Raw genomic sequence first — 69,016 nt, forward strand, 5'->3', positions numbered from 1 at the left:
ACAACCTTGAGCTTTACATAAAGTTTTAATTGGTTAACACAAAAAATGTTAACATACTCTTAGATCTAAAATAATTCTACCAGGTAGACATTTTGCCACCCAGTGGGTAGAGGATGGTCTCCCCAGGCTGGCTGACTCTGGTTTGGTTCAGGCCAACCCTACCGTGCACCTCCATCCGCTCAGCATCTGCCTTGAAAGTCCAAGTGAGCAAGGGAGACAGTGACTTCTGTGGTTTCCCTGGAGATTCCCAGGGCTATCGGCCTGGCTCGGGGAGCCCCTGACTCCAGCTCGGGTGTGTGGCCTCGGTCTTAATCTGGGCTCTGGACGAGGACACACGGGGAGATAAGAGCCTGGTCCAGCCAGGCTGGCACCATGGACTATCATGACCTCTTGTCTGGACACCTGTCCAGTGATTGGGACAGGTGGTCTGGGTTTTCTAGCAATGCCCCCGCACCATCTATGCCCCCTGCCTCCCGCAGCCCTGGGTATCCCACAGCCCCGGATCTCACGCAGCCCCGGCTGGGGCCACCACCATGACTCGCTGAAATGTCACCAGGGTAAAAAAGTCAGAGCTGCCCGGGCCACATGAATGAGAGTCCTGTAAGCAGCTCAGCGACCTCCCCACCATGTGTGGAAGTGTGCTCTCTGCCCCATCTCTGTCTCTCTGTGTCTCTGTCTCTCTCTCACTGCTGAGTCCCAGAAGGCCTCCCCAGGGTCCACCCAGACCCTCCTGGAACCCCATTTCACTCCCTCCCCATGCTATCTAATGGCCAGCTGCCTTCACTTTTCTAGCCAGTCCTTGTGGGAGGGGTTGGGGGCAGACCTGGGCAGATGTGGACCTAGGCCCTCTAGGTTCCATCTGCCCCCGGCCCTCCCCAGAGCCCTCCTGTGAGTGTGAGTGCAGGTGCCCAGCGGAGATGCTGACACCCTCCGGAGTCCCAGCTCTGCCATGCTGGGCAGTGCCACTTCTCTGAAACCGGCTTCCTCATCTGAGAAGTGGGCTGGTAAGGGTCCCCACGATAGAGAGGGTTGCACTGGGCAGAGCCCTCCGTGTCAGCCCGGCTGTAGGAAGCCCCCCTGACGGTGCCCAGAGCCCCTGGGTGCCTGGAACTTGGGGAACGAACTAAAACAGAGACCCGGCCTGCTCACTGCTGTTTGCCCAGCTGCTTCTCTGGCAGGCACGGCGGGGAATGGGGCCATTTCCGAATATTCTTTAGAATTCCAGCCTTTATTCTCACGAGCCGATTGGCTGTTCGGCCTCACACCATTGGCGAGCGAGGATCCAGCCTGTTCTGATCTCGGCCCTCGTGGGTGAGTGACAAGGTGATGTCCCTGGGGGTGAGTCAGAGGAACTAGGGGCCTCGGAGGGGCGGGGACCAGGCAGGGCCACCTCCCCACCGCAGCTCCGCCGTCCCTTTCATGCTCCCTACCCCACACCCGTCTGGAGTCTGGAACGTATCAGAGGCATGCTTAACGGAATTGTATAGTCTCTCTTTAAAATTTTTTCACAGTAAATGGAGAAAAACATTTGCATTATTTTAAGAAACTAAGTGACTGAAGTTTGTTGTTAGCTCCTGTGGACTTTCATGGATTTTCAACAATGGGACCAAGATTCTCAATAAAAAAACATAAGCCCAACAAGGAGGCTTCTCGTTTTCAGTAGATTATCTTGTTATCTTTTAGATGGGGTGCGCTATTGAAGAGTATTTTGGAGATTTAAAAAAAAGCAGTTTAAAAAATTAGTATCTGCCCATTGTAAACAGTAGGAGAGTTGGGGCGCTCCTACTCCCCCCCGCGCCTGCCTCAGCCCCCCTCAGGTGGCCCTTACCTGCCCCATCTGGGTGGGAACAAGCCCCCCGGGCTTCAGCATCTGCTCAGGCTCACCCTTGTCAGCCGCAGATTCTCTGTGTTGGGGGAGGGTCCTGGGAGCTCCCCCCTCCCCCAGGCTGCTGCAAGTCTCCGGAGGCTTCTGTTGGGGGCAGGGAGGGGCATCCGCTTCGTGGCCTCACAGCAAAGAGAAGAGATGTTTTTTCTTTAAGAAGCAGAAGGGTGAGTGGCTGCAGACAGCTCTCCCCCTAGCTTTGTTTAGATTTATCTTCTTTATAAGCTGTGCTGGGCTGGACTCCCTGCTAAACCGCCAAGGGGATGTGTCAGCCAATTACACACTGAACTGGGCAGGAAATGTTGAGGAAAAATGAAGTTTCCATCTGGCAACTTCCAACCCGAACTTCGCTGGGACGCGAGGGAAATCCCCGTGAGCCACAAGATGCTCTTTGCTCAATGTCTTCACAGCACCTTCCCACTGGAGACGCGCCGCAGGAATGGAGCGGGGATGAGTGGGCCTCGGCCAGTGGCCAGCTCCCTGCGGCCTCCTATCCCGGCTGGGGTGGCCCTTTGCCTTCTTTGTGGAGAAGGGACGCCAGGGGCTCGAGACTGTTAAATAAAGCACAATCTCAGGGAAGCAGAGAAGTCGAGCATCCCCCTAACACCAGCTAGCACCCGGCAGTGACCAGCCAGCCCCGAGCCAGCCCTATAGAGCCGCTAAACCAACAGCAAGGCTGCTTGTGGTGTAGGAGCTGGGCCCTGGACGCTGGTGCTTGCAGGCTGTGGCGGGGGGAGTGGGGGGGCTCTCTCGCACGTTTCCTTACTTGTCCCAGGGGCCAGATCCTCCCGGCTCAGGAGATGTCATGCAAGGCAGTGAGGACCCAGTGGGTCCCTGCTCAGGTGGAGATAAAGAGGAAGGCGATGGAGAAGGGGTCGTCCATGGGCCCTGCACCCTGTCACCTGGGCGCTGTCCGAGAGCCGCTGTTGGGTCCCTGTGGCAGCATCCTGTGCCACCCCTGATGCAGATGAGGGACAGGGAGGACCCACCAGCACAGATCTGCAGTGAGAAGGAGACACAACCATTGTGGAAGCTCGGATGGCCGTTCTGACGGGAAAGTAACCTGGGGCTCCCCCAGTGTTTCTACTATTATCTGGGAGTGGACGGTGGTCCTTGTGGGTAGCTGATCAGCGCACCCAGCATTTCTGCTATTGTCTGGGAGTGGATAGTGGCCCTTGTGGGTGGCTGATTAGTGCTTGTCTCTCTTTGGCTCCAACGCAAGCGGTTGACTTCCCGGGCTTGTCAGTCTCTGGTGGCTGCTGTGGCAAATGGACCCAAACTTAGTGGCTCGAAGCCACCTGGCTTTATTGCCTTACAGTTTTGGAGGTCAGAGGTCCGCATGGGTCTCCCTGGGTCGAAATCAAGGTGTGGGCCGGGCTGCTTCCCTCTGGAGACTTCAGGGGAGACTCGCTGCCTCTTCCCCCGCCTCTGGAAGTGCCTGCGTCCCTTGGCTCATGGCCCTGCCTCCCTCTCGAAGGCCAGCCGTGCAGCATGGCGCATGCTCCCTGCTCCATTGCATACCTCCTACCTTCCCTGACCGCTGGAGCCCCTTGCGATGATCTGCACTGGGCCCACCCACGGTCACCTCCCATCCTGTGTCCTTCGTCCCATCTGCAATGTAAGGTGACATGGCCACCTCTTCGATCTGCAGATTAGCATGAAGACATCTTTGGAGCCATTATTCTTCCTTCCACTCAGGGAAGAACTTTCAGTGGGTAGCAGTGGCTTGGCTACCATGATGGGACAGCCGGGTGGCCGTCATTTCTTGGGACCCCCACCCTAACACACCCCTGGAGACATGCTGAGCCTCACTGCATCTTTGCAAACCTTGGCAAGTCTCCTGTTGACCCTCTGGGGAAGCCTCTCAGTGGAAGGGCCATGTGCCTTTTGGATGTCATCTCACCACATCATTGCTTCTGCTACAGGTCGCTCCTCTGCTGGTTCCTGACAGGAAGGAGGTGCTGCCAGCGCTGACCCCACAGGGAGGGTCTGTGGAGAGGTAGCTGGGGTGATGTGGTGGCTCTGGGAAACTGGGGAGCCAGGCCTGGCTGCGCGATGCTGCATTTCTGCTCGCTCAGCCTCCCCTGCCCAGCACACTATGGTGCAGGTGTTGGTGGGGTGGGCAGTAGCTGCAGCCTGGCTCCCTTTAATGTCTACCCCAAGCGGGCCATTCAGCCTCTGTCCCTCCTCCTCGCTCCTTTCCCAAGCTTCAGGGTGGGGGGCATCGGACCGAAGTTCCTGTCCTTGGGGCAACCCTTGTCACTGTAGAGGTGGCTCCCTGGGGCCACTTTGAGTGGAGGGACGGTCCCCAACAACCTTGCTTTAGCCGCTGGTACTGATGAAGGCGGGCCAGGCCCGAGGCTCCTTTCCACTTCTGTTAAGGTGAGGCCAAGCTGGGGAGGCTCTGAGCGCCGGGCCACCAGGGGCTTCTCTTCAGCCCCCTCTTCTGCTGCAGGGAGGTCCCTACAGCGACTCTTCCTGGAATCCGGCCCTGGTGGCTGGACGATGGGGAGAAGGAGGAGTGGGGGCAGGGTGCACCGGCAGGCACAGGCTGCAGGCTCAGGAAGGTGGTACAGGAGGAGACCTCTTCTGGAACTATTTTAGATTCACAGAAAATTTGCGATAATACAGAGAGTTACTGCGTACGTCTGGTGAGCTTTAAAAAAATTAAGAGACTATTTTTTATAATAGCAGTTTTAGTTTTACAGAAAAATGTTGTAGAAGTACAGAGTTCCCTTATGCCCCCTGCCCAGCGTGTGCACGGCCCCCCCGCCCCCGCCCCCCACCATCCCCATCCCACTGCAGGTGCAGTGGCTGCAGCAGGCGACGTGGCATCAACACGTCAACAAGTCCTTATCAACCGGGGTCCACCCTTTACCACAGGGCTCGCTCTTGGCGCTGGACGTTCTGTGGGTTTGACTTGTTTATAATGGCATGGATCCCCCCGCTGCGTCACACGGAGCAGCTCCACTGCCCTCGCACCCTCTGGGCTCCTCCTGTTCACCCCTCCTCGCCCTAACCCTGGCAACCACTGGTCTTTCTGCTGCCTCCGTGCTTTTGTCTTTTCAAGAGTGACACACACAGTAAGGCCTCATTTTATATCATTGATAAGTTTTTGGAAACTGGGACTTTAAGCAAAATGACGTATAACAAAATGAACTTGACCACAGGCTAATTGACATGAACGAGAGTTAAGTTCCTATGGCATATTTCCGGTCACAAAAACATCACCAAACTTCCAAATAAAGTCCAAAACCCTTCTAATATTAAACATGGAAACAAGTGTGAACTGTGCGTTTTTAATCAAGAGTTTAAGAAAGATTATGAAAAACAAGTAAGATAATTATTTCCCCACTTATTCCAGTTCAGGGTGACCAGAGTCCATGCCCCCATCTCGGGGCACCAGGCGGGAACCCACCTGGACATAGCATACACCGCTATGGGAGTTGCCGTCCTGGAGTGGGCACTCACACTCCGTCCTGGGGCAGGCACTCCTACGGGAACAGCTTCGACACGCCAGCTCTCCTACGTGCACATCTTTGGGGCATGGAAGGAAACTGGAGCATCCACAGAAAACCCATGCGGACCTGGGGCGATGCGCAGGCTCCACGGACAGTGGCCCCGGGTGGGAGCAGATTTTCTTTTCTCAACATTATGATGAAACAACTTTAAAGAAAATAACATTGGCCGGGCGCGGTGGCTCACGCCTGTGATCCCAGCACTTTGGGAGGCCGAGGCAGGCGGATCATGAGGTCAGGAAATCGAGACCATCCTGGCTAACATGGTGAAACCCCGTCTCTACTAAAAATACAAAAAATTAGCCGGGCACGGTGGCAGGTGCCTGTAGTCCCAGCTACTCGGGAGGCTGAGACAGGAGAATGGCGTGAACCCGGGAGGCGGAGCCTGTAGTGAGCCAAGATTGCGCCACTGCACTACAGCCTGGGCGACAGAGCGAGACTCTGTTTCAACAACAACAAAAAAAGAAATAACATTATTCAAGGACCTGCTATCATTGAAACCATGCGTCATGCAGCCTCTTTAGACTAGCTTCTTTCACTTAACAATATGCCTTCAAGGTTCCTTCAGATCTTTTCAGAGCTTGATACACGTTTCCCTTTATTCTTGATCAGATTCATCATATTCAAATATCATAGCTGGTTATGATTATTTTACTTTTAAAGACTGGGTTTTGCTATGTTGCCCAAGCTGGACGCGAACTCCTGGGCTCAAGTGATCCTCCCGTCTCAGCCTCCCGAGTGGTTGGGATGACAGGTGTGAGCCACATCATGGCGCTTCGTTTCTCTTTATTGTTGAATAATATCCCATTGTCTGGATGGGCCGTAGTTTGTTTATGCGTTTAACCCTGTTCACCTGCTGAAGCACATCTTGGATGCCTGCAGGTTTTGGCGACTCTGAATGAAGCTGCTGCAAGCACCTGAGTGCAGGTTGTTTTGCGGCAGGGAAGGCCTTTGCTGTAACGATGCAGTGTGCTCAGTCCTAGTGTTACGGGTTGAATTATGTCCACAAAAAAATTCCTATGTTAAGTTTCTAACCTGCAGTACCCCAGAATCTGGCTTTCTTTGGAAATAGGGTCATTGCAGGTGTAATCGGTTAAGATGATGTCATACCGGAGTAGGCCTTGATCCAATGAGAGTGCGTCCTGATACAAAGGGGAAATCTGGACACACAGACACCCACGCAGGAAGGCCGTCTTCATCTTCGTGTGACGGTGACGGAAAGTTGGAGGCAGAGAGCCAGGGGGTGCTTCTATGAGCCAAGGAACGCCAGGGTGCTGGCAGCTGCCAGGAGCTGGGAGGGAGGCCTGGAACAGAGTCTCCCTCGCAGCCTCTGGAAGGAGCCAACCCCACTGACACCTGGATCTGGGACTTTGGCCTTCAGAACAACAGACAATGCATTTCTGGTGTTCAGCTGCCCAGTCTGCTGTCCTTTGTCCTGGTGGCCCCTGGACACTCACACACCCAGTGGGCCTGTGTGTTTAGAGCTGGCCATGGCCAGGCAGCACGGGAGGACTTTGCACACGGGATCTCCTTGCAGCTTCTAACTGCCTGGGAGGGAGGTGCTGGTGTCCCCGTGTTTGGTGCTTGGGCTGCCTCCCAGGTGGTGGTCCCAGCCCGGGGCTCCGAGGCTCATCCGCTTACTGCCAGCACCCGTGACGTTCACCTCCGCCCTGGCTGAAGACCATGAAAAGTTTGTGCTCAAAGAGCAGCAGCCTGGGGTTCGCCCTGGCAGGTGACCCCCCTGCCCACACACGCACAGCCTCCCCAACTCTCCACGGCCCCACCGCTGCTCCTGAGGGCCTCCGGAAATTTGGAGCTGAGGTGGGACTTTGTGAGCCTCTCCCGCCCTGTAGCCCGTCCACCCGCCTCCAGCCACCCTGCCGCTGACGAGACGCCGATGAGACGCCGATAGTTATTTCTGCAAGAAAAGCAGCTTTCGCTCTCTCTTTATTCCTTCAGTTATGCAGCCGCGTCTTGACAACGCCATTCGTCAGAGCGGTCGGGCTGAGGGGGACGGCGGACAGGACAGCTGCAGCCAGCCCTGTCGTGACCTTGGCCACTGGGGAACGCCCTGTGTGTTATCAAAATTAATTATTTCTGGGAGAAATGTTAGCCAGGCCCTCATGAGTTTGAGATGTGGAGACAGAGCTCCTCCCCGCATTCTTAGCATGCTTGGTGGGCCCGGGGGTCTGGGCTTGTCCAAGTCCAGGGATGGGGGTGCTGCTTCTCTGTTTTCGGTCCCGGCACCTCTGCAGGCTGTCCTAGGGTGTCTGAGGCTCTTGCCCCAGACCTTGGTGGGTTTGGTAATTAGGGGTGGTGCTGGGTTGGGGTGGGAGGTCACTGCTCCCGTAGACTGGCGGTGCTAAGGCCCACAGGCCCAGATCGTGGTGGGAGGTTGCAGGCTCTGAGGCCAGCAGCAAGCTCTGCCCAGTTTCAGGCCCAGCTCCTCGCTGCCCCTGCCCAGGCCCCAGGGCTTCCCTCTGGCTCTGCTCCTAGAAACTATCATCTTCTTCTAGAAACTATCATCTCCCCTCAAACCTCCAGGGGGGGTTCTTGCCCCCTTAGAATTAAACCGAAGCTCTCGTGCTGGCTGCAGGCTGACAGCACCATGTGACACCTGGCCACTGGCCACCCCGTCATTGCCATGGTTTGCGTGGGTCTCCGTGGCCTGGCTGGGGCTGGGGGTGGTGCCCAGAGGCTGGGACCCTCACACCCAGCAGCACGCCCCGCCGACATGACCTCCCATCTCTATGCCCTCTGCAGGGAGGAGCTGGTCGGGATGCATCGCTGGCCTGAAGGGGTTCGAGGGAAGGCCGCCTCTCGACTGCCTCTGTAGCAGAACCCCCGGGGGCTGCTGTGTCCTCTCAGCATATCTAGAGAAACACTCAGGAGGATTCTTAACGACTTCAGTGGGATGTGTTTGCGGTTTACCTTCAAAGTCGTGGCCGCCCTTTATTGAACAAACGCCTGAGTCAGAAGCTCCGCTGAGGGACTCAACGCATTCGCTCCACCGGGCCGGCTGATCATCTGCGATCATCACGTTGTTTTCCAGAGGAGGAAACTGAGGCACAGGAGGTGTAAGCAACATGCTCAAGGAGTCACAGAGAGAAAGTGGCAGAGAGGGGCTCACATGCTGGGATTCAGAGGCGGCGCCGCTCCCACAGCTGCCTTGGGGACTGCATCCTGGGCCTGAGTCGGGCCCTGGGGCCGGGCATCCTGGCTGAGGGGCCTGGAAAGACCCTACAGTGTCTGCCACGGCCTTCTGCTGGGCCCACACAGAGCCCGGGTGATGCCCGGCACTGCCGGTCCTGCCCTTCCCCCACAGCTGCCCACCACGGCCCGGCCCCGCCCCTCCCTGAGCCTGCCCCTCCCGGAGCCTGCCCTTGTGGTTGTGGACGGATCAAAGCCCCCGTGGCTCCCCGCCACCCCCCTTCCTGGGAGGTGACCGATACCAGAGATTAGCTGCCTAAACAATTAAAAATCCTGTTTACCGGCAACTGGGACTATTTCAGGTTTCACCTTTCAGCCAATCAATGCCCAGTCCATGCGGTCAATAGCAGGCTCTCTGTCTGGTGCCTAGGAAGCGAAGCTGGGAGGACTCACCATGGGGGCTTCTGGGAGGGGACAGTGGGGCTGTGTCCGAGAGGGTCGGGGGCAGTGCTGGGCCCTTGGAGCCCTGGCAGGGAACCCCTTCAGGGCAGGGTCTGGGGGCTGCCTGGGTGCTCTGTCCTCATGGGGAGTCACCAGGTGGCACTGCCTGCTGGCCCTGAGCCCTCCATGCCACTCTTTCCTCCTCTCCAAATGCAAAAAATAAATAAATAAATAAATAAATAAATAAATAAACAAAAAAACCAGAAACAGCTCACGGGTTTGTTGGAAGATGCTGTGTGGTACAAGATACGCAGGCCCAGTGGACAGCAAACACCCCATAGCCATGGCCGCACCAATGGTGACACAGCTGTCACCACGTGCCTCAACATTGCCCCAGCTGTGGTCTCTGGGTGGGCTCAGTGGACCTCAGCGGTTCTGGTATCCCCAGATCTTTCCAAAGGGGCTAGGGCCGGGGGAGGGTCTGATTCAAGGAGACCAAGCACACCTGGGGTGGGGGCAGATCCAGCCCCCTCTTGCGAGAGGGCCTGTGGGACAGCCAGGGCCTCACTCTCTGCAGTGCTCAGCTGGCCCTCCCATGCCTGGCCAGCCTCCGTCAGCTCCACTCCCGGGAGCTTGACCCTCTCCCGCCTTTTCCCCATGAACGCCCCTCCTCCCACAGCTAGAGACGCACACAGGAGCTGGGACAGTGGGATGGGGGAGATGGCTTCTCCAGCCCGAACTCAGCCCCCACCTTGAGTAAGTCACAACCTCCATACTTCCTTCCCCAGGAACCGAGTTGGCCGCATGCACGTAGCCTTGCCACTTAGCATGGGTGCTCGTGGGGGGCTGGGCCCCCTTGAAAGAGAGTGAGGTGGCCAAGGAGGAGCAAGCAGGGAGAGGCCCATGGAAGCCCAACACCTCAGCACCACCAGGACGGGCCCCCAGCCTTCAGCCTGCAGGGCTCATTCAGTCATTCACTTAGAAAGTCTACTGGGCTCCCACAGGGTAGTGACTCGGCAAGTGAATGAAACAGCCCCCCATACCATACTCACAGAGCACGGAGCTCGGGCCTCAGCTGGCAGGGCCCCCATGCCCAGGACCCAGCTGGCAGCCTACAGCTGGGGTGACCCATCCGGAATCCGGGGAGATGGGCTGAGGGCTGTGGAGGGGGCCATAGGAGGGCCTGGGGGTGGGGCTGATGGAGTGGGATACAGGGCAGCCAGGCTGGGGGGCTGAGGGTGCAAGGCCACAGGGCCCGGGGCCCCCAGTCTGGGTGCCGCGTGAGTCGTACCCATGTCTGGGGACTAGGACCCGAATTGGTACAAGGCAGCACCCAGGAGCCCGTCCAGCTGGAGACCTCCAATAAGAGCGGAGGATCTATCCAGCAACCACTGAGCCCTGGCCTGGTTCTGGGGACCCCTCCCCTTCCAGAAGAGCCCCATCCTCAGGCCTGAAGGTGGGGGGTGATGTGTCTCCTGCAGTCCGGGTTCACAAGCAAGACACAGGAGGCGGGGGCTCCCTTGGCCGCAGATAGGCTCCGGGGCTGGGCTCCAGGGCTGGTGCACTTGGACTCATGGGTGGAGTGAAGCTGAATTTTTTGACAGCCCCGAAAGATGGCCAGTGCCCAGGACTTCTGACGAGAGACACATGGATGGTTCTGCGGAGGCTGGACCCTTCTGTGTGCGTCCAGGACGGCAGCGGTGAGCTAGAACAGTCACCAGCGCAGCTGACGGAGGGCAGACCGCTCCACGCCCAGCCTGTCCAGGACCCCCTGGTCCCCGGCACGACCTGGGTCTGTCCTCATTTCTCCAGGATGCCAGACAGACGCAGGGGCCTTGCTTGTGAGAGAGGCCAGTTCCAAGGAAGCCTGTGGGAAACAAGCCCTTACTCCCCCGCCAAGGAGCGTCTTTCTCCCTTGGTTTCTGCCTCCCTGAGGTCTCCTCTCAGGTCAGAGGAGGGAATTCCCACGGGTAAAGCACTGAGGGCGGTCGAAAGCCCCAAAGGCCACCCTGCTCCTTCCTTGCCAGGCTGGGTGACGACCCTACAGTGGGGTGGGCCCCTCACCGAGGGGCAGGGGTGCTGAGAGCAGGCGCCGGGGGCTGGATGAGCTGCTGCCCCTGCCCTGCTCAGCCTGGCCAAGCGATCCTGGGGTTCTCACAGGGTCCCACATTTGAAGATGCAGGGGTGGTTGAGGGAAGGGTCCCATCTAGGAAAGGGAGAGGGCTGTGGCCAGGGCTGGGGGAACAGTCCAGTCATGGGGGAAGAAGGAGGTGGGTGGGAGCTACCAGACTGCCAGGCTGGGAGTGACAGGGCATCCCTGCTAGGGATCTGATAAAGCTTCCAGGGGTAGGGGAGGAGGATGCAGTGTCTGTGGGTGGGGGCAGGGGCAGCCACAAGAGACGGAACCCAGATGGGAAGGGACAAGAAGGGTGACACCCACAGGGGAGGGAGCCCCAGGCTGGGTCGTGGAACTCACACTAGGCCAGAACGTGTGCTGCACATCTTGGCCAGAACAGGTAGCTCTCTGGCTGTGGGGGAACAGGTGGGGGGTCTGGTTCCTCCCAGGAGGTAGAGAGCGTTCTTGAAATTGCCTCCTGGGAACTCTTAAGTCAAAACAGCCACCCTGGTGACCCCTGCCCCCATCCCACAGACAACAGGGGCTGGAACATCGGGATTGGTATGAAATTCCGCATCTATCTTCTCGCTTGACGCTTGCAGCAGCCCGTGGGACTGGACGGAACCCACTGACAGCTGGAGGCTGGAGGCAGCTCTTGGGACACTTCCCTGGCTTGGGCAGGTGCGGGAAGCCAGCACCCTGGGGTACCAGCCAGGCCTCTGGCCATAAGCAGCAGATGGCTCTGAGAGGTGGTTGCCCTTCCCACAGCCCCCGGGGCTGCTTGCTGGAGCAGAGGGGGTCCTCCCTGGGATGTCACTCTCCTAAGATGACGAGGTGGAGGCTGAGGGACTGAGAGGCAGTGAGCATCTACTGCCTGGCCCTTGCCTCTCACCCCCCAATCTCCTAGGACTAAGATGGGGCTAGGCCTGTGCTGCTGCAGAAATGGACGTTTCAACCGGCCAGCCATGGCTCCAATTTCCCGACTGTCCCGGTGGAGACGGGCACCTGGCGGCCACACAGTCAGTGTCACAGCAGCCTTTGCCTCTGCAGGGACACCGGCTCATTGGCCTCCTGAGGCCATGCGTGGACGCTGGGCCCCTCGAGGCAGGCGGGGACACTTCTACCCGGCTAGTTAATGCCACTCGGTGTTAGAAGTTTGAGGCAACGTTGCCATCATTTTAAGTGCCTGCTGATTTCTGTCGCCCAGTTGGTCATCAGGACACATATATTTTGAAGGGGCCCTTCTGATGTATCTATTGGTGGGGCTAGTTAAAGAGCCCAGCCTGATGGTGGAGTCTGGGGGCAGTGAGGCCACCATGTTATCTAGCCGGTGAGGTAACGCCCTGGGCGGAGGCTCAGGACGGCCGGGTGCCCCAGGTCGGGGGTTGGGCTGGAGGGTGGCAGCGCCCTTCAACACCTTGCAGAGAGTGGGGTGAGGTCACAGTGGCGGGGGGCACCGCTGGGGACAGGGTGGGAGGGTGGGGACAGGCAGGCCGGACACCCTGGACCCACTCGAGGGCCTGCAGGGGTCAGAGGTGAGAGAGAGGCAGAGCATGGGGAAGAAATGTAGGAGGGAAGGAGGGAGGGAAGGAAGGCTCATTCTTTTCCCTTCTAGAAATCACGAATTGGTTATTAGAAATTACTTCAGGGCCTTGCTGCTGGTGGGGAGGAGGGGGCACCTGCAGGAGAGGCTGGCCCTGGGTGAGTCTCATGCCGCACACCCTGCTCTGCACCAGGGAGCAGACCCTCCCTGAGTAGCAGCCCCCAGGTCCCAGCCTGGCACTCATCTGTCTCCAGCCCAGAGAGAGGCCCGGGGCAGCTGTGGGGCCAGGCTCCCCAGGAGGGTGGCTGAGGGGTGGGGACCGGGAGACAGATGGCATCTGAGGCTGTCCTGCATCTGCCTGTGGGCCTGAAGATGGATCTGAGAGCCTGCTATGTGCTAGGGAGTGTGCTAGTCCTAGGGAGTCAGCCACACAGGACTAAGGGCTCTGGGGCAGGGACGGTCGCTGCTGCCTCTGACTGCCAAGAATTGCAGCTGAGGGGGTGGGGGTCAGGGGGCTCCTGACTCACTAGTCGCATGCCCTTCACAGCACCGTCCCACCTGTCACCTGGACTGTCACTGCTGGGCCACCCCCACCGCCCCAGGCCGCAGACGGGTGCACGCGAACACCCTCCTTTTCCAGGTGAGGAGGCCCAGGACCAGGGAGGAGGCCCCTGGCCCGTCACTCAGAGTGGCAGCAGGGCTGGACACAAATGGAAGCTTCAGCTCCAGGTCAGGGAGCCCCCATTCCCAGGCCTAGAAGGGAGGGCGACTCTGCAGCTCTGTGGCCCCCATGGCCCCTCCTGCACCCTCCCAACTCCGCTTCTCGAGAAAGGCTATTCTCGGGTCTTCCCAACAGGTGCTGAGCATGGAGCATGAGTCTGCGCTGATGTCAGCCTCCCAAAGTGTCTTGGCTGGGCCTCGAGGCCACCTCCACCCCCAGCAGTGCTGAGAAGCCCAAGGTCCGAGACTGACAAGCGTTTCCGGGGCTGGTACGTCCTGGGCTGGCTCCGAGGAGGGGTGGCTTCGGGCTGGGGCTGTCACCCTTATCCAGGGACTACAGCGAGGGCTGGAGAGTGCCTTTCCCTCCCCTCCAGGGGAAAAGACAACCCTGACATGGGGGTGGATGCCCCCTCTTCCAGGAAGCCCTCCTGGCCCTGGGTGGCCCCCTCTGTACCTGCGCCCCATTACTATGTAGTTGTTGGTTCTGAGCTGGGCTTTTGGGGAGGAGAGGACAGGGCTGTGTCCAAGCTGGCACTTGGATGCCACTCTGCACAAGGCCTGTGCTAAGTCCTTTTCCAAGGGCTGGGTGCTGTGACCCGCCAGGTTCCTGGGGAGGCTGGGAGCCCCTGGGAGGATGGATGCCTTGTCCGGGCAGCCTGGCTCCAGCCCTGTATCCTGCTCATGCTTTGTCCTAGCATTCAGCAGTGTGCCTGGCACTTTGTGCGGCCTCAGCAGGTAGCTCCTGAATAAAGGAATGTGTGCCCACCTCAGCCACAATTCCTACAGAGGGGGGACCAAGGACTCATTTCAAAAGGGCTGGCGCCACTTCTGGAACCCCTGGTTCCTGGGGAGGGGCCCAGGCTCCAACAGGCAGACCCGGCCCAGGGCCGTCTCCTGGGGCTTCACCTTGGGCTCAGAGGGGCTGGAGTTAGAGGTGCCGCCGGCAGGCAGCGTCCCCACCCCAGAGCCACCCTTGGCCCCTGCCCCCGCTCGGCCACACAGGCCCTGCCCACAGCCTCTTGTTCCTTGGCCATGAGGAATGAGCCCGGAGCCTGGAGGTGCCCCTGCGTGGTCTCCAGGTCTCGATCACTGACAGGCACTCGGAGGCACCAGGAGGAGGCCTGCGTGGAGGCAGATGGGCAGTGCTGCACAGAGGGAAATGTATGTATTTTGGCTTCCAACTGCCTCTGCAATGACATAATCAGAAGGCTTTTACTGACTGGGCAATAAAACAGCTCATCACTGTGAACACGAGTGCCTCCGCAGAGTGGCCGCCGGCTTGGCAGCCCTGGAAAGGTCACTCAGGAGCCCAGAGGAGGCCGCCTGGCAGGCAGCAGTGTCCCCGGAGGCCGAGCCCAAACACAGGCAGGCCCTGGGGCCTGTCGTTGGTCCTGGGCTGAGTGTAGCACAGAACCCCCAGGGTTAACCCCCCCCCACACCACCCACTGTAGCTGCAGTGCTCCTGGGGCTGACCACTGTCGCGGCACCCCTGCCAGGCCCCGGGAACGCTGCCCCGCCCCTACCAGGCCCCGGGAACAATGCCCCGTGGAAGCCATTGCCCAAGCATGATTGCCCACTTTGTGTCCTGAGGTCAAGGTGGGATTGGCTCAGTGAAGAGCTGGCTCGTGGTGGTGGGACAGGGAGGAGAGGCAGGAAGGGTGGCCCGGGGGAAGGTCTTGCAGTGGAGGGGCCGGGGGGCCCACGGGTCTGGAAGAAGGCTTCATGAGGCTTTAGCAGGGGAGGGAGGAAGGAGAGGGTCCTAGAGTGGGGGCTTCTCCTGGCAGCTCTTGGGTGGAGCCACCTGGGCTGTGGCTCCTAGTGTGGCGTCTGCCCCCAGCAGGAGGCAGGACGGGCGTGGCCCATGGTCTCGATGGGGACTCGGGGCCACTCGAGGCATGGTGTTTCCCAGCTTCAAGGAGCCCTGGAGACCACCGATCCAGGGAATTCCCGCCTTGGAGTGGGAGGTAAAGAGGCAGCGCCTGGGGCGGAAAGCTCCGCAGTAGTCCGCCGTGGCTCCTCTGACTTTGGCTGCCAGGCGAACCCAAGCCCCCAAAAGCCCAGCCCATGTGCCACGCTCCCCAGTCACCACCGGGGCGGTCCCCAGCCCGTGCCGGCGCCCTTCCCGTGGAGCCTGAGGAGTGGTGCAGGGCAGAGGGGTGTCCGTGAACACCAGCGGCCACCTCTGCGGGGGTGAGGCTGGGCTGTGTGTTCTGACACTCCAAAGGCAGGGGCAGATTTGTACTAGTGTTCCGCGCTGCGTAACCAATCGCCACACAGTTGGCTGCTTGAAAACACCGCCTTACGCCCTCACGGTTTCCGTGCGTTGGAATCCCGGCCTGGCGCGGCAGGGCTCTCTGCTCAGCATCTCCCTGGGCTGAAATTCAGGTGTTGACCTGGCTTCAGCCTCCCCGGAGGTCAGGCCCTCTTCTAGGTTTGCCAGGTTTTTGGCTGGGGCCAGGGCGCTCTCAGCTCCTAGAGGCTGCCTGGAGACCCTGCCACTTGTGCCGGTGAGCGTTTCACAGCAGGCTGTGGCATCCTCCTAGGAGACCAGTAGGACTGGTCCCTGTGATGACCTGATGGGGTCAGGCCCAGCCAGCACCACCTTCCCTTTGAGTAACTTGAGGTCAAAGTTCCCTCCCCAGGAGTGATGCCGTCTTGCCTGCTGGCCCTGCCCTCACTCGGGGAGAGATGGCGGCGGGATGCACCCCAGGGCCGGAATTGGCCGATTCTGCCTCCGCAGGCTTTGGCTTCCAAAGGAAGTCGGGAGACTCTGAGCCTCTCGCTCTACAGGGAGAGCCGGGAGGCCCCTGAGATGGATGCCCCCTCAGCAAATGCCTGAGATGCCGGGCTGAGGGGACAGAAGCTTTGCCACCTCAGGGCCGGAGGGCAGCCCCATGAGCCCTGCCCAGACCCAGCCCCCACCCCTGCCCCGCTCCAGGCAGCCATGCCCAGCCCACGCGCCTGGCGGGAGCATTTCTGGTGGCAGCCTTGCCCCCGGTCGTTGAGGCCCCGGATCCACGGGACGAGTGCCGTGAGAGGCCGGCTGTCTCTGTTAAGCTACCTGAGGACTCCAATTCAATCATTTATCAGGTCCCGTCATAAATTCAAGGCAGCCCTCCAAGGTTTGAAGAGCTCAAATTTGACTTCCTCGGGAGTTTTACGAGGAGCGGGAGCCATTTGTCAGGGCGGACGGCTCCATCTGTTCAGCGAGCGCCCTTCGGGGAGGGAGGTTCCCGGGGAAAGCAAAGCTGGGAGGGGAGGTCGGTGCTGTCAGGAGGCCACGTGTCCTCCAGGGACCAGAGTGTGGCCCCTGAGAGTTTGTTTCTTGGGATGATTAGCAATTCAGCCAGGGCAGGGGCACATGGAGGTGCTGGGGGATAGGGGAAGGTGGGGAGCTGCAGCCAAGTAACCGCGAGCAAAGAAACCCTGGCCGACTTGAGCTGCAGCCAAACGCAGCTGCCCGAGGCCTCCCTGCTCAGGGCAGCACCCCGATATCCCAGCCACCAGGCCTCTTCTGGAGGGAAACTTGGCCCACAGGGCCCTGACCCTGGAGGGGAGAAAGGGTCACCTAAGCCTCCCTACTATCTGCAGCCCGTGGTGGGTACCCACCAGCTGCAGAATGTGGGGGTTAGATCATAAAGCAGGAACGGCAGCTTCCTTGCCTCCTGAACATCCCGTCCCGGAGCTGGCTGGAGCCTGGCTCAGCAGAGCCAGGAGGCGCCTGCAGCGTTGGGACACGAGGCGAGCTGTGCAGAGAGGCAGCCGCACCTCGCTGGGCCCCTGGGTGGGGGGTGCTGCACTGTGCCAAGGGTTCCTGGGGCTCCCAGATGGGGTGGGGGCTGCATCTGCCATGGAGCCCAAAGCCTCCTTGGGCCCAGGAATGGGGTTCACATCAGGAAACTGCCTCAGGGGTCTCATTCCTGCTATGTCCGAGGAGCAAGGGCTGGAGGAGGAGGAGGAGGGTGGGAGACGGTTCTTCCAGAATTGACCATTTGAGCCAGGTCTGGGGGCCAGAACTGCAACCCCCCCATGTGTGGCACATGTTTCAATCTGTCAAGTGGCCACCATCTCAGAATCTCCAAAAGCAACAGCAATGGGAACCACCCCCCACCGAAGCTTGTGAAAATGCAGATTCCTGGGTACACCGCCTGGGTACACCTGGGTACACTGAATCCTCCTACAGCTGCTCTGGGGTAGTGAGCTCCCCATCTGCACAAGCATTTAACCAAAGCATCCAGCTTCAGTGACAGGAGGGCTACTGGACCAGATGACCTCCGGCTCAGTCCCAGATCCACTGACCGCCCAGGGGTCTCGATCACCTGATTCTCAGCAGGGCTGGTGGAGGCTGGCACCAGGATGACTCCGGACCAAGCTGGTGGGAGCGCAGGGCCCTCGGGGTAAGGGGTGCTTCACAGTGAGCAGCTCGAGGCACGTTCCCATGGGCCATCGTCACACCCTGCCTGGGGCTGCCAGCTCCAGGGGGCCATCGTGGCCTGCACCCCCAAGGAGGAGGACACCGCCCCCTATGGGTACCCCGAGCCTGCTGCCATATTTGTAAATGCTACACGCAGGCAACCAAAAAGTCCCCGGCCCAAATGAAACAAAACCCCAGACAGTACCTGCCTGGGCCCACGAGAAAAAGCCATCTTGGCGTCCCATCCGCAATAGGACTCAGCTTGGCAGCCTGCACTGTGCAGCGTTCAGCTCCTTTCCAAATGAGTTTGGCGTTTTTTATAAAAAGCACCTTTATAACAATCCCAGAATGAATATTTATAGGGCAGGGATGAGGGAACCAGCTAATTGTGGCTGAGATCCTGCCAGATCAACACTCCTCGGCTCCCAGAGGATGTGCACAGGAGATTAAAGCTGTTCCCTTCATCCCTGGGCTCAGGGCTGGGCTCCGGGTGCAGGGTGGAGACGCAGAAGGAACCCTCTAACCCTAGCAGATCATAGGCTAATGCCATGACCAAGGGCATCAGGGGCTGGGGATGTTCTTAGAAATAGGGCCCTTGGGAGGAGGTAGGAGGCCAAGGCTAAGGGCAAAATGAGAATCTGAGAATTTGGCCAGTGTGCCATCGGGCCTCCTCTGCCGGGAGCTGTTACAAGCTCCGGGCGGGGTGGATGAGGAGGAGGCAAGACCCAGTGTGGGCGTCCATCTGGGTGGCTTGGACAGGACAGCCCAGGACCCCTGCTGTCCACCCTGGAGAGCAGAAGCTCTGAGCTCTCCCCCAGCCACCTCCTTCTGTGGAGCCCCTGGGAGAGGGGCAGGGAATAGGTGCCCAGAGTGGGACCAGGCGTCGTTTGGTTCTGGAGCTGTAGGCAGCTGCGAGAGATGCTGGTGAAATCCGCAGGGATGAGGTCCCCTCTGAGCCTTGGGGCTTTGCTGGCAGCATCGCTGTGGCCCGGGACACAGGGAACAGGAGTGGGTGGCTAGGATCAGGCCCTTCTTTCTCCCTGGAAATGGAAATCTGTCTCAACCCAGAAAAATACTCAGCAAGAGCCGGTGAACTCACTGGGGTGAGGGACCTGCTAGCTCCTTTCCCTGCCTGTGCTGCCTGTGGTCCTTGTCCCCTGCAGGACTGGCCCTGAGTGGCTGGGGACTGGCCCTGAGTGGCTGCAGGACTGGCCCTGAGTGGCTGCGGACTGGCCCTGAATGGCTGGGGGCTGGGCACCATTCCTGATTGTCCAGCAGTGCTGGGCTGGGGAGGGTCCTCACCACGGGTATGTCCATGGAGGGGGGCTCCTCCCTCAGCTCCAGCACTGCTCCCCAACCCTGACCCTGCTCTTCCAGTCACTCCCTGCAAAGATGAGCAAAGTTGCAGCTCCAAGGGGCTTGGGCGGGCAGCTCAGAGGAGCCCAGACTGCCCACTTCTGCCGACTCGAAGTGACTTTTATTTGCTTCTAGGATGGGTCAGTGTGAGTCCTCTACAGAAGAGAAGCAGGCAGACCCAGAGAAACACTTACCGCCCCCACCCAACACACATGCCCACACTGAGCTGGGGCAGCGAGCAGAGGGATGGAGCGGGAGGAGCAAGCCTTTGGCTTTCTGTGGGGGGGACATGGAGAGCTCAGAGGTCAGCCTGGGCCCCCAGGGCCCTGTTGTATGTCCCCTGCCCCTTGGGGTCCTCCCCACATCCCGGGGGTTCTGGGTTGGCTGGACTCATGGATGGTGCAGGTGTTCCGGAGGCTGCCCTGCGCTGACCCAGAGCCTCTGAGTGACCCGTGCTGGAGGCTCCAAGCAGTGCCACATGGGCCTCAAGGAGCGTTGGAGTCTGCGATGGCAAAGCTGTCACCATTCTGAGTGGGATGTCCATGGCTGGAAGCAAATTGCTCTCCCCTAACATCATGGCAATGAAAAAGAACTTTATGAGCTGTCAGAGAGGCTTTGCCCACTGCCCCTCAGGTAGTGCGTGCACATTTGTTTGGCTCCATGTGCACCTGTGCACCCTGAGGTTGGGCAGGAGGCAGCCTCCCAGGCACGGTGCGGGAGGACGTGAGGTCCCGTGCCTTTCGCAGTGTTGCGGAGCATGCCGGGTGCCCACGGGCACTTCACACACAGCTCTGGTCTGTGGGGCACTCAGGTGTGCACAGCCTCCTGGGAGCTTCCCAGGACACCTCATGCTTGTGTGAGCTGTGTGCTGGGGTGTGGGGCAGGCAGAGGGGACGGTGGCAGACCACTGCAGGCTACGTCTCCTGCTGGGAGCTCGGACGAGTCCACGGGGACCTCTTAAAGGCTCTGAGAAGGCCCATCCTCCACGCCAATGACAGGGAGTCTCCCGGGGGAGCCCTGCTTGTCCCCCCTCAACGCTCGTCTGGGCTGGGAGGGTCTCCTGGAAAGATGTGTGAGGGAGGGGCGAGGTCATGAGTCTCCCGTGGCTGCTGTAACAAAAGCCACAGTTTATTCTCTTGCAGTCCCCAAAGGGAAATAAATCTAAAGCCCATGTGTTGAAAGGGCTGGCTGCTGGAGGCCCTGGGGAGAATCCGGGTCCTGCCCTCTCGGGTCTGGAGGTTCCTGCGTCCCTTCACCCGTGGCCCCTCCTTTAAAGCCATCTGTGCTGTGTTTTCCAGGCTCCCCCTGACTCTGACCCTCCCACCCCCCTCCTAAGGACCCTGTGAGGACACTGGGCCCACAGAGAGCATCCAGCGCGATCCTGCTCCATCCCTCCTGCAGAGTCCCTGCTGCCACATAAGGCGGCACGACCACGGGTTCTTGGACTGGGACGTGTATATCCTTAGGGGGAGTGGGCATTACTGTGTCCTCACACAGGGAATATGCCAGCAGCAGACGGGCTTGGGCAGTGCTAACGCTGAGGTCTGTTACGGCCGTCCCTGGCAAACCTGTGACTGGCCCGGGGACGGTGTCCTTGGCCAGGAGGGCCGCCACCCCCCATCCTGCCTCTCTCCCAAGTGTGACTGGGGCATCAGGAGAGGCAAGGTCAGACCTCAGCAGTAGCTGCCCCTCTTCAGTGGGCAGCCTGAGGGGCCCCAGGCTCACGGTCGGGGTGGCCCAGGGCAGAGGTCACTGAGAGAGGGTTGGGGCTGGACTCTGAGCTGGGCTTTTTTTTTTAAAAAAAAAAAAAAAACAGAGGTGAAATTCACATGACATAAAACGACCACTTTAACGAGTGTGGTTCAGTGGCATTTAGCACATTTGCCACACTGTGCAGCCACCACCTCTGTCTACTACCCAGACACTTTCATCCCCCCACGAGGAGCTCTGGAGCCCATTAAGCAGTCACTCCTGTTCCTCTCCCCGCCCCCACACCGCGGAATCTGCTTTCTGTCTCCATGGAGCTGCCCGCTCTGTGCATCTCCTATCAGCGGAATCCTGCAACTGGCAGTCTCTGCGTCTGCTTCTCCCGCCGAGCAGGGTTTTCAGGCACTTCATGTTACCGCTCGTGTCCCTGTGTCATCCCTTTTTAGGGCTGAATGCTATTCCCCCACATGGATATGCCGCACTTCATTTATTTATTCTTTTATTTAGAGACAGAGTCTCACTCTGTTACCCAGGCTGGAGAGCAATGGCATGATCTCGGTTCACTGCAACCTCTGCCTCCCGGGTTCAAGCAATTCTTGTCCCTCAGCCTCCCAAGTAGCTGGGACTACAGGAACTCATCACCACAGCCGGCTAATTTTTATATTTTTAGTAGAGACTGGGTTTCACCATGTTGTCCAGGCTGGTCTTGAACTCCCGACCTCAGGTGATCTGCCCGCCTCGGCCTCCCAAAGTGCTGGGATGACAGGCCATGCTTTCTTTGTCTATCATCAGCTGACAGGCCTGTGGCTCCTCCACCTTTTGGCTGCAGTGAATAGTGCCGCTGGGAACACTCCTGTGTGCCTATTTGAATATTTCTTTTTATTTTGGGGAGCTTGTGCTGTATTAGTCAGGTCTTGCATTGCTGTAAAGATAAACCTGGGGCTGGGTGATTTATAAGGAGAGGTTTAGCTGGCTCGCGGTTCTGCAGGCTGTATAGGAAGCATGGTGCTGGCATCTGCTGGGCTTCTGGTCAGCCCTCAGAAAGCTTACAGTCACGGCAGAAGGCGAAGGAGGAGCAGGCTTGTTACATGGCCAGAGCCGGAACAAAAGACAGAGAGTTGTGGGGGAGGTACCATACACTTTTCAACAACCAGATCTCGCGAGAACTCACTGTGGTGAGTGGGTGCATGGCACCCAGCCATGAGGGATCCGCCCCCAGGACCAAAATACACCAGGCCCCACCTCCGGCACTGGGGCTCACAGCTAAACATGAGCTTTGGAGGGGATGTGCAAGCTCTGTCATAGGCCCAGGAGTGCAATTGCTGGGGTTTATGACTTCATTTTTCGAGGGACTGCCAGGCTGTTTCCATAGTGACTTCACCTGCATGAGGTGGTCAGGGGTGGGTGAAGGGGGCCCCAAGTGGGGCTGGGCAGCAGTGACAGGGCTTGGTCAGGAGCCAAGAAGCGCACAGCCCGAGAGAGCCCTAAGTGTTCACAGCCACCCTGTACCTACACAGCTGTGGGGTCAGCTCCAGGGAAGTGGCCTGCTCAGCCTCAGTCCTCTGCTGGGAGCCCAGTGTTCGTGGATTTCCAGAAAGAGGGGTGCCAGGTGCACACTCGACTCACCGAGTGGGCCGCTGGTCCAGGCACAGTGGAGGCCTCTTCTGGGACGTAAGATACCATGGGAAATACTGGCTTCAAGAAACCCAAGAAACCCGCCCCGCGGAGCACCTTGGCTGCCGGGGGCTTTGTCCGGCCGTGGTGGGTGACTAGGGACAGCTTGGGTGTGGGGCGGCTGCGGCTGGAATCCTGCGGATGAAGTGGGAGCAGCCCTCATCACAGCCACCGCTGACTGGAACCACGGCTCCCCAGCGGCTCGCACCGCCTCTGGGGTTGGGCATCCTGGCAGGTGTCCCCGCCCTCTGTGGCCTGACCCTCCGAGGGTACTGGCCCTGCCGTGCACCCCTCCCCCCTCACTGAATAAGCCCTCAACCTCACCCCACTCACAAAGCTGAACACATATGAACGTGGCTTCGGCCAGAGTCCCCCATCCTGCCCACAGCCCAGCTGTCCAGCTGTTCAGGGGTCCATGGATTGATGCATCAGTTGATTGATTGAGTCATTCATTCATTCATTTGCTTGGTCCTCTGAGCTCCAGTGTCCAAAGGCTGAAGGGAGGTGAGGAGGCAGCCCTGCCCAGGGCCCTCCCTGAGCTCCCACTTCCTCATCACCCCTAAGGGGGTGCTGCGGCCCCCCTTCCCAGTTGAGGAAGCTGAGGTCAGAGAGGTGAGAAACCTGCCCTCGTTCACACCCAGGCCCAGGCTCGGAAAGGCCTCCCCCTCCACCGGGGCACAGTGATGCTGGGCACTGACACCGGCAAGGCGCCTCCCTCAGCCCATCCTGCTGGTGCAGGAATGCCAAGGAATTGTGGGCGGCAGGGCCCTCCCCTGGACGAGGGTCCATCTCCGGGTGTCTGCCCTGTCGGCTGAGGACCCCCTCTCCCTGGCAGCCAGGGCCTGGTCACAGCTGCTTCTGGGACCCTCACCTTGACTTTGTGAATCTCTGCCCACGATAGAGACCCTGAACCCACGGCCATGCCGGGTGCAGGAGGAGGAGGATGGCCCTGCCAGGGTGTGTGTGCCACATTCTGAGCACAACATCCCAAGGGGATTGGGATGCCGCCTGGCCCTGGGGGCTAAGGGGCCACTTGGGACACTCAGCGGTGGCCCAGGGTGAGGCTGGAATCCAGAATCAGATGGTCCTTCCTGGCAATGCAGCTCCCTCCGCAGACCGGATGGTGTGGCCCCGTGGGAAGCGCTGTGGCGTGGGGCTCCATGACTGCCCTTGGCTTCCAAGAAACCGCTGTTCTCCTGCGTCCGCCCTCCACTCAGCTTGTGTGGTGAACTCCCCTCATGCGCGAGGTGCCCTGTGGCCAGAGTCTGCATGTGCCTCTACTTACCCAAATCCCAGGGGCCTCTCGCTGGGAGCTGCTCCCACCCAGTCAGCCCCGGGACCCGCTGGGCTGTGCCGCAGCCTCTGCGTGGGGGAGCCTTTCTCCTGTTTGCTCTGGCACCGTCCAGGCCACAGTCTCCGTGCTCCCCACTCTCCAGCCCGGCTCCCCTCTGGCTGCACTCAGAGTCCTGGGGCTGAGGCAGGTTCAGATCTGGGGACAGACAAGGATGTAGGGGCAGGAAGATAGACTCTGGGTCTTCGTATGCTGGGCAACTGGCTTTTCCTCCTGAGCCTCAGTTTGCCCACCTACAAAATGGTCTTAGAAGGCTCCCTGGTGATGGGCCGTCCCCCTCCCAGGGATGCACCTGTCCCACAGGGCCCAGGCCATCTGACATCCCCCTTGCTCTTGTGACCACATCTGCTCCAACAGTGAATCTTTTGGGCAAACCTTCAAGGCACAGCCAGAACTAGGCAGCCCTCCCCAGGGCACCGCAGCTGGGCAGGGTCTCTGATGCTCCAGCCTCTGCCCTCCACCCTCACCCTCAGCAGAGAAGCCATAGGGGCCCTGCTATAGCCGTGCCAGCCTGCCCAGACCTATGCCCCTCAGCCTGCAGCCCTGGCACTGGCCTACAAGGCCTGACATGGTCTGACCCTGCCCGAAGCCCAGCCCCAGGCCACCCATCCACTGCCACTGCCCCGGTGGCAGCCATGCTGGCCTCCTGCTGCCTGCTGGACACACCAGGTCCCCCTTCCCGCCTCTGGGCCCCTGCCTCCCTGTGCACACTCCCCAGGGTGCTCTTCTGGGACCCTTCCCCGCCTGCCCCTCTGATATCACTGGGAGGCCTGTTCATTCACCCCCACCCAGGCCTTCCCTGACCTCTGACCTCTGACCTGCAAGGCGGGACTCCAGGCCCTGCCCCCTGCTCCCCAGCTGCTCCTTCCGGCCCCCATGCCTGGCGTTGGGCCTGTCTCCACATTTCCCTGGGCTGTGCATTTTCTCTGTCCCCCGCTGTCCGATACGGCGCCAGCTACACGAGCCTTCTGAAGCTGAAACAAATCAAAGCTGCACTGAGTAAAAGATCCAGGTCTGCAGGGGCACCAGCCCCGTTTCTGAGAGCTTGGCAGCCACTCACGGCCAGTGGGAGCCGTGTGGGACAGGGCAGAGCACTCACTGTCATGGCGCGTTCCACCGGACCGGGCCTCGTGGTCAGCCCCGCAAGGGCGGGGTGAGCCTGCTTGTCCCCTGCTTGGGTCCTTGCTCAGGCGTCCCTGTGGGGTGAGGGCTGTGGTGGCCTTGCTGTCGGGACTTACTGCTTGCTCCTTCATTCATTCACGCCTTAAACCACCTGCAGACACCAAGGGGAAACTCTCGGACGCCTAGGCCCCTCTCCCCTCTCTTCTCCTTCTGCCCCCTCTACCCCGTCTGCCCCTCTCTCCCCTCTCCCCTCCCTCCCATCTCTCCTACCCACTGCAATCTCCCTTTCCAATCATGGTGGAGTGCGCCTCAGGCAGCACGGCCCTGGGCCATCAGGGGCGAGGGCTATGGGCTCTGACTTTACTGCCCTGGCAAGGGCAGCTCTGGGACATGGTGGGGGCCAGACTGGCCGCAACACACCCAGCTCCGATCAGTGCTGGGTGTGGGACCTTGGGTGAGTGAGCACCCACCCTGAGCCCAAGTTCCTTCTCGGTAAAGTGGGGACAGCAAAATGCCCTCCTCTTAGGGGTGCCTTGAGCTCAGCATAGGGCCCCTGCAGAAGCTTCTGGAACAACCCGAAGCCTAAGTGCTGTGTGCCGGCTGTTACTGTGATGCTGCTGCTGGGGTAAACGGAGGAACTGCTCTGTCTTCTGGCTCTGTCCTATGGCCTGGGGACCGTCAGGATCTGGCCACCCACACCAGCCCTTCTCCTGGAAAGAGATGGCCCTGTGCCCGTGCCCTGGTCCGTGGGTGTGGGACTGCCATGAGGAGGGTGATTTATGGCCACGTCTGCTGCACACCCTGTCTCTCACCACCACAGAGCACCCGCATCCTTTACAGAGCCGCCTGCCCAAGCCTGCAGACTTCTCCCCACCTCCCCTGCTGTGGCTGTCTATAATCCCTGACACCAGCCGCAGGCCTGGCTTGCCCCCCTCAACCCTGCCTGGAGACGGCAGGCCGGAGGAAGTGGGGTGCAGGGGAGGGGACTTGCGGGGGAGTTCGGAAACCGCCCCTCACACCACGCTCTCCCGCTGCCAGTGGGAAGCCGAGTGGCTATTTAGTTTCCAGAAAAGTGCTCAGACCAGGTAGAAGCTTAAACTCTCCTGGACTCCTTCATGGTGAGACATGGGGTCTTTAGCGGGGCGCACAGGGCTGGGAGCAGGGCCTGGCATCACCCAAGAAGCCTCTGGACTGGGCAGGTGCAGGGGGCGTCCCTCTGTCCCTCGCTGTCGCTGGCCGGAGGACACCAGAGTGGGTGTCGTGTGTGTGGCGAGTGTGGCTGGGGCTCCGGCTTCTTCTCCCCATGACTCTGCAGAGCTGGCCTTGGGATGTGGGGAAGGGGCTGTGAGCCCAGGAGGTCAACCTGGAGGAGAGCCCCGCCTCAGCTCCTGTGGGCCAGCCTGGGGGGTGTGCAGGCTCCTCAGGGGCTCCCCTGGGATTAGATGCAGCTGAGCCTGTTCTGAGCAGCATGGGCTCCCAGGCCCCGTGTCCCCAACTGGCCAGAACCACAAGGGGTTGCCTTCCTAAGTCCGGGAGGCATTGGGGACGTTTATGAGGTGGCTTCTGAACAGGAGGACCTATGCTCTGGACAGGACTCACAAATACCAAAGCTCATTGTCCCCATCACACGGGCCTGTGCCTGCCGCCAACGAGCCGGTCCCCCGACCACTGTAGTCCACTGTCATTCCACAACCTGGTCCCCGGTCCTGTGGGGCCCCAGAGAGATGGGACGACTAGCCAGTGTCACACAGCCTGTGAGGACAGTCTGCCAGTTCCGGCCTCTGGTCTCTGCGTCCAGGCCCTGCAAGGACAGATCCCCGTCAGGCCCCGTCCCAGGCCCTCGTCTGTTACATAATTCAGGCGTGAAATCCGGGAAGGGGGAGCTCCTGAGCCCGTCCAGCACCCGGGATTGGGGTCTCCCCATCACACACCCTTGGTGGCAGGGCCTGGCTGGGGGCAGCAAGCAGGTTGGCCTTGCCTCTGTCCAAGGCGACTGGCATTTGTCATGACTTGGGGTTGGCTTGAGAGTCCCCGGAAACCCAGGTGGCTCCGTCACCACCTGATCCTGGCCCCAATTCTAGGCAAAAGGGCAGAGCCGAGGGGACTGTGGAGGGGGCCACCCACTCCTGGGTGGCCTGGGTGGGCTCAGCCCACTGGAGGCTCAGAGCAGCGAAGGAGGCCGTACCCTCCTGCCCCCCCAACCCCCGGCCCTGCAGCCTGGGAGATGCCCAGGTCTCCCCAAGGCACCCTAGGAGCCGGCTGGCGTGGCATGGAGGCTGCTGCCCGGCTACTGAGGAGGCGCCTCTGTACTGGCTGGGCTAAAAATAGCGGGGGGATCTCGGGCAGGGACAGCCGGTGGGAGGCCTGTCAGGGAGGGGCCGCGAGGGGCAGGACAGCAGCCTGAGCCTGGGACCCGCCGTCAATGGCGTGGGTGCTCCCACCCTGTTCCCGGTGGCCCGGCCAGCCGCGGCCCAGCTGACAGGCTATTTTTTCCCCTGCTTGACTAAATATGGTCAGGGAGCGCAGCCCGAGGGGGCCACTTGGCCAGGGCCGCGTGTTTGGGATGCTTGGCCGGGTATATAAGAACTGCAAAGGTGAGGCCGGCTCCTGACCCGAGGGGGGCCCCCACGCCCCCTCTGGCCTCTCAGGTCAGGCCCTCCCCTCCCCTCCCCTCCCCCGCCCCTGTGTCTGGGCGAGCCGGCTGTGTGCCTGCGAGAGCGTGCACACCCGCGGGACCTTCCCTTTTGTTCCACCCTGACCTCTACCTTCTCTACCTTGCGCTGACCCCGCTGGGGTGCAGGGGCTCCCTTCGGAGGAGGCCGGGGCTCAAGGTGTGCAGCTCGGCCGCCTCTCCCTAACTCTGCACCAGCGCCTCCTCTCTCTCTCTCTCTCTCTCTCTCTCTCTCTCTCTCTCTCTCTCTCTCTCTCTCTCTGTCTCTCAGATCTCCCTCCCGCTAAGTCTGCGCTGCTGCAGGAGGGCTGGGGGAAGGGCAGGGGTGTGGAGAGGGGGTGCCTGGTGTCTTCTTTCTCTCTCTGCCCCCACCAAGTGCGGACGCATCGAGCTCCGGCCCCCACCCCTGCATTCGCGATTGGCTCCCGGAGGAGGTGGCTGGTGATGCCGCCGCTGCAGCATCTCCTACGGAGCCGCGACCCTGCGCCCGCCGCTGCTGCCGCTGTCACCAGCCCGGCCCCAGGGGTGCCCTGGGCTCCGCGGTGAGTCCTGCTCAGCCCATCACCACCGCTGAGCCGCCGGGACGGCCCCTGCAAACTTGCCGGGCACCGCGGTGGGGGTGTGCCTGCCGGCGAGGTGGGTGCTGCGGGTGCCGGCGCCGTGTGGGTGCCAGCGCCGTGCGGCTCCGGCGGGGGTGCCGTGGAGTTTTCTCTTGGCTCGCGGCATCATCCACATTTGGAAAACTGCAGAGCCAGCAGCCGGCGGGGCCGGGAGGGCGCGTCCAGCTGGGAGGCAGGAACTTTGACTTGCGGGCATTTTGCAAGAAAGCAGCCGCCCCCCACGCGGGCAGTGGATGGCATGGGGGCTTCGGGGCTGGGTGGGGGGCGCGATTCACCTGCCGCTCTGCAACAAAGTCCAGGCAGCCGGGCATGGGGCTAAACTTACCTTGAACTTGCAGTATCACCCACCGTGGTGCTGGTGGGGGGCAGGGATTCCTGAGCTGAGCGGCGGCGAGGCTGCCCCTGGTCGGGACTCGGCACTTCTGCAGCTCTCCCAGCCACGTCAGGGTCAGGAGGCGTTTACAGGGGCAGGGCGGCGAGGTGGGGGGCGGGGGCGGGGGGCACATGTGGGCGGAGACTAGGGGGGCTTCGGGGAGAGCAGCCCTGGTGGTCTGCGTCTCTGCAGGTCCCTGCTGGGGAGCTTGACTTCCCGCGTGGCCTCCCGCAGCGCTGATGCTGGGGGCCGGCGGTGTTCACCGCTGAAGAGCCCCGGGACACAGGAGCCAGCTCGGCTCACGGTGGGGTCTGCTTGGAGGTGGCTGGGTGCTCTTTTTCTATCCAGACGGGAAACTTTTTGAAAAGTGACTACAATTCATTTGTGAGTGGGCAGAAGTCCTGTGAGCTCTGGCTGGGTCTGGGGTGACTCTCCTGCCCTTTGGGACTCCCAAGTTCCCCCTTGACCCCCAGACCCCATCCAGATTGATGCCTCACAGGCCCGGGGCGGGGGGACTTGAGCCAGGCTGCGGGAGTGTCCTAGGCTCTGAGGGCTCATGTGCCAGGGAGCTGGGGCCGTTGAGGAGGCCTTTTCCCTGGACTCCGGGGACAGTTGTTATTGGGGAGGTCTTGGGAGGGCACAGATGAGCGGCAGAACCCAGGTGCCCCCGAAGCTGAAGCTCAGGCTGTGGTGTCGGGTGCCCTTTTTGTATCCTTGGCTACGTGAAAATGATAAATCACAGCAGCTACATGGAAATGGGACATCAGCTTCTGCTTCTTTCTGCCATTTGCTCTTTCCTTTGTAGAGGGGATGCCTCCAGAGCCTTAAGCACAACCCTCACCCCCGCCCCCACCCGCCCCCACGTGAAACTCCCACCCAGCCATGCCCGGCTGCAGACCCACAGCCACACAGCCACAGCGTGCTCAGCGGCCTCTGCACACTGCAGCCTCTGCGGGGACATTGCCCTGCCCTGGGTGGTAGGAGAGAACCAACTCGCTCCGGGCTGTCCCCTCGCAGGGACGGGCTGCCTGGAGGAGCAACAGAGTCATGCTGGACCTCTCTTCCTGATGAGGACAATGGGAGGTCCTTTCATGTCCCGGGGCTGCTGTCCCAACCCATGCCAGGGTCAGTGTCAGGACAGGGGCCAGGGCCCAGCTGGGCCCTCTGCCGCTTAGCAAGCCCCCTGTGTCTGTGCCCGGCCTGCACCCCCTGCTGGCGCCTCCCTGGCCCCCGTCCCCCCCAGGCACCTGCAAAGCCTTCTTTCCACCTCTCACCACCGCACGTGCCAGGCTCGCCCTGGGCCACTGCGAGGCCTCAAAACCCTGCAGGCTTCCTCCTCCTCCTCCCTCCTCCTCCTCTCCCCGCTCCCAGCAGGTTCAGGGCGGCTTCCCTTCCTGCTGGTGAGGGCCTAACCTTGAGGTCCCATTGGTCTCCTTCTGGCTCTTTCTCCACATTTTTCAGACTCTGGCTTCACGGCTGGTCATAGAAGTTGGCAGGGAAGGAGGCAGCCTCTGCTTCCCACTCAGAGACATTTTTAAACGCAATGAAAAACATATCGATACAATTAAGTATTCCAAAGTGCTTAGTTCGCCACTTGCTAAGTTTACTTAAACCCTCTTTAACAGGCTCATTAGGAGCTGGTGAGCACCGGGAAATTCATGAACAGGAAGGCGGCCCCCTGCATTTGACTGTAAATTGGTATTGATCAGGGACTGGTGGAGGCTGGACGGCCAGTCACAAAGAGCCAGGTGTGGGACCAGCCTCCTGGGGGTGCCACGGCAGTGGCGCTGGGCAGGTGACGGTGGCTGCTGACCCCCGGTGCCCATGTGAGCTGCTGGCTCTGCGCAGCTGCCGTTTCAGGTGGGCCGCACTGCGCGGTGGTTCAGGATGGTGACGCTGCGAGGCGGGGACGGGGGAGAGGGTGAAGAAGAGCGAGAGAAGGAGGGAGAGAACCGGGGAAGCGACACTTCCTCGCCCACTGGGTGTCTGCCGTGGCCAGGCTGAGGCGCCTAGGGAGTTGCCCCCCTAGTGGACGGCCTCTCAGGAGATCCCGGCCACCCTCTGGGAACCTGGAATCCTCCAAGCATCGTCTTTCTCGCTCGCATCTTCAGAGAGAGGTGCTGAGCCCTCCCTCATGGACACGGGGTCCCGGGAGGCAGCCTTTACCAGGGACCTGCCCAGGAAACCATCAGCTGCCCAGGTAAGCCCCCAGGACACCTCTCGGGTCTCTGGTCTGCAGTTCCTCATCTGGCCTCGGGAGCAAGGAGTTGTCCAGCTCCCGGAGAAGGAGGACGCTGGTCCTGCTAGTGGGGTGCTGGGCAGGGTGCCCCCCAAGGTTCCTTTCTCCACCCATCCCTCTCTGGGCCTGGCTGGGATGAGGGGACCCAGGGGGACAGGAAAGTGCTGGCTTTGAAAGTTTGGGACATGGATGGTGCCTCCCTGCTCTGGGGTGAAGGTGGTAGGGCAGCCTGTCTCTTCCAAGGATGCAAAATCGAGCTACTGCTGGGGCCAGGGACAGGCGCTGGAGACTTTCTGGGGCTCACTGTCCACTTCTGCCTTTCTGGATCGTGTGAGTGTGTGAGACAGACAGAGAGAGAGATGGATTCAGGGATAGAGGGGCGCCGAGGTCGGAAGGAGGCAGGGAGTCCTGGGCCCCTGGTGGTGGCTGGACACCAGGCAGCAGTGGCAGGAAGGCTGTCCTGCTCACACAGAGAGGGCTCCAGCAGTGGACACCAGAGAAGAAGTTCCACTGCCTCTGAGCTGCCTTCTCTACATCGCAGTGGGGTCAGCTTCTACCGGGGTGGCATCCTGGGGTCTTGGAACTACATACAGACTGCCTGCTTGGGAAACATACTTCTTTATATGCCCATATGGACCTGCTAAGCTATGGAATGTAAAGAAGTATGTATCTCAGGCCGGGACCTCTCTCGCCGCACCGAGGGGCACTCCACGCCACGGGGGCCGCCGCGGCCGACAGCCAGCCAGGCGACTGTGGTGGGGGTGAGGCCGGGGCGGCGGGCTGCCTGGGCGTTGGTGGACGGTCGTGTCCCCGCCAGCATTGTTCTGTCACTTTGCCTGTGTCAGCAGGTGGAAGTGCTCACCAGACATTAAATATTCAGCTTGCTGACTGCGGCAGAGGGGAGGCGGCCTCCGGCAGGCGTGGGGTCCGGTGCGGGGCTGGTGAGGGCTGGGGGGTCGGGGCCGTGGCTGGAGAGCACGCAGTGGTGGCGGCGGCTCTGGGGGCTCCACTGACGGCCATCCTGGAAGAGGCCGTCAGCCGGCAGAAAGGGCCGCGTGTGGCCAGGGCAGAAACTGCTCAGAGGCACAAGACAAGAGCGAGTTTGGAAAAGGGCAGGTGGCTGGATACAGGAAGGAGGGAGAGGCTGGGCAGCACATGGCAGAGTCCGTGGAGGGAAGGCACCTCCTGCACCTGCATCCAGCCCTCCCGGCTGCAGGGCAAGGCAGAGGAACTCGGAGGCATGTAGCCTCCAAGGAAGGTGCAGCCTGCAAGAGGAGATGCTGGGGACGCGGGCAGGGTCAGGGCCACCGTTGCCCTCAGGCCCCACTCCTCTGCCGAAGGCACCTGGGACTGGGTCAGAGGAGCTGAGTCTGTGCAGCCCTGAACCCACAGCCCACCCCAGGGGCCTGGGAGCCATTCGATTTTGCCAAATGTCTCTGGCTTATGCCGCCCCCACCTGTACCCCCACCAAAACTCCGGTTCAGCTTTCTCTCTGTTCCGCCGAATCCAACCTGAGGCATGTTTTGCTGTGAATGCAGGTGAGGCTTTGGCAGAAAGCAGCGTGTGGCCCAGGGCCCCTTGCCCTGCCTGTCGGGGGCCTGAGAGCCACCTGCTCTGCCGCCGTCCCAGTCCCGACCCGAGAAAGGACTGGGAGGATGTCCTGGGGCCCAGGGGATGAGGGCAGGTCCGGATCCGTCCGTGAAACCCTTTTCCCCAGTGCTGGTCCTTCAGGGAGAGGATGGGCGGCAGGTTCTGGGGTCTTAGGCAGCGGCTGGGCTGCTGTGTGAGGGATGTTTGCCCGGCTTCGTTTCTGAGTCTCAGATTGGAGGCGTTTGCTACCTGGGATGAGGCCAGGTCCCTGCCTGGGCACCCCCACCCTGCCTCAGGCCTCAGGATTAATTTCTGGAGTGTGTGTCCTCTCTGCCTTGGCACTGCTCCAGCCATAGCACGTGTCCCTGTGTCCTACCTCCCGCACTCTGGCCTTCGGCAGGAATGGGGCGGGAAGGGACAGGCAGGCAGCCCCCTCCTGCAGCGGCTGGAGGCCTTGGGTCTGGGGGCAGCCAGGTCACCTGAGCAGCTGGGGCCAGCATAGGGAGCGCTGGATAAAGGGATTGGGGGCCATTCTGAGCTTTCAGGTGGCTCCCACCCCTCAGGGAGCCTCGAGTTGACTGGAGGGGAGGGCCTGGCAGTCAGGGCTCCTGGCCTTCAAGTCTTCCTTCTGGAAGCTTCGTTCTCCCAGCCTCGGCCCCATCTGGCGTAGCAGCAAGGGGGCAGGTGTTGACCTTGGGCACAGCCTCCTCTCGGCCTCTGGACCCGGAGGGTCAGTGCCCAGCATCCGCTGACGTCATCTCTTCCGTGCCTGCTCCCAGCTCCGGCCACAAGCAGGGAAGTAGCTGGGCGTGTGGCCACCGAGGCTGCCGGTGGCCACAGACACACCGTTCTCTTCCCCTAGATGCGGCTGTCGTACGTTAAAGCTTTATTGCAGGATGTGGTGTTTAAATAAAAGCATTAGTGTTTTGGAATTAGGTTTGACTGAGCAGTAAAACTGCAGAGTTCACAGGGAGAGAGCTGCGGCCTGCTCGGCGGTAAATCACCTCCAGTCTCTGATCCACTGAATTAAAAATGAGCATTGCACGGACATCGCCCATGGCAGCCCGAGCCCCACTCCCCTGCACGTGTGGCCTGATGGTGCTCCCCGGGGATCCTGCTGCTTTCCTGGAGATGCTGGGACCCGGGGCTGGAGTCTCCCATGCATGAATCTCCAAAGCTTGGCTCCTGGGCAGCAGCCAGGAAGGGAACCCCAAACTGGCGTGGGGCATGGACATGCTGGGACTTTCCTCTGTGGGGGTCTTTGTGCCTGTCCATTTGAAGGAGGGGAGAGCAGGCAGGGCGGGGGCGCAGACCCTCACTGGCTATGTCTTGCCCACAGGGACTCTCCTGAGACCGCTTAGGCATGCTACCATGGGGGCCAGGACTCTCAGAGGGAAAGGAGCCTGGACTGGGCTGAGGGGGCTGGACACAGGACACCCACCCCCTTGCCTGCCAGCTCGGGAACCCAGGTGGGTTTGTGTGGCCATGAGGAGGTGGCCAGTGCCCGTGTCTCTCACTCCCTGGAGCAGGTAGCACCAGGTGTAGGCTTCTGGGTTTCCCAGAACACTCTGGAAACTGCCCCACGGTGATCAGAGGGTGGGCCAGACTCCCGCTGGTGGAAACAGTTGCTGCAGAAATTGTGGAGCCCATAAATTCAGCGGACCAAATTAGTTACATTTTTCTATCCTTTGGCTCACAAAAGCTAGCTATGCTCCAGGTACTGTTTCCACCTGTGAGTGAGACCAGCTCTGGGTCCTGGAGCTTGCACGAAGGAGAAGGACGGTCTTTGGGAAGGGACGGCCCCGATGCTGTGCCTGCACGCGTGTGTCACGATGAGTGGTCTTGCATTTCTGCAGCCAGGGGGCCAAGGACATGGTGGCACCCCCTTCTAAAGAGGGGGTCGCTGGTGATTCTGGCTTAGTAGTGCACTCGTCAAGTGCAATACAGCATTTTACTGCACAAGCATTCAAAGCGGGCGCAGGGGCTGGTGAGAGCATTCGCGAGAGGTGCGTCGGCAGTCTCTGTGAAACTGTCGGGCTCACATGAGAAACGTTGCATCGAAGAATAAACTGCTATTAAGCATGATTAGATTGACCCACAGGATGGATATTTTAGCTGCCGCAGCCGGAGTCCATCAAAATGAACATCGCTTGAATTGCAAATTTTACCCAAAAAAACGCTCTAAAGTAAAAATGAGAGAACCTGAGTGGCCCGAGCTATCTTCAGGGCCAGGGCATGGCTGGACAGTGCTGGCCTGGAGGGTTTCTGGGCAGGGATGGCCGGAGGTGGACGGGGCGGTGCGATCGCATGAGTTGCTGCCACCTTCGCATAAAGGGTAACCCAGCGATCTGAGAGGCTTTGTGCTGACTCAGCCCCGCCGTGCACGTCCGATTGCAGAGGCCTCCCGCGCTCTCTGCAGCCATGCTCCCGCCTTTGATGCCCCTGGGCAGGACGCTGACCTCGGGGTGGCTGGGCTTGGGCCCCAGCAAGGGAGGCTCTTGGACAGGAGCACAGGGCTTTGTGAGGGGCCCTGGCCTTGCCCACTGTCCTTGGCCAACCAGCAGCCTCTGTCCCTGTGAACTGGAGGCATCGCACCCAGGAAGAGCTGGGCATGGCTTTTGGGAAGGGAAGGCACCCTCAGACAGCATCAGCAGCTCCCAGAGCCTCGTGCTGTCTGCTCCTTCCTGAGGTCCAAGGCCCAGCTGGCCAGAGCTTGGGGCTGGGAGGGCCCTCCCTGGAGGCCCCTGAGTGCTCAGGGAGGACTCTGCCTTTGGGGAGGACTCTGGCTTTAGTGCTCAGAGTCCCCAGCTGGCTCTGACCCCTGGAAGCCCGTCCTGCTGAGTGGGGAGGGGCGGTGACTGCAGCGGAGGAGCGGGGCAGGCTGCTGCAGAGCTGCCGCCCGGGATGCTGCAGAACACCGCAGGCAGCATGCAGGGCTGCGCGTCTCAAGGGCAGGGATCAGAGGGCCACCTCTGGCAGCTCCACCGCCAGCTCCCTTAGATAGAGGGACATAGGGCTGAGGTTCCCACACAGCGGTCACTGCAAAGGCACTGTGAGCTCAACTGATTCACCCAGGTTTCAGAGGCACCACTAAGCCTCAGGCCAGGTCTGTTCCCTGCACCAGGCGGGCTCCCCATTGGGGTGCAAGTGTGTGATGCTGAAGGACAGAGATGCTGGGGGCACACTGGGCATCTCAGGCCTCCTGTGTCTACCCCAGGGAGAGAACATGGGAGAGAGAGCCCTGTTTCAGGAATGCTGGGTGCAGAGGTCAGTGGCTGCTCCCTGGCCAGGAGGCGGTCACCCAGAAGCCCTGGCAGTGGGAGGCTGGGGTCCACTCCTCACAGGGTCGAGCGACTCCTTGGCTGGGACTGGAGGCAGGTGTGTGTGTGCGTGTGCATGTGTGTGTGCGTGTGTTTGCGTGGACGTGCACGGAGGGCGTGTGTGTGTTTGCGTGTGTGTGTGCGTGTGCGTGTGCATGTGTGTGTGTTTTTGTGTGGATGTGGACGGAGGGCGTGTGTGTGTGTTTGCGTGTGTGTGTTTGCGTGTGTGTGTTTGCGTGTGTGTGCGTGTGTGTGTTTGCGTGTGTGTTTGCGTGTGTGTGTGTACGTGTGTGTTTGCGTGTGCGTGTGCGTGTGCATGTGTGTGTGTTTTTGCGTGGACGTGCACGGAGGGCGTGTGTGTGTTTGTGTGTGTGTGTGTGTTTGCGTGTGTGTACGTGTGTTTGCGTGTGTGTTTGCGTGTGTGTATTGTGTTTGCGTGTGTGTATGTGTGTGTACGTGTGTGCGTGTGTGTGTTTGCGTGTGTGTGTTTGCGTGCGTGTGTGTGTACGTGTGTGTGTTTGCGTGTGTGTGTGTGTGTTTGCATGGGCGTGCACCGAGGGCGATTTCTGGGATGACTGGGACAATGACCCAGAATATTTTTAACAGCGGCAGGAGAGGGGGTAGAAGGCAGCTGTCCCTGGAACCTGTCCCGGGGGGGGCCCCGTGGGGATGTTTTGAGGTTGAAGGACGCCCAGGACAGTTGCACCGTGTGGCCCTTGATGTCCTGGCAAGCCGATGCCCTCTGTCATGCCCAGATATGGCTCCGGGGCTGCATGTGTCTCCCCAGCTGCCCGCCCGCCCACCACGCCAGTATAAATAGTCCGCGTTCTCAGCTGTCCCGTGGAGAGGCTGAACTCGGATGACTCAGCCGGAGCTCTAGGAGTGCCCCCGACCCCGCCCACCGCCGAAGTGCCTGAGGCCAGCAGCTGTAGCGGGACAGAGGCTGGGTGAGGCTCTGGGCTCTTGGGCTCTGCCTCTGTCTCCCTCTCCTCACCTGCCCCCTTGGAGGGCGTCAAGTCCAAGAGGGACCCATCTACCTTCTGTCGTCCCTTCCCCAGGGCATAGTGGGGCCTTTGCCCACCGAGAGTGAAGAGGGACAAGAATCCCCGCCCTGGGAGTGGGTGCGGGGAGCTGCATGGTTCCCTGGCCTCGGGCTCAAGCCTGCAGCAGGCGAGGCTGTCGCTGGGGTCCCTGCTGCCCCTCCCTCGGGTACCTCCTCACCTGTCCCGGCCCTCCTCCCACATCGGCTGTAGCAACACACTCCAGAGGCCTTGCAGGCCGGAGCACCAGCTTGCCAGGCCCCTTCCCAGGGGAACCTGCTTTTCCTCCACCCTTAACTCAAGAAGTGACTCTCTAATGGTGGAATTTCAAACACCTCCAAGGCCTGTGGAGCTGATGCCCTTGAGTGCGGGCAGGAAAGGCCCATCCTGTATTCCTCAGACATGGGGTGCTGCGCCCCGCCTGAGGACAGATGGGGACACGTCCCGCAATGTCTCTGCACACTGGGTGGCCTCACTGAGCCAGAGGGAAGGCGGGGAACACTTCGGCAGAATCGAGAGCCCGACACGCACTTGTGTGTGGAGCTGGGGCCTTCCTTGGTGCCCCAAGGCCTGCGGTGGCCACACGGATGCCCCTGTCATTTCATCTGTGGCCATCCCTGAGGTCCTGGCTTAGGGATCTGTTTCTGCAGGTGGGCAGGAGTGGTGGGCAGGTGCCCTCCCACCCACGGGAGGGGGCTCCAGTCAGACTCTGTACACCAAGTGGCTTTTCCTTATCCTGGGATATGTGGCCGTTCATTTGTCCCCGAGCTGCCAAGCCCTCTCTCTTGACCTCGGGACTCTCTGATCCTGTTCTCAGCCAAGAGCCTTCTTCAAATTAAACCAGCTTTTACCCCGGCCCTATCTTTGAGATCATAAGGCACAAAAGTCTATCTTGCCATTTTTGCAAAGAACAGCCAAACAATCACGTGTCCCCTCCCCCGCTGCCTCCCCCCCACCTGCCCCCTGCTCTGTGGGTCTATTTGAAGCGAGATTTATCTCTAGGAAGGGCCCCATCAATTTGCCTTGCTCTTTTGTTGACAAGTTTATTAAAAACCCGGGCAACTCTGTATTAAACTTTTATCAGTGTTGAGAAATAATACATTTCTTTTTTTGAATAGATGGAAAAGTTATGGATTTGGGCTGAGCGGGTCTTGTTCAGCATTTGGCTGAGTCAGCGCTGCTGATGATAAGAAACAAGCCGTTTTGGGGTGCAGGGTTTCCTCTTGCCTTTTAATTAGGGGTCTCTCTGCAGACTGCCCTGTGAGAGCCAGAACCCCAAAGGCTCCTACAGAAACCCCAACGGGGGCTGCCCACACACACCAGGCTAACTGTAATTCTTTGCTATCTATTTTAATAATTAACCAAAATCTGGAATTAAAATTTAATTCAGTGGTGAATCTGAGTGCTAATAGGTAATGGTGCTGCATGGGGAAATATTAGGTTATTGACATTTAAATTTCAAAAGCTTCATAGTAAGAAACAAAAAAAGCATCCAGATGGGAGTTAGCAATGTCCTCCCCTGGTGGGAGGGGAGGGGTCCCTGTCCTGCCCCCTGGTGAGTGAGACTGGGGTTGAGGGGGAAGAAGGGGAGGGGCCCCTGTCCTGCCCCCTGGTGAGTGCCTGAGATTGTGGGGGAGAAAGAGAGGGGCCGCCCTTGCCTTCGTCTTGGGTCCCTGAGTCTCTGTGGGGGCTTTGGCAGGGTCAGGGCTGTGCTCTGCAGTCTCTGAAGGCAGCGTCTTTGCTGCGGGTGTGACCTGGTGTTGGTTGTCCTTGAGTGGAAGTCGTTTGGTGCCGCATCTTCACCAAGGATGCTGGTTGTAGCATCATCCCCTGTGCTGGGGCAAGAGACACCTTCCCCTGGAGGTCCTGCGTGGTTTCTGCCCAAAGTGGCCACCATTCCCCGAGGTCCTGGGCGAGGGCTTGTGGGTACAGCAGGAGGGACTGTTGGCTTCCACTGCCCTTGAGGGGCAAGTGCCCAGGGACCCCGGGCCAATCTCAGACCGGGCCATGGCATGACCAAGATTCAGGCTGCAAGGGGCTGGTGCTTACACATGGCCATTCACACTCCCACACGGAGGACCTGAGGCGCAGAGGGGTTGCAGAAGTCCCCAAGAACCCCTGGCTAGGTGTGTGGCACTCTGTGTCAGGGGTCCCCCTCTGCCCCACCAGATGTGGGCCCGGCGGTGCATTTCACACTTGCTTCTACTTTCGCCTTCCAAGGCTGTGGGGCTGCCTCCCCTCTAGGGTCCAGCGCAGGGGCTGGGGCCCTACCAAAGGCAGGAGGGGCTTCCAGGATAAGATGGCAGGCGTGGCTCTGGCCCTCCTGCTCCCCTGTGTCCTCGCTCCTTGGGGGTCCCTGGGTGAGACCACTGTAGCCATGAGTCTCTGTGACACTTCCTACCAGGTCTTTATCTACATCACTATTTGCTCCAATTATAACTAATTGGACACGTACTGCATCTTCATGGCATCTAATTTTGTATTGATTTTAACAGGGCTTCTGGTGTTTTCGGCAGAGATTGCCCACAACTAGTATCCGTCGCTGCTTAAAAATGCTGAGTGTACTTCCCTGTGTGGGACAACTCCATCAGCAGATGTTTTAAAACCTGTTTAATTGTTTGCTTCATAAAATGCACTAGCGGTAGGAGCTGCAGCCTTGTTCTCTGTAGCACTGGAGTCAAGAGAGGGGCAGAGGGACCCAGAGTGGGTTTTCCAGAGAATCCACACCCCAGGCTCCAACCCCAGTTCTGCTGTCCCGGTGAACGGTAAAGTCACCAGAAACACTTGGGCCACCTCTCTGCCAGGCCCAGGCACCCAGCCGGGGACACAGAGGGGACCAGCCAGGAGCTGCCCCTCCCTTGGCGAGCTTGCCTTTACTCGGGGGGCACAGGGACTCCTCACTCGATGAGGAAACCACAGTGGCAGCTGGCCCCAGAGAAGGCCAGGCAGGGCTGGTCCTCCCCTACCCGGAGGCCACTGGAGCCGTCGGGGCCCGGGGATCTGAGGCCCCAGGAGCTAGGGGTGGTCGCTGTGGTGAGGGGCTGCGTGAGTCTTGGCAGGAAGGCAGCCCATGCCTGGGAGGCGGGAGGCAGCACAGCTCAGTCTGGAGAAGGCAAGCTCCAAGGCCGGAGAACGTGGGGTGCGGGGGTCTGGGAGGGGTAAGCTCTGTGAAGCACCTGACCTTTGAGCCATGGGGCCCTTGGGGAGGTTTTGGGGCTTGTGGGATGTTGGTTTCTTGGCCTTTTTAGAGAGAAAAGAAAAAAATACTTACAAGGAAGTTGAGAAGCCTCAGGGGCCTCCCTTGTCAGCCCTCGCCCCATGCTGGTGAGACCCCAGGGTTCAGAGGGAAAGGGGCTAGAGGATCTGTCAGTGAGTGGGAGCTGCTGCCTGAGGGAGCAGAGCAGAACAGGGGGGTGCCCGGGTCTGCAGGGGTCCCCGACGTCCTGCCCGAGGGACGGACCCAGCTCCGGCATGTCCCAAGAACACGAATTGTGGGCCTGTTCCTTCACATTCGAAAGCAAAGATGTTGATCACACCCTTGGCAAAGAATGACTGGGAACCTCCCTAGGCCAGGCCACATTGGGGTGAGGGTACCTGGAGGCTGGCTGCCGCCTCGTGGGGCAGCATGAAGAGACAAGGGCCTGGGCCCCAGGGCAGGGGACCCTGCTGTGAGCCCCAGTGTCCTCCTGACGGGCAGCACAGGACTGGCCTTGAGGCGCAGTGGGGTGTATGGGAGAAGACGGTGGCTGTCGGTGCTCAGGGCCACACCTGGCACTTGGCTGCTCAGTGTCTACTCACAGCTCACGGCCACCACCGTGACAGCTGCAACGCCAAGCTTGACGCCTCATCTAAGGCCGCGGTGGCCTCCCCGTGGGGGTTTTGCAAGCCTGCCCCGGTGCTCTGCTGCCTTTCGGGTGAAATGACCAGTTTGTTTGCTGTGTTGATTGGCAAATGCCAGACCTCCCAGCTCCTGATGGGATAGAATCGCGGCTGGGACTCGAATCCCCGGCTTGATCTTGTCAAATCTTCTGCTCCATTAGGAATATTGACAGGTGATAAATGGATAAGTGTGTGCCGGCTGTGAGGTCTTCGAGCCGTCCTCATTCCAGGGCCAGGGAGGGGTGGGCTCTGGGAAACTTGAGGTCTGCCCTGCACCCTCTGTGCTACTGGAGTAAGGAGGAGAGAGGTTTGCAGAGTGTGGGCTGATGACCCGGAAGCTTCTCTGTTTTGGGACGCGAGGCTGAGAAGGCCGGGGCCCAGCCCCGACTTACAGGGGACTTTGGGGAGGCGGCCCTGCTGCACGGCACAGATCTTTCTGGAGGGCACCGTGGCAGGGACAGTCAGGGAAGGCAGCTACGGACGAGACAGAACAGGCCTGGCAGAGGCTGGGGTGGGGGGTTGTCCAGCTCAGTCACTCGCTCCCAGAGGGGCCTTGGAGGGTGGGCATGGTGCTGTGTGACCGTCCCTGCTGCCTGAGGGGCCTGAGCTTCTGTCCCTGCAACATCAGGAGGGGGACAGAAAGGCCAGAGGATAGGCAGGCGGGGCAGCCCCACGTGTGCAGCAGGCAGGCAGGTGGCACAGGCCCTGGTGCGCAGCCCCCACTCTGCCAACCTGGTGGGCGAGGAGCAGGTGCGTTCACCCGTGCTGCCCAGGACGGCCTGTGCTCCCAGAGGGAAGCTCACACACACGGGCGCCACATCCCAGCACTGCCGGAGACACTGTCCCTCACCTGTCACGGCTCCTGATGAACGGGGGCTGCAGGGAGACTCATTTTATAAAAGGGAACTTGCTCTCAAGTCACTGAGGGTGATTGGAGTGGGGGACGCAGGAGCCAGGCGAGAGTCGTGTCACGTTCGGATCTCCGTCCTGACACTCCATCCTCACCGTTCCTTTGGGCATGGGAAATGCCCCTCGGCAAGACGCGGGCAGGGCTACAGGTCTGGGGCATGAGGCCCAGGGTCAGGCCACGAAGGCCCCCTCAGGCTGTCCTCTCACCACCATGCAAGTGGACGTCCCTAGAATCTTCCCGTCGTGCCCACCCAGAGATACCACGTGGTGTCAGAGTCCATCCCGTCCCACCCAGGCCATGGAAGCCAGGCAGGAGGGGATCCTGGGTGGGCTGCCCCATGGTTAGCCAGGGCCCAAGGCTGACTGGGAGGTCTGTTCTATCTCTGTTCCAGCTGTGAGCATGGTCCAGGAGGAGTTTGCAGGGGAATAAGGGCCTCAAACCCACAAGATCACTGTGCCCACAAATGTGAGCCCCCTGGGGCGGGGCCTGATGGTCTGAGCTGTATCCCACAGCTGAGGCTAGTGCCGGGGGCAGTGGGCACTTGGTGAAGCCAAGGCTGTGGAGGAATCGGACGGTGACAGGCAGAGAGCAGTGAGTGTCAGTCCCGGAGCATGGAGGCCGCCTGGCGCCCCCGACCCTCCCCAGACACCTGCAGGTCCCTGATGGGGGAGCCGGGGCAGAGCGAGAGGGTGGTGAGTTGCGTGTGAGCGGGTGTGTGTGTCTGTGTATGTCTGAGTGTGTGTGTGTGTGTTGGGGCGTGTGGCCCTTCACACTAGTCCCTGCAGAGCTTGAGGGAAACACCGTGGGGTGGGGGCCCTCCAGGAGTTGGGGTAAGGGCCTGATGCCGGCCGCGAAGCCCCATCTCCATCGGGACTGCCTGGTGGAGCCACCTTCTTCACCAACGTCGCTGTTCCTCGGATCTGGGAGCCAAATGCTTTGCTAGAGCTGGTAAAATGGAACCAAATCGACTGTCCAATGGATTTGGTCCCCTTCAACCAGCTGTAGCTGTGCATTGATGGCGCCGTGCGGCCTGGCTGCAGGTCCCGCAGCTATGGAGAGGACCCAGCAGGCAGTGCAGGGAGAGCCCGGCTCGGCGCGTGGTCAGCTCCAAGTAAGTGAAGCCCTGAGTGCCGCCCCCGCCCCCGGGACACTTCAGTGCAGAGCCCAAGATCCTTCCCCCTGAAAGTGGGTGACTGAGGAACGGGGTCATCCCCACAGCTGGGTGCCCCGCTTGCTCCTCCTTGCCAGGGCACCATGAAACCAATGTTCATTGCTCACACGAGAGCTTTGCTTGAAAATGTGGGCTTAGGAGTTGGGCCCTGTGGGTTGGGCCTGCCAGGGGCCTGGGCTGACCCTGCCCTGTCCTCTTCCCAAGGACCCTCCTTCAATTTCTCCTTTAAAATGGCCTGGACTCTAAGGCACCTCCAGGGACCCGCAGGGGTGAGCACAGATGCTGCGCTGGTGACCTGTGGGGGTCTGTGTCCTCAGTGGGGAGGCCTGGGCCGGTGTCGTCTCTCCAGATGGCCTGAGGGTGCTGGGCCTGGCAGGGAGACCACCAAACAGGAGCCCCTCAGCATGGCCCGTGGCTGGGGAGGTGACTGTGAAGGTTGCTGGGGCCCCCAGGGGCTCCCCATCTCCCCACCCTCTTGCGGGAGGCAGTGACGCCCATGTGCAGGGAAGCTGGGCCATCAACGGGCACAGCTGCAGTGAGCAGAGATCTGCAAGGGGATCTGCAGGCCGGGTGGCACCCATGACCCATTGGGGGGGTCCCCGACCACGTGCCCTTCCCTGGGCAGGGACTGGCATGAAGGTGCTCAGGCTGCTGGGCGCCGGCAGATCTGAGGCCTGGGCAGGCACGGGGGCCCCTGCTGGGCATCTCTAGGCCTGGGGTTCCAGGGCCTGTCAGGAGTGACCCCTGACTTCTGCCCAGAGTGGCAGAGGCAGGGCCTCCCCTCAGGGGCCACCAGCTGCCAGCCCCAGGGCAGGTGAGGCTGAGGGTCAGGACCCTGGGAGGGATGAGCAGAGGGAAGAGGTATGGTGGGCAGAGGGGCAGACATCCCCTGGACTGATGGACAGATGGAAGACCGGGTCTGAAGACAGTGGCCCTGGCTCAGGAAGCCACAGCTCCTTTCTCACACCCTGCCCAGCTTTAGTGCCTAGAATTCCCAGGGTCAGCTTAACTCTAATCTTGGCACGGTGTTACCACCCCTCTTCACACAGAGTCACTATGTCCCCAGACAGTGGGAGAGGCCAAGAGGCTGGGGTAGTGGACGGCAGCCCAGTCTTCAGCACAGGGGTGGGGCTCGGGTTTGAAGACCAGAGTGTGCGGGATCCACGGGCTCTGCTCCTGAAGGGCTGCGTGGCCTCAGCCTTTATTCGAGCCTCTCTGAGTGGAGGGCAGAGTGGTCAGCCCCTGCTGGGGGTCCTGGCCAGGCGCCACCTCCTGGGAGCCTCCGGGGGCTTCCACTGCTGAGCCCTTTACAGGGGGCAGCCGGGTGACCTGGGTGTGGCCGTGCCTTTCAGGGTGGCCTGACCCCAACCCCACCAACCCCAAGCTGTGTGGTGCCGGGGTCTCCTGCCAGGGACGTCTGTCCATTGGGTGAGGCCTGGTCTTGTCCTGGAGGGGAGACTTTGGACATCCACCCAGCCAAGGAGCTGGTCGGCCGGCCCTCAACCTTCCCTCCTAAGGGCGGGGAGGTGGCTGGGGTGCAACAGCTTGAGGTCCTGTGTCAAATACATCACCCGGGTGAGGACTCAGGGAACCACTCCCAGGCCTGTGGGAGGGTTTTGTGCAAACATCACGCCAAGAACAGTGTCTGCTGTTGACCCAGCACCCGCCAGGGAAGGCTGGAGCCACTGGATCCCTTCCAGTGCAGCCTGGGGTTCCTGTTGGTCACCACGCCAGCCATGAACAGGGACGCCTGCTCTGTGTTGCCCGTCTGGCCCTTCCTCGCCACCCACGGCCCTGCCAGCCCGACCCTCTGGCATTGACACCTGCTGAGGGCAGTGGCGCAGCTGCAGAAAGCCCACAGCTGTGCGGGAGCTGCCCTGCCAGGCAGGGTCTCGGGGTACCGAGGAGGGTGGCAGGAACGGAGGGGCATGAAGGCTCCGTCCCAGCCAGCCGAGAGCCAGGGCCCCCTGCTCCTGGCCTCCCATCTCTCCTGTAAATTAAAGGATGAGATGAGGCTAAGACCATCTCCGGTGCTCCATCGTGGTCAGGACGTCAGCTCCAGATGACTGTAGGACACTGTGGCTGTTTCCTGGCCTACCCACCCGGGGCATCTTTGTGGGGTCTCCAGTAAAAACCACTGCACCTGCCTTGCCATCCCCAGGACCGGGCCTCGTCCACTGAAATCACAGTGCAGCCCCGCACCAGGCCACGCACAGTGTGGACAGACAGGGCATGTGGGTGGAGACGAGGGAACACTTGGAAGCAGCCCCCATGCCTGGTGGGCCTCGCACAAGGGGCCACACAGGCGCTGACCCTAAGCAGCCCCAAGCAATGCATGACCGTGGCCGGGTGTCCCAGTGAAACTTTATTGGCAGACACTGGGATTTGAATATGTATCATTTTCGTGGGTCACAAAATGGGTCTTTTTCTTCCTCCTAGTCATTAAAAAGGTGAACGCTGTCCTGAGCTCTCGGGGGCTGTCTGAAAGCAGGTGGCAGGGGGGATTTGGCCCTGGTTGCAGCTGCCACCTCCAGGCTAGATTAAGAGGATACATGAGCAACAGGCGCTGGGCGCACAGGGCTGGGGACACAGGGGCACCGAGGGCGGCAACTGCTCCTCCCAGCTCCTTGCTGCATGTTTGGTCAGTGCGCAGGTGGAGGCCCCAGCACAGCCCTAGTGTTCACCGCAGTGGGACCGGTATGAACAGCCCCGGCCTGTCCAGCAGGAGAGAAAAACCAGTAGGAGGCAGCTGGGGCAGGGCAGAGCCTGGAGCCTCCAGTTTTGGGGTGGGGCTGTCTCATGCCACATCCCCTGCCCCCCGCAGCCTCGTGGTTTTGGGCTGAACTTGCCCCCAGCAGATGCCCATCCCTGGAGCAGGTGCCCACTGGGAACAGGTCCAGCCAAGCCAAGGCTACTCCCCAGGGTCAAGGAAGTGGGGTCAGGAACAGGGACACAGCCCACTGGAGGACCGCAGTTTTGGATCCCAGGATCCCAGCAACCCTGGGTTGGGGTGCACGGGAGCCAGCTCTGCCAGGCTGGGCATGCCGCGGAGTGCCTGGGCATCAGAGAGGGCGAGGAGCTCACCACAGTCACACAGCCAGCCCTGGGCGAGCCCAGAGCAGAATGGGAACACAGGGCTGTCTGCCCCAGGGCTGTGTCTTCCCCTCAGGAATGAGCAGCCCTTGGCTGGACTTGGCTGGGCTGAGTTTGGGACCCTGAGTTTGGGGGCTCCTGCCTTCAGTGCCTGCACCTGGTCTCCATGCTTTGATGTGTGTTTAGCTGCGTGGGGGGTCCCTGGAGCATCTTGCCTTAGGGGGCTCATGGGGAGAGGAGGCAGCGGAAGGGGGGCCCATGCTGGGGAACCGGCTTTATGTTTCCTGGGGCTCTGCCATCTGTCTTTTCATCTCCCTTGGAGGGGTGAGAATGTGGACCTGAATGAGCAGTGGACATTGCCAGCTCAGTGGCCGAGAGGATGGGTCTGAGTGTCCAGTGCTGTGGGAAAGCCTCTCCCTGCCAGGTGCAAAGGCGGCAGGAGTTGGCCCATCCCAACCTCGGCTGAGGATCTGCAGGTCCTGGGTCCTGTATCACTGTAAGAAAAGTCCAAGAGCTCATTAGAAATGCAGATTCCAGGCCCCGTACCCCACCCCTACCCCAGTCAGAGCCTCCAGAGCAAGGGCCTGGGAACCTGAATTTTTACCGAGTGCGTTTGGTGAGTCTTATGAACAAGCCACACCAACCTGGTCCCCTTGATGCCTGCCGGCCCCGCACCTGCCCTGCGTACACCTTGCTCAGGTCCCCTCCCTCTCCTCCCTACCCCTCAGCGGGCCATCTCCTCTGGAAAGCCCCCGGGCCTCTCAGCGGTACATCTCTCTCCTCTATACTCTAGCAGCCACCATCACACTCGGGACCCTGTTGGCTGCAGTGGGTCACTGTGGAATCTCCTCTCTCCCCGCAGCCTTGGGTGGAGGGTGGGATGTCAAGGGATGAAGTAACGTGGTCTGTGTGTGTGTGTCTCCTTGATCAGGGAGCAAGTGGTGTTGACCACAAACAAGCAGAAAGAAGGTTAAATTCTACCAGGCACCTCCTTCCAGTCTTTTCTTCCATATGTAGCTCAGTTCATCCCCATCCCACCTCCCACTGCACACACTAAGGCAGTGGCCACAGGGCTGATAAACAGCCCTTTCTGCGGAGCAGTGCCTGGGGGGCCCCTCCTGTATCATCAGTGGCTCTGTCCACCTTCCTGCCCGAGGTCCTGGGGTCAATGCAGTGCCAACACGCCATCCATGACCAATGCGAGCAATCTCACTGCTGTCCACGAATGCTCCTGTTCTCCAAACTCTGCCGGCTCTGACATGCCTGCGGTCCCGTGGCATCACCAAAAACATCCTGACTTCCTTTCTCCTGAGCATGGGATGGAGGCAAAGGCCTGAGCAGCCTCCCGTGGGTCACCCACCACGCCTGCTGCACCCACCGCACCTCCTGCGCCCACCACATCTGCCGCCCCTGCCGTGGCTCCCGTCCCTCTGCAGGGCCCTACTTCCCTCTCCTCAGCAGCTTGCTCAGGCGCTGGCCATCTCCCACCCCAGTACCTGTCCCTCCTCAGGTCCCGCTGACCGGGTGGCCTCTGGTCTGCAGCAGGGCACACGGGCCACCGCGCGCTAGGCTGTGGGGTCGCTTGTCGAGGTTGTCCCTCCCAGCCCCTTGCTCCCGTGTCCCTGGCCTGGGACTTCCTCCAGGTGTATTTGTGGAGGAAGCCAGAGAACGGGGGCAGGGTGCGGACAAGCCTCCGAGGCCCTGCACAGGAGGTGGGGTCCCAGGCAGAATGGCCAATGCAGCCTCCCAAGTTTCAGGAACAACCTGTGATCTGCAAGCTTTGGAAACTCTTGAAGACAAGGAGCAATGACCTGTGTTGGACCAAGGATTCCAGATCCCTGCTCTGCTGCCTCCAGTGGGAACACCCACATGCCCTCCCCAGGACCCCTGGGCCGACCGCCTGGGTTTGTGTGTTTCAGTCGTGGATCTTGAGCCCTTAGAAAAGAGACCCTGCTCCCACCCCGGCCACTCTGTCTCCTGCTTCCTTACTTTGTGTCCACTTGTCCCAGCGAGCTGGGGGCGGGGCTGGTGCTCTAGGACAGAATTCTGGTCCGAGCTCCTGCCCTGGGTGTTTCTTTCCTGTAGGTCAGCCCTGAAATGTCCATGACTCACAAAGAAAAGGAAAATGCTCATTTGAAAGAAATTCTTCTCTTTGTCAATGCTGAGGCATTCTCTCAGCCCCAGCCCCACAGTGCTCCAGTGTGTGAAGGGCAACAGCTGACAGGGAAGTTCAGCACGTCTCTCCTGACCAGGGCTGGAGGCGATGCCAGTCCGTGCAGCTGGGAACGCCTCCTCCACTGTGGCTGGAGCCACTGCTGAAGGGACTCCACCTGGCACCTGTGCCACCAAGGGCCCCTGAACGGGTATCCAGGCCCACCCTTAATAAAGATGAGCTGCTCATTCCCAGTTTCAGACCTTGTTTATCCTCCCCAGCTCCCCCAGTGTGTTCTGGGGGAGATCCTTCCACTGTCAGACAAAAACTTCAGAGTGGCAGCGGTCATCCCACCGAGCGCCAGCGGCGTTGGCATGTGCTTCTCCTTCTCGTCAGTGCCCCTCTGGCTCAGTCCAATGCCAAGCGCTTACAGCTGGGGAAACACACACAAGCACATACACACCCCATACACGGGCACAGGCTCACATGTACACACACCCACACATGTGCAAACACACACACAGAGGAACATGCACATTCTCACACAGGCACACACACAATGCACACATGCACACATGCACAATGCACACACAGGCACACACGTGCACACCCACACGCATGTTTACACATGCACTTACCTGCACATTCCCACACATGGACATGCAGGCACACCCCTCCACACACACATATACGCACATGTATGCACACCTTCTCACAGATACACAAAGCAATGCAGGTACTCATGTATGTATACATGAGCACACATGCATACACACAGGCACACACATGTGCACACACATATATGTGCACACACTCACACATGCACAACACACACACATAGGTACACATGTGCACACACTTACATGCACACACACTCCCATCCCCCCAGCACACAATCACACAGACGCCTAATGCCTCGCAGCAGGTGAGACCACCCGTCAGTAGGATTAGGGGCCAACAGAGGGTTCCGGCAGCAGATGCAGGCAGTTTGGAGAAGGGGCTGGGTGTGAGCTAAGGCAGACAGGGGAGGCTGAGTGAGGGAGGAGGTTGGGTCCCTGAGGTGGGGGAGGGGGAAGGGTGGGAGGTGGCTGAGGGAGATTCCCGGAGAAGCTCAGAATGAGGCAGTCACATGGGGGGTTGTTTGGGCTTTCCCAGGTGAACCCTGTGCTTCCCCCTTCCCTTCCCTCTCCCTCTATATTCCCCTCCCCAAAGCTATGGCCCCTCACCACTCCTCTGCCCTGGCAACTCAATGAGACCCTGTGGAAGTTCCTGTAGACAGGAAGTGGGGTGGGGCCTGTGGGGAGGTGGGGCCTATGGGAAGGTGGGGCCTGTGGGAAGGTGGGGTCTGTGGGAAGGTGGGGCCTGTGGGGAGGCGGGGCCTGTGAGAAGGTGGGGCCTGTGGGGAGGCGGGGCCTGTGGGGAGGCTGGGAGCCATGACACCCTGCCAGCTTTGCCTTTTTATAACAGCTTGATTTTAAAAATGTTTCCAGTCTGTTTCAGTCTGTAGGTCCCTCCTGTTGCTCTCTTTTTTTTTTTTTATAATGTATCTGCTGAAGGACCAGGTCGTTTGGCCTGAGGTGTGTCATGCATCAGGATTGCTGGTGGCGCCCTCTTGGTGCAGTTCTGCCTGTTCCTCTGTCCTCTGAGCTTCCTGTGTGCTGGTGGCTGGACCCGGAGAATCCTCCCACTCAGGCTGCATCCCTGCAGCAGGAACCCAGGTTCTGTTGTGTCCCCCCATCAGGAGGACACAGGTCAGGGCTGTGCACTCCTGGAATGGTGGCCAGGCTTGCTCTGTGCCTCAAGCCATTAATCCATCAAGGTTGCAAGATGGTGATGTCCTGAGTCTGGAAGTTCTTTTTCACTTATTTGTTGGGATACTTTTATGGAAACTCTTCTCCACGCAGTCTCATCCCCAGTGCCACTGTCCAGAGGAAGCAGGATAAAGGCACAAATCTTCTCCTGCAGCCACTGCTTTTCAGGAAAATGCACCAGGTCCCCGAAGCCCTCCTGAGGGTTGGCTTGCTCAATACCACTGTGTGTGCAGGCCCCTTTCCAGCGGGAACTGTGGACGGCATCGAAGGGAAGAGAAGGTTCCTGCTGCACCAGAAGCCCCTTATGGAGCAGTGAAGGATTTCACAGAACTAAAGATCAGGTGCCTGAGACAGGAGTTTTTCCCAAAAAGGTGCTTTGAAAGCCAAGGGGGAAGCTGAGTTATGAGAAAGCTTTGCACCACCGCAAGGAATACAGAGCCCAGAGCTGGGATCCGAGTCACTGCAGCACTAGGACAGAGGCACCTTGTACACACCTGGGAGCACAGACTGGCCTGGCCATTGGCAGCAGGGGGTCCCCGGTGTGGGCTTGCAGCTTGTTCACCTTTACTGCGTCTTCAGGGGCACATCTGTCCATCTCAGCAAGGCTTCAGTGAACGTGCGGAGGACGGTGGAAGCAGACACCGCACTGTGCCGGGGGCCTGAACACGAAGTCGGTAGAGGAGCAGATCTCCAGGCATGGCTCCGGCAACATCAACAGGAAGCGGGCCACCTTGGAGAGCGCTCTTCCACTGCTGGAGCTCCTGGTCCATACGGCACCGTCTGCGTGGAGGGTCTGATTCATGAGATCTACGCTGCTGGAAAACACTTCAAAGAAGCAAACTACCTCCTGTGGGCTGAAGTTCTCTTCCCCACCAGGTGAAATGAAGAAAAAGCCCACTCGTTTTGTAGAAGGTGGGGGTGCTGGCAGCTGGGAAGACCAGACCAGCACGCTTTCTAGCAGAATGAACTGAGGTCTACACGATTATTTTTGTAATCTGGTCAATTAATAAACGATGACTGCCTTTGAATTTAAAAGAAATATGTATCATTATGGATTCATGAACCGAAACGTGTTTGGTAGGTCTCAGTCCACTGCAATTATTATCATCTTTGCAGCTCAGATCGTCCTGTCTCTGGCCAGGGGTGTCTCATCGGGTGGACCCCACGTCCTGCGTGCTCTCTCAGGGTCAGCTTGGTTGTCGTATAATTTACATACAAAAAAAATGCACAGGTTTTAAGTGTGAAGTTTGTAGAGTTTTAACAAATGTTGAGTTTTACACTCATGCAACCACCATCACAACCAAGATCTGGAACATTCTATCAGTTCAAAAACTTCCCTCATACACCTTGGCAGTCATCCCCCTCCTCTGGCCCAGCAATCATGGACTAGCCAGCATGGATCAGATCTGCCTCAGCTGGAACTTTCTAAATGGAATCATGCAGTGTGTGGGCTGTGTGCCTGGCATCTTTCAACATCATTTTAAGACTCTTCTGAGCTGTTCTGTGTTTCCATCTGTTTTGTCCCTTTTCATTGCTGAGAAGGGCTCCATTCTATGACGGCACCATTGGCCTGCTGATGGGCATTTGAGAGTCTCGGCCTCCACAGGGTGCAGTGGGCAGAGGCAGGGCTGCAGGAGCCACATGGGGCTGGTTGCTGGCACTCCTGCCATGCTGGGTTGGCTGGGGATAGAAACTCAACTCAGAAGACGAATCAACTTGCTTATGTGGCCAAGAGGTCTGAAAATAGGGCTGGATCCAGAACCCAAACCATGTCATCAGAAATCTTTCTCCATAGCTCAGCTCCACTTTCCTTGGGGCTGGCTTCACTCCTGGCAGGCTGTCTGCAGGTGGAGCAAAGGTGGACGCTGAGATTTCAGGCTTATATATCTAATCGGTGGGACAGAGAGGGAGGAGAGAGGGAGAGAGAGAGAGAGATGGAGGGGCAGAGAAAGATGCAGAGAGAGACAGAGAGAAAGAGACAGAGAGTGAGAGACACACAGAAAGAAAGAGACAGAGTGAGAGAAAGAGACAGAGAGGAGGGAAAGAGACAAAGAGAAAGAGAGAGACAGAGGGAAAAAGACACCAAAAGAGCAAGCACGAGAGAGATTCATTTCAAGAAACCCAGCAAAGGTCCCAAGATGGACACTCGCTGGCCAGGCTTGGGTCACTTGACCACTTGGGGTGGGAGGAAGCCATCCGCTAAAACTACCCAGGCTCCCCAGATTGAAACCAGGGACCTGATAATGAAAGGAGGAGGGACGCTGGGCAGGCAGAGCGAGGCCACCCCGCACCGTTGCCTCCACAGTGTGCTGATGCAGGCCCCGCGTGAACGTCCGACACCCACCGTGCGCTGCCCTCCCACCTGGTGGGCCAACTCCCACAGCTCCGCCATCTCGATACAGTGGTGAATGGGTGGTGAGCTGCTTTCCTGTGCTCTGACCTTACTTTATTTCTAAAAGTGAAAACAGAAAGATGTGAGTACCGACACCAGCGACAGCAAGCAGGCTCTGTGAACGGCACAGAGGTGAGGCTGGCGCTGCCCGAGCTGTCCCGGGGACAGGCATGTGAGGCAGGTATGGCGCTGTGGACTGCAGACTGGGACGTTTGGGGACACTTTCCTAAGAAGGGTGGATCTTTATAGCGGCTGTAATACACATTTCCTCATTGGAGGAGAAGACAAGCTGGGTGACCATCTATATGTCAATGTACACAGTCAATTTTGTACATTTTCCAGGATTGCATTGCGGACACAGCGAAAGAGACCCCTGGGAGAAATGCTGCGTTCAGTGGAGACTGAACCCAGGTGGGGGGCCGGGGGGTGCCTCCTGTGACTCGGGGCAGGTGCCTGACTACATGGGGTGCTTTCCAAGGAAGGTGGCGGGGCGTGGGGAGGGCCCCTCCAGGGCCTCCGTACCTGAGTGAAGCTTCGTCAATAAGCTTCTCGGGAGATGGCCAGGGACAATGAGGGAGACAAAGGGAGCTCCAACTCAAAACCTGAGAGAAAAGCAAATGGCGAATGTGATTTCATAAAGATGTTGTTTCACTGACAAATCACAAGGCTTTTCCTGCCATGGGACCCCTATTCCTCAGCTCTCCCCACCGGAAAAGAACTTGGTGGGGCAGGGTGGGGAGACCCAGTCCCACACGGGAATTTCTGGGTGGAAGGTTTCCATGTTTTCCACACCAGCAGGTGGACGCAGCAGTGAGTAAATCGTCTGCATCTTTTGGACATGAGGCTGCACGTGGCGCTCTGTGGATAACGCATGCACCTCTGCTCTTTGCTTCTTTTTTGCAAAGTGCACCTGTCAAGTATAAACCCATCACATCCATGGCCAAAGGCTCTTTCAGAACGAGCCGAATTGCAGTTTCAGGTGTGGGGTCTTCTCTCACAGTCTCTCTTGCACACACACTGGCTTGTGCACGCAGGAACCATCCTGACCGGGCCCGGGGCGGTTGTGGATGTGTGGGGTCTTTCAGGAGAGCAAAGCTGACTTAAGGACAGACAGCACAGCAGTAGCAGCAACGCCCCGCAGCCCGTTGGAGAGTTCTTTTCATTCCCGGAACCAAGAGCGGGAGGAAATGGCCCTGAAGAAGTGTCTTATTTTCTCATTTGTTAGACGCCGCTGTCAGCCTGGGAGAGCAGGCACTCTCTGTTGTGAATCAGTCCAGTTGGATGAGCTCATGCTATGGGGGCTGCAGCCCACCGCCCCGGCACCCACTCCATTAGCTGCAGGGAGGTGAGCTCTGCGAGGGGCGGGCCGGGGCTCCACATCAGATCATGCCCCTTCACGGAACCCAGTCTAAATGTGGGACGGCCCTTTCGTGGCATGCACCAAATAAAACTGAGTCCAGGACAGCACTGTGAGCCCCCACCACACCCTTAGCTGGAGGCCACAGGTGGCAGGGCTCAGGTCCGAAGCCCTTCAGCAAAGTCCTGGTGTGGGGCCTTGGAGAAGCCACCAATGTCTCAAGCCTGCTCTCACCTCCTCATGGGAGCGTCAGGTGGGGCCACGCAGTTGAAAGACATCAACATTCGCCACCCACACATGTGGCCTGGGCAGAGGCTGGCTGCAGGCCCCTAGTCCCCACTTCTGCTCCTTCCCTAGCCTGGCCTGGGTAGTCGTGGGGCGGGGAGTTTGAAGCAGGGGGTGCCGGAGGAGGCCCTGCCCTTGAGATGCTGGGAGAGTGCTGATCTCCCGCTCCTGGATGTATGGCCAAGGCCTCCTGAGTGCGCCTGGGTCTCGCCTGCCTGGGGCCACCATCAGCCTCCCTAATGCTTCGAGCACCATAGCTGCCTCTCCTTCCTGGCTGTTCCCTAGAGGAAAGTCCTTCTCACCCTGTGCAAGGAGCTCTCGGTTTGGGAAGAGACTGGACAGGACCCCCAATGACAGCTCAGTCCGGGAAGGCAGCCGGTCTGTCTCAGGCTTGGGTACTGGTTTATGTGGGACCCTGGGCACAACATTTACCTTCTGCACCCATGGGAAACCTGCCCAGGAAGCATGGCCCACACCAGGTAGAGTGCACACACCATTTTTATTAAGCAGAGCAGCAAGAATGCAGTGGCTGCGAGGTCCTTCCAGGACCCTGCTTGTGGACAGCTCCCAGCAGCCGCAGCTCACTCCCAGCCCCAGCTGACTCCCAGCCCCTCAGTGAGCCCTGGGCTGGATCAAAGTACAGGGACGATCCTGTGGGTGCACCCCAGCATGGCAAGCTTCCAGGAGACCCTAGACCCCGGCTGGGGGTCAGGAAGGCTCTCCCCTCCGTGCTTCTGAGTCCATAGGAACTGAGTTTCTGGCCACACGAGGACAGAATCAGCTACATCTGAAGAACCTGGAGCTAGAAGATGAGGGCAATTAAGTCATGTGCCTCAGCAAGTTCATTAAAATGTTGACTTGCTAATGGTCCCGGGTGCAATTTGGAATGAGGGTGTTAACATAGAGACTCCGTCTATTCGGGAACTCCCTGGTCTGAAAATGGAGCTGCCAAGCTTCTAATATGCCCTCCACAGACTAAAGCTCCAACATATGAATTATTAATGCTGCATCATATTAATTGTATTGATATGTTAATAATTAACAACAATATGCTAATGATCGCCCTGTGGCTACATCACTGCTGCTCACACATGTCCTCCTGGGAGGTGGCATTGTCCTGCCTTCGGGGAGCAAGGGACAGCAACTCGCCCAAGGGCAGCTGCGGGGAAGCAGGGCTGGGGCTGGTGCCCGGTCCCTGGGGACTGGGGTGATGTGCAACTCGCCAAAGAAGGTGCCCGTGCCCTGCAGGCCCTGAGCACCCGGTGGCACCTGATGCAGGCCCCGCCCCCACCTGCTGGGTGTGGAGGAGGGAGTCCGAGGGCTTGGCCCAGCCAGGCATCTACCTGAGCAAAGAGGCGGCTGCAGGCCTTGTGCAGAGATGTCCCTGTGGTGACAGAGCACAGGATAGCTCTGGGCCGCTGGCAGTGGCAGCCCAGGAAAGGGGCTGCAGCTCAGGCTGGTCCTCTTCTCCTGGTGACAGGCCCCAAGCTGTTCTGTGCTCTGGGCTCTGCCTTGGTTTTGTCATCTGCAGAATGGATGCGGCAGCCCCAGTCACCTTGCTGGGGAGCTGGGACGGGCAGGCACACAGCACTTGGCAAAAGCAGGCACCCAGAGTAGCTGTTATTATGATTGCCCCCTAAGGATTTTGCTTAATTTCTTTCCTTGGAAAGTGCTAGAATAAATTCTAGACACTGCTGCATTCCCGAGCATCGCTCCTGGCCCCAACTCCACAGCCTGAGGGCTGCATTGAGCCAGGTGGATTCAGCACCCCTAGGAAGCCTGGCACTGCACCCCCGGCTGCAGTCATCCAAGGTGGGTGTCAGCAGGGTCTCCGGCTGCAGAACTCACAGTGGAGCTGGGGAGAATTAATTTTTTCTGAGAAACCCGGAAGAATCTCCACCCAACCTGCCCTGAAAAGTCTCTCTCGCACCCCCTCTGGTATCTGGTGCCCATTGGCACCAAGGGCCTCCCGGGGGGACAGGAGAGTGGGGCAGGTCCACGAGGCAGGTTCAGGCAGCTCAGGCAAGACTGCCGCTCCACAGCCTGACCTGCAGCCCTGCCTCCTGCTGGGGCGGGCCATGGGCTTGCTGCACAAGTGAAGGTCTGCAGGGGGTGTCTTTCAGAGCGCACTGTGACGGCCCAGCAGAAGAGGTCCCAGGGGAGTGGCAGGTGTCACGGCTGTGTGGCCCAGAGCCCCCAACATGTGTGAGACTCCACCTCCACGGGGACCCTTCCATGCAGGTCATTGTTATTAGCCCATTGTACAGAGTAGGATATTGAGGCTACGGCAACTTTCGTGGCTTCTGAGGTCACACAGCCATGAAATGGCTCAGCTGGGCTTCAAACTCAGGCAGAAGATTCCAGAACCAGCACGCAGCCACCAGGCAGCCAGCTTCCACCTGACAGTCGGAGAGGCTGGACATGGGCCTCCAAGTGCCCTCACCAGCCCAGACCTCTGACCCCCCAGCTCTGCTCCCTTCCCTTTCTTCCTCTTCCTGTCGCTGTCTCTCCTTCCCTCTGTCTCTGTCTCCCTGTCTCCATCTCTCCCTGTCTCTGTCTCCCTATGCCTCTGTCCCTGTCTCTCTGTCTCCCTCTGTCTCTGTCTGTCTCTGTCTCCCTCTCCCTCTGTCTCCCTCTCCCTCTGTCCCTGTCTCCCTCTGTCTCTGTCTGTCTCTGTCTCCCTCTCCCTCTGTCTCTGTCTCTGTCTGTCTCTGTCTCCCTCTCCATCTGTCTCTGTCTCTGTCTCCCTCTGTCTCTGTCTGTCTCTGTCTCTGTCTCTCTCTGTCTCTGTCTCTGTCTATCTCTGTCTGTCTCCCTCTCCCTCTGTCTCTGTCTCTGTCTCTCTCTGTCCCTGTCTCCCTCTGTCTCTGTCTCTGCTCTCTCTGTCTCTGTCTCCCTCTCCCTCTGTCTCTGTCTCTGTCTATCTCTGTCTGTCTCCCTCTCCCTCTGTCTCTGTCTCCGTCTCCCTCTGTCTCTGTCTCTCTGTCTCTCTCTGTCTGTGTCTCCCTCTCCCTCTGTCTCTGTCTCTCTCTGTCTCTGTCTCTGTCTCCTTCTCCCTCTGTCCATGTCTCCCTCTGTCTCTGTCTCTGTCTCAGTGGCTCCCGGGTGTTTATTGGGAGGCCCCTGAACACATGGCCTCAGTCCCTCTCCGGGACATCTGCAGGGCCCTGTCCCGCCTGCACACACGCTGGCACACCCTTGGAGCCCCCTGCTTACCGCACACCCTTGTGCCCTCGACCTTCAGGGGCTCCCCGGGTGGTGTGACTTGGCCCCGAGCTGAGCTGGAGAACAAAAGTCTTTGGAGCTGCTTTTATTCCATTTTGGCAGCTTCCAAGAACTGGGCCTCTCGCCCCTGAGTGCATCTCCCAGGCATCTCGGCAAGACCCTACGGTGGTGTGGGCCCTGCCAGCCTTTGTCCCATGACTGAGGTTTGCTGGGGAAAGGAGGGACCATGGAGGACTTGGGCTCATTTAGAGAAGAGAGGCTTCACCCTGGAGGACACTTTTAACCTCAGCCCTTGGCAGAGATTTCCACGAAATTAAGCCTCAGGCTAATGCCGTCAACATGGGGAGGGGGCTGCTTCTGCCAAGCCCACCCCCATGGGGGGCTTCTGCACAGATCTGGGTCCATGCCAGACCTGCCACAGCGGGAGGGCCCTTGGGGCAGCGTCAGCTCATCCCACTGCCAGCAGAGCCCCTGCTCAGCAACCCTGTGCCTCACTCATGCTGTGTGGGCACCATGGGGCAGTGGGCAGCATGGCTCTGCGCCCCTGAGGCAGCACCTGCCCTTGAGGTTCCACACCTTGTGGGGGTGGGAACATAACAGGCAGGTTTGCTGTGGAGCAGGAAGGTGGGAGGGCTCAGGATGAAGAGAGCCATCTGGGGACCCCAGTGACTGGTGGGATCTGGGAGCGGGGAGGCCCTCCAGGAATGGGCAAGGCATGGTAGCAGGGGTGAGAGCAGGGGTGGTACCACCAGGGTTGAGGGTGGCACCCCTGCAGCCTGGCGCCTGGCTGGGCCCTGGCACCCCTGCTGTGCAGGTGACCTCTAGAACATGGGTGGGAAAGGCGCCATCGCGGGCTGTCCACAGGGGAGGGAGGATGGCGTTCAGCTCCCTGCAGGAGGGAGAGATGGGCCAGTCAACCTTGGGAGCTCTGCACCGGGCTAGCAGGGAAGCCTAGTCCCTCCTCAACCCCTGGCCCTGAGGCCTGTGGATGCCCAGGCCCAGCTGCCTCCTCGTGGGCATGCCCTCCCTGCCTGAACGCACCCCTAGGAAGGAGCTCCTGGGCCGAGGAGGCTCCCCCGGCTGGTGTCCGCAATGACAGTGGGGACCCAGTGAGTAAATCTTGGCATAGCCACACCAGGGACAGCAGTAGCTGCAGCACTTGCGGAGGGTCTGCGTGCACCCCACTGGGGTTGAGTGCCCCCCACTCCACGCTGGGACTGCATGCACCCCCCCAGCCTGCGTGCACCCCCCCGGGCTTGCGTGCCCCCCACCCCACACCAGGTCCCCCCACCTCACACCGGGCCTGTGTGCATCACCCCCGCACCACCACCACCCAGCCTGCGTGCGTCCCCTGAGCCTGCGTGCACCCAGAGGCTGTGTGGTACGTGCTGTGGGCGATTCCCTTTAAAGCTTCAACAATTACATGCAAGTATGAATGAAAACTGCTCTGAAGGCTTCGGAGAAGCTGCTGAATGAGGCTATTTGGGGGTGGGGGCAGGAGGAGGCAGTAGGTTTGGTTTTATTCCACACTCTTCTTGATGGTGGGAATGTGAAACTAGCTGTGAGGGCTGCTCTTATTTAGAAATTTTGAAAAGCAAGTCTCAGGCGAGGAGATACAGATCCCAGGTCGGGAGAAATCGGGCCGCCCCTCCACGCCCCCTGCCATGTCACCCCGGGTTTGCCAGAACCTCCCCAGGTGGGCCGGCAGGTGGGCAGGCGTGGCCAGGAACCCAGCCCGTGTGGGTGGTGAATGCCCCTTCTCCGAGAGGACATCACAAGGGCACTGCGGATCCCTCACTCAACTCTTATTTGCTGCACATGTCAAAGCTGTTTAAAAAGAAAGCGCTCAGGACGTTCCCCCGAGTCTGCAGTCAGGGTTGGCCTCCAGCCTAGGTGTGATCTGAAGTTCTGTGATTCAGACCCACCCACAAACCCAGGCTGCCCAGAATGCATTCACCCAGGAACTTGGGTGTGGAGTGAGAGGCAAGCCCCCTGTCCCCACACTCGGGGGCACACGCCAGTCACTGCCCAGCCCCCAGGCCTCTTAGAGGAGCTCAGCACACACAGTCATATGGAGCCTAACAAATTGTAGCCCCCGCCCCGCCCCCACACCCCGCCCCCACCTGCACCTTTTGCGGCTGCCAGGGTGGAAGGATCCATCCCATCTCCCGCTGAAGGGCAGCGGCCCCTCGGAGGGACGGAGAGGAAGGAGCCCTGATGGGAGAGACTGTGGAGTGAAAGGCGGTGGAAAGGGAAGGAGCCCCAATGGGAGAGACTGTGGGCTGAAAGGCGGTGGAAAGGCAGTGGAAGGTGGTGAAGACAGTGGAAAGGCGAAGAAATCCAGCACTCTGAAGGGCAGCTGGGGAGCCTGGAGAAGGACATATGTGAATTTTGGAACTGCTCATTGTTCCAAGCCATGACCTTGAAGAAGGCAGGGGCCTCTCTGGCCTCTGTGTCCCCGTCGCTGAGGACAGGGTGGAACATGAGAGGCTGGGCGTGGCTTCTGCCTCTGAGCCAGTTCTCAGCTCTTTTCTTCCCTCCGAATTCATGTTGTGTTTCTCAGCCATGAGGGACCCACGGAAACGGGGGCTTGGGAAGCCAGAGATGGCTTTGAGTTTGACAGAAGCAACTTGCCTGGGTCACATACTGGAAACGGTGCCAGGCCCAGCCCCACCCCCGTGCATGTCTGACTGAGCTTCCTAAGGAGCAGCGGCCACATCCACATTGCACCAAACCCTGCCACATCCAATCCTGACTGAACAGCCAGTCTGCTTGTCAGTCTAGGGGACCAGCCAGGTCAGTCAGGGCTCCCCAGAGAAACAGAACCAGTAGGATCCATGTCCACCTCTCTCTGTCTTTATGAATCAATCTATTGATTCTATCTATCCATCCATCCATGTATCTATCCATCTATTCATCTATCCATCCATCCATCTATCCAGCTAGCTAGCTAGCTTTTCTTTCTTTCCTTCTTTCTTTCTTTCTTTTTCTTTCTTTTCGTTCTTTCTCTCTTTCTTTCTTTCTGTCCCTCCCTTCCCTCCTTCCCTCCTTCCTTTCTTTCTTTCTTTCTTTCTCTTTCTTTCTTTCGTTTTCTTTCTTCTTTCTCTCTCTCTCTCTTTCTTTCTATCTATCTATCAAGAATAAGAGAGATTAGTTTTAATGAATTGGCTCACATGATTGTGGGGACTGGCAATTGCAGGGCAGACCAGCTGGCTGGAAGTCCAGGGAAGCTGATGCTGCCATCTGAGTCCGAATTCCGCAGGGCAGCAGGCTGGAAACTCAGCACGGCTTCCACGTTGACATCTTGAGGAGGAGGATGCCCTTTCCTTCCAGAAACCTCAGTCTTTGCTCTCAAGGCCTCAGCTGCTGGGACGAGGCCCACCCCCATGGTGGAGCGTCACTTGCCTACCTCAAAACCTGCTGAGCTAAGTGTTCATCCTGCCAGAAGACACCTGCACAGCAGCACCGAGGCAGGTGTGTGGCCAACAGCTGGGCACCGTGGTGCAGCCGAGTGGACACATAAAGTGACCATCACCCTCGTGGCAATGAGCGAGGGGGGGACGGTCTTTCAAGTTCCACAGCAAAGAGATTCCAAGGGCCTTATTATTCCCAAGAATTAGGACAGATTTTCCGTCCAATTTGGCAAGGAGGCCCAAGACCCAGCATCTTGAGCTTCAGACAGGGCAGGAACCCAAGGCTTCAGCAGACCCAGCACCTGCCCCTGCGCACACAGCTCAGACGCAGCACCTGCCCTGGCGTGCACAGCTCAGACGCAGCACCTGCCCTGGTACGCACAGTTCATCAGAGGTCAGCTCAACCCCGGACTGTCCACACGAGTATTGGGGCACGATGGGACACATCTCATGTTGTGCTTCTTGGCCATGAGGGACCCAAGGAAACTGGGGCTTGGAAAGCCAGAGACGGCTTTGAGTTTGAGGGGAGAAGAAACTTGCTGCTTACCTGGTTTGGTGGGTGGTCAGGGAGGACTTCCTGGAGGAAGGAACATGTAAAATGAGGCCCAAACGATGGAAAGGAGCTTTGAGCAGGGGAATTCCTTCCAGGCTGTCCCCAGAACTGCTGGCTGCCTGGAACTTGGGTGCCCTCTGGGGTACAGTGTGTTTCTCCAGAACACCAGTGGCTCTTGTGTTCAGGGCAAGCGAGAGGTGGAGCTGATTCTGGGGGGTGACCATGGCTTTGCCCTGGGCTAACCCAACAGGGATGTGAACCGGAGCCCCACACTCAAAACCCAACTCACAAGGCAGTCATTTAAATTTTGCTCATTCAGAGACCCGGGTCAGTCCATTCTTACCAAGCCTCCACTGCGTGCTGGGTCCAGCATGAGACAGCTCCCAGGGTGCGTGGACAGAGAGGCCTTGCCCTCGAGGGGCTCCCCTTCTCGTGAGAGGAAGTCACCATCTCCAGGTGACAGGGTGACAAATGCCTCCAACAAAGATGTGTGCTCAGGGAGGTCAGAGGGGAGTGGTCCTTGGGGATTGGGAACGGCCCTGGGAGAGGCGGCTCCTCAGCTGGACCTGGACAGATGGAGGCACTTAAACCCCAAGATGGAGGGGACAGCGGAGTGCCAGCTGGGGCCACGGGACCAGACCCACCTTCCCAGAGCACAGGGCGGCGTGAGGTGAGGCGTGTCTGAGCCACGGAGCAGGGATGACATCCTTCATGCCCCCACACACACCCACACACGTCCCTCATGTCACACCCACACCCACACACGTCCCTCATGTGACACACACACCCACACACGTCCCTCATGTCACACACACACCCACACACATCCCTCATGTCACACATACACACACCTTCCTCATGTGACACACACACCCACACACATCCCTCATGTGACACACACACACACACACACACATCCCTCATGTCACACACACCCCCACACACATCCCTCATGTGACACACACACACCTTCCTCATGTGACACACCCACACACATCCCTCATGTGACACACACACACACACACACATCCCTCATGTGACACACACACACCTTCCTCATGTGACACACCCACACACATCCCTCATGTGACACACACACCCACACACATCCCTCATGTGACACACACACACACACATCCCTCATGTGACACACACACACCTTCCTCATGTGACACACCCACACACATCCCTCATGTGACACACACACACACATCCCTCATGTGACACACACACACACCTTCCTCATGTGACACACACACACACACATCCCTCATGTGACACACACACCCACACACGTCCCTCATGTGACACACACACCCACACACATCCCTCATGTCACACACACACCCACACACATCCCTCATGTCACACACACACCCACACACATCCCTCATGTCACACACACACACACCTTCCTCATGTCACACACACACGCACACACGTCCCTCATGTGACACACACACCCACACACATCCCTCATGTCACACACACACACACACCTTCCTCATGTGACACACACACCCACACACATCCCTCATGTGACACACACACACCCACACACATCCCTCATGTGACACACACACACACATCCCTTATGTGACACACACGCATCCCTCACTTGACACACACACATCCCTCATGTGACACACAAACATCCCTTATGTGACACACACACACATACAGACTCTGTGGGTGGCTGCTCACCCGCCCTGACATGGGGACTGTCTGTCCGGTGAGAACCGGCTGCAGGAGGGTTTGGTGCAGTGTGGATGTGGCCACTGCTCTTCAGGAAGCTCAGCTGGACACACGCAGGGGGGCAGGGCTAGGCCTGGCTTCGTTTCCAGCATGTGACCCGCGCAAGCTGCTGCTCATCTCAGGGCCTCGTTTTTCTCCCCTGTGGAATAGGGATGGCAGAGCCAGTGTGGTACACTGAGCCCTGGAGCGCTGCTCCACAAAGGCACGCTCCAGTGACACCCGCCTGGTCAAGCTCAGACCCAGGTAGAGAGGTGGCCGAGCCTGGGGCACGCTCCAGTGACACCCGCCTGGTCAAGCTCAGACCCAGGCAGAGAGGTGGCCAAGCCTGGGGCACGCTCCAGTGACACCCGCCTGGTCAAGCTCAGACCCAGGCAGAGAGGTGGCCAAGCCTGGGGCACGCTCCAGTGACACCCGCCTGGTCAAGCTCAGACCCAGGCAGAGAGGTGGCCGAGCCTGGGGCACGCTCCAGTGACACCCGCCTGGTCAAGCTCAGACCCAGGCAGAGAGGTGGCCGAGCCTGGGGCACGCTCCAGTGACACCCGCCTGGTCAAGCTCAGACCCAGGCAGAGAGGTGGCCGAGCCTGGGGCACGCTCCAGTGACACCCGCCTGGTCAAGCTCAGACCCAGGCAGAGAGGTGGCCGAGCCTGGGGCACGCTCCAGTGACACCCGCCTGGTCAAGCTCAGACCCAGGCAGAGAGGTGGCCGAGCCTGGGGCACGCTCCAGTGACACCCGCCTGGTCAAGCTCAGACCCAGGCAGAGAGGTGGCCGAGCCTGGGGCACGCTCCAGTGACACCCGCCTGGTCAAGCTCAGACCCAGGTAGAGAGGTGGCCGAGCCTGGGGCACGCTCCAGTGACACCCGCCTGGTCAAGCTCAGACCCAGGCAGAGAGGTGGCCGAGCCTGGGGCACGCTCCAGTGACACCCGCCTGGTCAAGCTCAGACCCAGGCAGAGAGGTGGCCGAGCCTGGGGCACGCTCCAGTGACACCCGCCTGGTCAAGCTCAGACCCAGGCAGAGAGGTGGCCGAGCCTGGGGCACGCTCCAGTGATACCCGCCTGGTCAAGCTCAGACCCAGGCAGAGAGGTGGCCGAGCCTGGCAGGGCCCCGGGTCCCACCCACCCCCGGGTCTGGCAGCTCTGCAGACAGGCCTCTTTCAGGAAAGCAATTCACACACGATTCACAGTTGCAGCCTGCGTGTCCTGTGTTGCTGTGGGCTCTGGAACTACGAATGAGGACACCTTGAATCCCCTCTGCTTCCAGGATGTCATGTCTGCTCCTGAGAGGGAAACTGACTTTGGTAACTACATGCTGCTTAGATGCACGGTGGAATCAGCTGCTGAGAATGAGTCTGATTGCCTCTTAGGCAAGCTCAGAGCTGCTAGGAAGCTCTTCACACCAGGGGCCTCAGGGGTACAGGTTTCGGGCCACGAGCTCACAGGCATTAGCAAAAATAAGGGTTCCTGGCTGGGCGCAGTGGCTCACGCCTGTGATCCCAGCACTTTGAGAGGCCAACACAGGAGGATTGCTTGAGCCCAGGAGTTAGAGACCAGCCTGGGCAACATAGCGAGACGCAGTATCTAATTTTTTTTGAGATGGGGTCTCACTCTGTTGCCCAAGCTGGAGTGCAGTGGTATGATCTCGGCTCACTGCAACCTCTGCCTCCTGGGCTCAAGCGATCCTCCCACCTCAGCCTCCCAAGTAGCTGATACTACAGGCACACCACCATGCCTGGCTAATTTTTGTATTTTTTGTAGAGAGTGGGTTTTGCCATGTTGCCTAGGCTGGTCTCAAACTTCTGGGCTCAGGAGATCTGCCTGCCTCAGCCTCCCAAAGTGTTGGGATTACAGGCATGAGCCATCGTGTCTAGCCCTAGGATCTAATTATTAAAAAAGAAAAAGAAAAAATAAATAAATAACAGTTTCTGGTAAATTCTTCCTGGAGACACCTGATGCCAGTCACACAGCCTCCCAAGCTGGTCACTCAGGCTGTGCACACCTCAGCCCTCAGGACAGCCAGGGAGGCAGCACGTACCCCAGCCCTCAGGACAGCCAGGGAGGCAGCGTGCACGGCTCTGCCCAGACGGCTCTTGGAGCATCTGGTGGGGCCAAGTGTTCTGGGGACACGTGCTCCGGAAAGATCTGCTTCAGCCAGACTTTCACACAGGACAGCTGGGGTTGACCCTGGCCGGTGCAGCCATCAACACCTGTGAGGCCAGAGGGCAGAGGCAGGGATTCTCCCAACAGAAAATCAGGTGTGACATCATCTCCAAAGCTGATCCCGAGTCTGGGCCCCAAGCCTGCTGTAAGTGGGGAAAGCTGGTGTCTTCCTTCAAGGTCCCCAAAGCAGACCCTGGGAGAGGGTTTGGGGCACAGGGTTTATGCGGGAGGTGATTCCAGCAAGCAGGGTGCGTGGTGGGGAGGTGAGACCGGGAGGGAGGGAAGGGGTAGCGTGAGTGAGTGGCAGGTGGTCACTTTGAACAACCACAGCTTAATTTTCCTTGCATGACCCATGCAAAAGGGTCATTTTCCTGAGGACCCTCTTGCAAAAGAGATCCCTGGAGGCCCGGCTCTTCCCTCCTTTCTTGCTTGTGGTTCTCAAGAATAACTGGAATGTGCTGGATGCACAAGCCCCTGAGATAAAGAGGAGCATGTGGAGCACCCGGGGCTCTGCTCCAGCCCCTCCTAGAGCGACATGTCCTAGAACGCTGCAGCCCAGTGAGCCACATTTCCCGGGTGTAAGATCAGAGTGGTCCGCTTTGGGGCTCCTTAGCTGCCGTGCAGCATGGGCACAGGCAGACAAGGCCCGGGGGAGGGAAGGTGACAGAGAGCAAGTTAGGGAGCCAGTGGCCACTTGGGGACCAGAGCTCAGATCCAGAGGGATCCCCTGGGTGTTGAGAACCCTGGGAATTAGTGTGCCAACTCCTGCCCCTCTTAGTGGGGGTCTCTCCAGGGTGAGTGAAGTCCTAACACTTAGCCAGCCCCACACACCACACACTCACACCCAGAGATGTCCTCGGGTGGGGGGCGCAGGCACTGAGAAGGCCTGTGGGGTGCTAGGGTGGGGACCCCATCTCTGCTGCAGGTATCTGCAGCTCTGCCAACCAGGCTCTCTTTCAGCACCAAGGAGAGCAGCTGAGGGGCTCCTGTGGCCCTGGGGGTCCGTGTGCTCTCTGGACCTGCAGCTGGTCCCATTCTGGGGTCTGTGCCTGTTCCTGGAAGCACGGATCCCAGGCAGGCAGTGGGCTGGCCTGGCCTGGGTCTGTAAATCACTTTGAAGGCAGTGTTTTATGCCACTTGCCTGCCAAGTTAGAGAGTGCTGCAGTCACGGAGGTGACAGCTTCCCGGGCGGCGAGGCAGAGAGTGCTGCGGCCACGGAGGTGACAGCTTCCCGGGCGGCGACTGACGTGGGGAGGCTTTGCTGATTCATGCTGGGCGTGAATAACCAATTTCCTCAAAGCTGCCAGGGTTTGTGAATCAGGGTTCCCAATAAGAATGAACAAATCAAATCCATCTTCTGGGGCCTTTCATGGGACACTCTCAGCTCCCCGGTGCGTCGTGGGGTTTATAGCGTGGCAGTCACTGGAGTGAGCTTGCTTAGAGACCAGCGCCTGGCTCTCTGGAGCTGGGAAGTACAACCTGCTGCAGTGCCCACACCTGTGAGGCCACCATGCGGCCACCAGGCTGTCTCCAGACCCCGGCTCAGGCAGCTCCAACACTCGCCAAACCCTTCAAACTCTAGCCCTCTGCTGGGGTATCTTGGTGGGTGCTGGACAAGCCCTGTGTTCAGATGGGGCTGAGTCCCTGTGACTCTGAGTCCCTCTGACCACTAATGGGGAGAGAAATGTTTGGACGGCCGATGCCAGCCATAAAATCCCCGTGAGAATTACTCAGCCTGTGGGAAAAGGGCCAGTAGCCGGGGGCCATCTGAGGGCAGGAGAACGCTCCAAATCAGGAATATTTGCCACATAATTGAGTCCCTGGGGTGGCTGGTGAGGCATGGATAGGACTAGGAGCTGAGCCCCACCACAGTACCTCCCCACTCCTGGCCTGTGCAGAAGCTATGGCTGGTGGTCCCAGACCTCAGTCTAGGCATCAGGCACAGGACCCGCCCTGCCCCTAAGCTCCTCCATTGCAGCCCCTGGAGCTGCCTCCCAGGAAAGGCCCAGTGCTGGGGAGGCCTGGAGGCTGCAGCGTCTCCTCTCCACCTGGCTTCCCTCTCAACTGCTCTGTTTAAGGAAACCCTGACTCACAGGCTGGAGGAAGATCTCCTGGCAGAGCTCTCAGCTCCCCAGGGCTACCAAATGAGGTTTCTTTTAATAAAACCTTGGTGATCAGACAGGAGGCCCAGAGGTATCTGTGTGAGGTGGAGAGAGTCAGAGGCTATGGTGGGGGTGAGGGCTCAGGTGGCTGGCCCTGAAGCTGCAGCTCTCCCTCTGGGAGTGCAGTGGTCCTGACCTCACAGGCTCAGCCTCAGCCTCAGCCTCAGCAGAGTGTTCCAAGTCGGCCTGGAGTCCCCTCCCCAGCACTTCCACCAGCGAGCTCCTGCCACCTGAGGCGCACTGGGGAGAGCCCAGCTCCTCCCATAAGCTTCCCAGCACCCACAGCGAATGTCTGCCCAGCAGGGCAAGGGCATGAGGGGGCAGGCACACTGTCTGCCCCGAGGCCTGGAGCTGGGAGCCCAGAGGTGGGCCCTGGGTGGGCAGCCCTTCCCCTTTGCTCACTTTTTTTCCAAGCCAGCCTGAACTTAAGGGGGGCGGTGCACTGCCAGCTGAAGTTTGAGGGCCTGGGGAGGTCTGGGGGGAGACATCTTATGCTTTACCAGCAGGAATTGGGTTAGGACAGGGCTGACACAGACCTGGGGATGCACGGGCCCTTCTCTCGACAGGAACTGGCACCAAAGATTTAGGGGGGACCCTAATACAGGGGAGAGGGTCCCTGGCTGAACAAGCCAGGAAGCAGCAAGCGAAGACAAGCCAAAAACCATGTTTGGGAGAAACGAGGTGGACCCAGGCCTGCGGCACTGAGTCCTTATCTTTTGGGCCTACCTGAACAAGCCGGGAAGCGGCAAGCAAAGACAAGCCAGAAACCATGTTTGGGAGCAACGAGGCAGACCCAGGCCTGCGGCACTGAGTCCTGATCTTTTGCGCACATGTGGGTATGTGGGAGTATGGTCGTGCACAAGACAGTCAGAAGGCAGTGGAAGCTGTGTTGGGTGTAAAATACTGCACATGTGACACACGTGTACACAGATGCACACACACACGTGCACACAAGTGCATGCATACACAAACAGAAATGTGTGTGTACACATTCTCACACCCATATGCATAGGCCTGTGAACACATGCAGACAGGTGTGCACGCTTGCAGGTCCAATGCAAACCCACTTGCACAAACACACACATGTACACACAAACCCCAAAGCAAAACTGGCCCCTGGGAGGCACTTTTTGGGAAAGCAAAGCAAAAGTGTCAGTAGCTGGAGCCCAGTGAGTCTTGGAGCACACCCCACCTCCCCCAGTTTCATGCCACTGACGATGGGGTTTGGGTATCAGCATGGTGACTGGTTGGGGTCTGTGTTTGCAAACATTGTGCCAAGCACTGCTGGACACAGCGCATGTGCCACGGAGCTCTGGCCCCAGAGCCAGCAGGCAGCGGGCATGAGGACTCCAGCCAGAGAGAGGGGCTGCGGGAGAGGGAGGGTCCCGGCTGGCTGTGGCAGCCGTGGGACAGGCGGCCACATGGTTCCATTAGCAGCCGTCTCCGAGCTGGAACCAGAGATGACTAAGGGAGTGCGGAGGGATGGAATATGGTCCAGGAGAGCCTCACCCGGCCTCTTCTGGCAGGGCCTGCCCTGGTAATGCCCGGTGAATAATTTAGCAGAGGCCAACCCAGACAGGAAGTGAGCAGGGCGGGCTTCAGGCCAGGCAAAGGGCAAGCAGGACATAGGTAGGCGGAGGGGCCACCTCTCCTTGATGGATTTGGGGAGAGCCGTGGAAACCAGGACCTGGGGGCCCAGGGACTTGCTGAGGGTCCGCCAATGGGAGGAGGGGCCTGCTGACCCCCTTCTGACCCCCTGCTGACCCCTACGCCCTCACTTTTCCCTGCACTCACTGGCCCTGCCTGGCCCTTGTGGGGCTGAGTGTGGTGGCTGCATGTGGAGGGGTGACATCTC

The 69,016-nt window shown here is 59.5% G+C and overlaps 1 protein-coding gene and 2 long non-coding RNA genes across 3 annotated transcripts; 2 read left to right on the forward strand and 1 right to left on the reverse strand.

Moving 5' to 3' along the window:
* Window positions 1-12,564: 12,564 nt before the first annotated feature.
* LOC129022008 (uncharacterized) lies at window positions 12,565-13,639 on the forward strand. The gene is made up of 3 exons (XR_008496190.1): window positions 12,565-12,642; window positions 13,198-13,290; window positions 13,507-13,639. It is a non-coding gene; the product is annotated as an uncharacterized LOC129022008 (long non-coding RNA).
* A 7,710-nt stretch (window positions 13,640-21,349) lies between these two features.
* Window positions 21,350-26,806, reverse strand: LOC129022010 (uncharacterized). Its single transcript, XR_008496192.2, has 4 exons — window positions 25,465-26,806; window positions 24,972-25,145; window positions 24,684-24,846; window positions 21,350-24,010 (listed from the first exon to the last, which is right to left on the reverse strand). It is a non-coding gene; the product is annotated as an uncharacterized LOC129022010 (long non-coding RNA).
* A 797-nt stretch (window positions 26,807-27,603) lies between these two features.
* LOC129022009 (uncharacterized protein MIR1-1HG) lies at window positions 27,604-48,306 on the forward strand. Its single transcript, XM_054468134.1, has 4 exons — window positions 27,604-28,207; window positions 30,658-30,858; window positions 42,636-42,747; window positions 47,986-48,306. Exons 1-4 carry the CDS (start codon window positions 28,110-28,112, stop codon window positions 48,217-48,219), a joined length of 645 nt encoding a protein of 214 aa, XP_054324109.1. The 5' UTR covers window positions 27,604-28,109; the 3' UTR covers window positions 48,220-48,306.
* Window positions 48,307-69,016: the final 20,710 nt, after the last annotated feature.

This window comes from Pongo pygmaeus, chromosome 21, assembly GCF_028885625.2.
Source record: "Pongo pygmaeus isolate AG05252 chromosome 21, NHGRI_mPonPyg2-v2.0_pri, whole genome shotgun sequence".
In the NCBI taxonomy this organism is placed as follows: Eukaryota; Metazoa; Chordata; class Mammalia; order Primates; family Hominidae; genus Pongo; species Pongo pygmaeus.

Excerpts from the sequence above, each read along its gene's own strand:
- LOC129022009 (XM_054468134.1), top strand. The coding sequence starts at position 28,110 with ATGCCGCCGCTGCAGCATCTCCTACGGAGCCGCGACCCTGCGCCCGCC. Across the intron at positions 28,208-30,657 it reads GGGGTGCCCTGGGCTCCGCG|GCTGAGGCGCCTAGGGAGTT; the intron begins GTGAGTCCTGCT and ends TGCCGTGGCCAG. Across the intron at positions 30,859-42,635 it reads GGAAACCATCAGCTGCCCAG|CTGTAGCTGTGCATTGATGG; the intron begins GTAAGCCCCCAG and ends CCCTTCAACCAG.